The sequence below is a fragment of the Cheilinus undulatus genome, linkage group 17, assembly GCF_018320785.1.
Source record: "Cheilinus undulatus linkage group 17, ASM1832078v1, whole genome shotgun sequence".
NCBI lineage: Eukaryota > Metazoa > Chordata > Actinopteri > Labriformes > Labridae > Cheilinus > Cheilinus undulatus.
In genome coordinates, this window is record NC_054881.1 from 11,408,861 (window position 1) to 11,476,598 (window position 67,738).

The window sequence follows — 67,738 nt, forward strand, 5'->3', positions numbered from 1 at the left end:
GAGAAGATCAGCAAAAAGATTAGATGTGTTATTTTCCACAGGGGGTGCCAAAGTCACTCAAACCAAACTGTTCCTCACAGGAGCTTTAAGTAAATGAAAGGGAGTAGCAAAAATATCTAAACATAGCGTTGGTGTTTGTCTCCATTGAAAAACATTTTTGGGGGAGGATTCTTTTTACCTAAATGGCATGTCGATCTTCAATGGATATTTTTTTGTAATCCTAAGAAGGCTTTATCCACTCTCAAAGGAAGTATTTACAGTAAAAGTCAGACTTTATGGAGATGATGTTATTTATTAGCGTTTTTTTTTTTTTTTTTTTTTTATAGAAAGAAGCCCTGTTTTGTAAGCTTTGACTTATTCCAAGTTGAGTCAAAAAAAAAAAGAAAAAAAAAAGCGATACTTAATTTTATTATTTTATTTTTCAAAGTCTGTTTGATGGTCTTGAACAAGACAAGTACACAAGCTCATTTGTATTAACCTGTTGAGGCTTCTACTAATTTCATTTTGCATCAGTTCCTGTGTTTATAATTTTGACATACCAGAATGTCATTCTATTGTAACAACATACAACATAGCGCTGCCCAGCTGGCGACATGCATGCCTGCTCTGACAATCGTGTGTTGTGTATGTTTGTCTAAATGTGATGTGATTGTACTGTGGTGTTGGATGAGCTGGTGATGCAAGACAAATTTCCGAGCAATCGGACAATAAAGTATTATCTTATCTATGCAGATGATGTTAAAAAAGGATTTCCAAAGTAAAGAGTTGAAATGGTAAAATAGCTCATTTTAAAGTTTTGCTTTTAAATCAAAAGCTTTTTCTTGGGACCCCTTTCAAAGTTGGACACACATGTACAATAGAGTATTTGGTTGAAGGTTTTTAAAAATGTTTTTATGCATTTATTGTGTAGGAGGACAATGGGTGAAGGGCTGCATGCATCAAAGAATATGGCCACTGTACATGGGATGCATAGCATAACTATTTGGCTCTCCAGCACCCTGTTAAGACTCTTCTTTTGTACTTGTAGGCCTAATTTAATTTAAATAGCACATTTTATGTATAAAGAGTTGTGTAAAGACAGTTTACTAACCCCAGACTAACACGTTTAGTTTGCATTTAGACTGAATTTAGTCAGATTTTCTTTTAGTCAACTTGAATAAGACTTGTTTATTTTATTCTATCAAAACTGATTATTCTTGAGACTTGATTTACTCTTGATTACACCTGTGTTCGTGTCTTTTATTTCCTGTCGAAAGTCTACCAAGAAAATCTACTATAAAAATGGCTCTTTATGCAGATGATGTTGATTGTTACTGAAGTATTCAAAGTTGTGTCAGTGAAATACAGCAACAAACAGACCTACAAAACAAGCCGAGAGCTCTCACAGACCGTTGATCAGCGATGCCGTCTCTTTCAGAACCGAAATACATGCTAAAACTTGGAAAATAAAATCAGATTTGGCCTCCGTTTAGGGTTAGGACACCAGGAGTTAAAAGTCAAAAACTTGACCTGTAGCTAATGTAGCTAAAGATAAGCTCACAAAGCAGATGTATAGGCTATGCAGCTACATGAGCTTTATCTAAGTTTGCTACAGCTCAAGTTGCTAAAGCTAACTTAGCTACATACTACTTATGTAGAAATATCAATTAAGTAGCTAGAGTATCTATGTTAGCTCTAGCTAAAGCTATGTTGTTTAGTCTGTGGTGTTTGTAGTGTTGTTATTTTGTGAATGCAACTACCAGACAGTGTTTATGAATAAGACTGAATCTTAAAAAATAATCTAAAACATTTTACCAACAAATTATGGCACTTCTGCTCTGAAAGAGACAAAATCTCTGTTGTTTAAATTAAATTGCACCAATATGTTTACAATTACTTATAGAAAGCACGCTGCTAAACTCTTACAAGGTCATTTCCACGTTTTATGTAACTTTCTATTGGAGGGTTCGAAGTCGAGCCATTAATACAAAGCAAAAAAAAAAAAAAAAAAAAATTTAAACATTGTTTTTGGGTTGTTCTCATGCAACACAAAGAATTTGCGTTTTCACAGGTAGGAGGCCATTTTTCAGCTGCAACTGTTGCTGTGTATTTTATTCCTCAAAGTACACACCATGATGCAGTGTTAATTTCATCGACTAAAACTATGACTTAAAATGTTTATTGACAGCCTTTTTTCCATGACAAAAACTAGACTAAGACTAACCAAAATAGATCTGTGATGACTAAATCTGACAAAAAGTAAGTTTAGTTTTTGTCAGGATGACTAAAACTTGACTAAAATTTAGAGTAGTTTTCGTTGGACATTCAAAATCTGTGATATTTCTCCTCTGTGGATAAATCTGTCAAAATACAATACATCTGTAGCTATTCAGCCTCTCAGCCGTAGAAAGCAGGGACCTCAGGTTTGTCAGGGTGAAAAGAACACACTACCATGAGTTGGTACTAAACTAAACTAGACTAAAACTAAAATGGGTAAAAATGACTAAGGTGTGACTAAAACCAAAGACATTTCATCTAAAGACTAAGAATAAACTAAAATTAAAGGTAGCTGCTAAAATTAACACTGCTAAAATGTAGGAAACTATCATTTTATGCAGATGATGCTATATTTTACTGCAGGATTCAAAGTTGTGTCAGTGGAACAACATGACAATCATTCAAACTCAATAAAACTCATTCTTTTGGAGTTGTTCTTATTGTTGATGTACTTTTGCAATAAAAAGACTGCCTTTGTTTCCTTAATAATGAAACTGTAAGGCTACAATATTGAGCAAAGATCTGAGCCATTTCCTAATTAAACCACTGAATTAAGCAGAGATCATCCACTAATACAAAGGAAATGAAAAGAACAGCTTCTCCATTATAATGTCTTATCCCTTGAAAACATGCTGACCGACTTCATGGCACGAGCCAAATGCAAATAGGTCAGCAAATGCTGCAGAGATGAATGAGATCATATCATCAGCATACATCTTATTTTTTTATTAACCACCACTCGCCCCTCCTCTTCCTTTTTCTGTTGTTGAAAACATCTCCCCACGCACACCACAATGCATGCCGCTCTTACTTCTCTCTTTATCTTAATCCCTGGCAGACTTTAAGTGTCTGGCATCAGGGCAAAATCCCAAACTGGAGAGGAGCATGTTTGGAGACCTAATCCCCTTACCCATAGACTCGAGTTGCCCTCAATTCACCTCTCCCCAAAGTAGGCCAAGAACAAGGAGCCACAACAAGAGATGCAAGCGGCTTCACGAGGGCTCAGCATTATCACGCTTCCAGACGGACCGACGGACACATGGACAGATGATGCATAAGCTGATATACAGTAAAGTATAGACGCACATAAGACAAGCTGACATACAGACGCACGCAGATGCTAACTTCAGTCAAACACAGACTTGCTTCCATGGCTTTTCTTTCGCAATCATCACACAATGCTGAGTAACATATGCACCGTCTCATGCAATACTTGACTTAAGCCATAGCCTCATTTCCCATCATTCTGCAGTCAACTTAAACTTCTGACTTGGCCACAGGAAGGGAAAATACAGCTTCATGACAGTGAGTTAGGATAACTTTCTTTGATTGTCCAACAGCTTAACAGTTTCCAGTATGGCGTGAGGCGCTGAGTATAAGCTCGGAGTATAAGCCGTGAACACAAATCAATAATTTTCTAAATCACGTCTCCATATGTTGTTTACAGCAACCTAAGCATGACAAGATAATTCCCAGTAGGTAAAAAACCTGCAGAAGAAGACTTGAAGGGCCAGTTTTTAGAGGCATGGTAAAAGTGAGGAAGTTTAAAGCACATTAACTAAGATTGTACATTTTTTTAATCCTTAGATACTTTTTGATATGACATGTTTGTAAATGACGCAATCGCCATTATTTCAGTGACCAATAGCAGGGGCAGATTTAGGATGAATGAGGGCCAGGGGCAAATATATTTACAGGGGCACCTGCTGTATGTGGTGGGGCACCAGCATGCTTAAGGTCGAAATTAATCCAATAATTTTGTGAAGTTTAGATAGTGTGCAGGAGTTTGCTTGCAATTTTTTGATAGCTGAAAACAAAAAAAAAAAAATATATATTGGAAGCATAGGGATATTATTGTAGTTGCCATGGTATCGATAGCTATCTATATGGTATCTAGGGATGCACAACATTTGATTTTTGTTAAAATCTGATTTGCCGATATTGTTGATTTTATGTCAGCTCAGGATATATTCAGTTTTTTAACTTGCAAAAAAAATCTAGCGTTGAAATAAAGACTATGAGACAAAAGGTTACACCTTACTGGCTAATTTATTATTTTTTTTAAGATTTATTTTGGGTACTTTTGTGCCTTTATTATGATGGACAGTGGATAGAGTTGGAAACAGGGATGAGACACAAAAGGTTTGGGTATCTTCTACAAAGCTCAGGATGAAGAGGATTTCACTTTTCAGTGTGGCAATGACCCAACAGAGGAATAGCCTCACCATAAGATGATAAAAGTTTTGGACAGTCCAGACCTGAATCTTTTGAAAATCTGGAGGAAGACCTGAGGAGGGCTATTTTGAGTGCTTTTTCAAAGAATAGCAAGCAAATTTTGTTGTGTTAAGATAGGCTCTGACAGATTCTTACCCAAAAAGGCTGAATGCTGTAATGAAATCAGAAGGCTGTCGACGAAGTATTTGTCTTGGTGTGTTCCCTTTTTTCCATTTATTTTACTTATTCCTCCTTAAAGATTTTGGTCCTTTTTCCGTTGATTTGTATTTATTATAAGTTCCACTAAAGTTGAAAAATGTATGGAAATGATAGATCTTGGCAGTATTTTTTTACACCACAAAAATGTGTAATTTCAACAGTGATGTGAAGACATTTGATAAATGAAACAGGGTGAAGTTTTTCACATTTTACTGAGTTCTCTTTAATTGCTTTACTTACTTATTTAAGCATACTGTATGTTATCTTTTTTTCCTCTTTATTCGTATTTTAGCACTTTTAACTGAGCTATCTTTTGGTTTTTTTTTTTTAATCTTTTATTTCTTCACTTTAACCTAACCTCCTGTGATTCATTATTACAAACTCAAGATAGTGTTGCCTCAGTTCTTGTTCTTACAGACTCCCTTATTTGTGGCGTATTTGCCAACGTTGTGCATGGATTTAGGGCCAGGTGGATGTGTGGGTGGGAGAAAGGGGCAAGGCCATGTTTTCTTTTCTTTTTTCTTTATTTGTATGTAAAGCACTTGTGCTACATTATTTTGTATGAAAAGTGCTATACAAATAAAGTTTGATTGATTGAAATATACACCTGCATTTTTCAACTTTGTTTGCTATAATAACACAAAATTACCTCTGAATTGTTTTGTGCCAGTCTGAAAGACCTTGAAGCCGGTTTCAGACTGGGAGCATGAAGCGCACGTCTCGACCCCGACAGGTGTGGATTTTCAGTTTGATTGTATGTTAACAAGGCAGGGCTTTCAGACTGCCTTCATGTGCACCACATCTCGCACGGCTGATACGCCTGGCGCAGGTGCGGAGAGTTGAGAGATTCGAAGTCTTGCCTATTTTTTCCACGCACCACGTGTGGCTGTGGACCATATTAGACAGGAAAATGATAAATGGAGAGCCATATTTACATCGTTGTGGCAAATATGTACATAGAATATGTTTACAATGTGTTTGTTAATAACCCTGAGGAAGGCCACAAGCTTAAATGTGCCTGTTTGATAAAGTTGTACTCTAAAGAGCAACTATTAGTGAAGTTTTATGTCTCTGCACTGGTTGAATATGTCACAGGAAAGATCAACACCGTATGAATGCTTTTCTGGTTTGTGCTTTTCAAAGTAAAAGCCCGGTTTAGCATTTCTATGAGAAACTCTGTTCACTTATACAGAATGCTTTTATTTTGAATAGTTCCTGACAAACTTCCACTGCACACTGAATCAACTCGCTTTTAGGGAGGTTTATTGAGGTAAAACTTAAGAAGAAGGACAGGGCTTTGAGAGCAGGAACTGACACGCAGAAAACTGCAACAGCAGGAGCCGGAGCAAACACGTGCGGCACACACAAGCTGCAAACCACGCTCCAAGTCTGAAACGGGCGTTAGCCTTCATGATGTACTTGTGTTGTTGTTTGAAGCCCCTCCTCCTGTTGTTTTCTTCTTCTCTGGTAATTTCTATGCATGCCTATTGCCCCCATCCCTTTTGTACGACTCCCTATGGGAGAAGAAGGTGCCGCAGTTTAAATCTATATTCATCCTTTTATATAATATTTAGCGGCATACTTGTTCCAACAACTACAGATGCTAGCTTGCCACACGTGGCAAGTTTAGGTAGCTTGCGTGTTACATTAAGTAAACTTACATTCTGCACTTTATACTTTGCATAGGATTTAGAGCAGGCTGGGAAGTCTTTGTTCTGTCAGTCTTCTTGTTGTGCTGCAAAACTGTCACATCAGTGCAGTCACTGCAGAAACAAAAAGGAAGATTTTCAAGATTTGATCCCTTACAAAGTGACATGACAGCAAAAGTATGATCATGCATGACAGAACTGTTTAAATTTCATGATTTAGAATCTGATACTATTTTCTGAATGCTGCCAGTGTGTCATCTCTTTAACACTGCTGTGACATGTCCACTAGTGAGGAGTAAACAACACTGCCACCCTTTGGTCATGAGGAGAAACTCTGCCTTTATGTTTCAGCTGTATTATAGTCAAATATACTACTTTACAGGCCTCAGTAAAAAACAAATGTATATAAATTTAAAGTTAATTTGGTGAATGAAATAACTGGAGATTTGCTGTTATTTTTACTGCTCTCATCCTCACTGTAATTCCTTTAAAAAGCATATTTGGCAGCTATGTGTAAAGACACAGTAATAGTTACATAATTTTCTGGAAATCACACACTAAATAAGAAAAACATTCCTGCATAACACGCAAATCTGTGCCAAACATGAGCCAACACAGCCACGCTGGTATAATAAGGGGATTGTTGGAGGCCCAAGCATTGTCTCAGGGATTGCTGCAAGATAACCGGCATTCAAAGAGGTTTAAGGACGGAGCTGAGATGCTTCAGCTCATGTAGGATTCTCAGATTTAAAGGCTCATCCTCTGCTTCCCTGCTTCGCCTCCTCCTGTCATCTTCACAACAAGCTCCCAAGCTGAGATCTGGGGAAGATTAGGTCTGATTTTTCCATTATGCAAATTGTTTTCTCCATCCCAGCTCCACTGTCATCACTTAGATTGTTTTATCGTTAGAGCAAAAGTGCACATAAAATAGCCTTTAAAAAAAAAAAAAAAAGATCAAATGCATTACAAAGAGCCGTATAGGCATGCTTTCCTGCTTTCAGAAATGAGAAAACCCAGATGGTTTCATAGGTAATCATAATGCCAAAGAAAGCTGTCTCTATAATGAATCTGTCAAGTGATCACTGGTTAATCTTGCATCTATAGTTCATGGAAATTTGTTTGAAATTTGCAGGTTTTACTCCAAAAACAAAGAAAAAGGCTCAAGGTAGTTACAATTTTTATACTTTAAGTTAAATTGTACATATTAATGCTGTATACATTCTCTAATACTTGAATTTTGCTCAGTACAGGGTGTTTTTTAACCATTATCTGTTATTTTAAGAAATGAAAAAATCAAATAGAACCAAAGCTTTAAAAAACAGCATCTATTTTATAAGACAGGCACTTACAGGAGGAAGGAATCCATTAAAAACTGCAAGGAAATTCCTTCACACTGACTAAAAAAAAAGCACAAAAACTGCTCTGCTTAAAATTTATGAAACCTGAAAATGAGAAATTACTAAATGATGGTGCCTTGGACTTCAGTTTTTGTTGCCACTGTACCAAAACCGGTTCTGATGGCTGAAGTTTTAGGAGTGTCAAATCAAAGGTTGAAAGTCTAGATTTTAAAGTCCTATGAAAATGTCAGGAAGATGCCACTTGCTAAGATTTGATTGCATATTTTGATATGATATAAAATGTGTCAATGACAAGCAGCTTTTTGGTTTGTGAGGCTTCCCTGCAAGTTGTTTTGTATTGTTTATCGAACACAATTTTGCAGATTTTATCATTTAATTTTTCTACAGAGATGGCCTTTCATGACTTAACTTGGATGAATGGGGTTTTAAAACTGAAATCTATAAGTAAACTGCATCATTGTTAATCAAACATGCTTACTTTAGCCACCTGGAGCTATGTGAGGCATTACTGACTCACAAAGTTTAATATAAAGCACACAGAGAGATTGGCTCTAGCCTGAAATATGATTATTCTTCCTTAAGTCTTTTTTGTCTTTATTTTGAGAGAGCTGGACACAGAATAGAAACAGAAACATAAAGAGAGAGTGGGGAATGACATGGTACTCAAACCCAGAGCACCTGCGTGGACAGTCGACCTCTGTATATGCGGCATGACATGATCACAGCCTGGCCATCATACCTACAACACTATTTATTGACAGTACACTGATATAATAAATAATATAAACTAATACACTCTTGATCAGTAACATTAGTGCTTATCTCTCTCAAACCTTCACCTTCTTAGTAGTGATCAGTTTTTGGAGTTTATAACAGGCTTTTGTTGGAGTCAAATACCTTAGCTAGCTCTTTCTTTCTCTACTTTTCATTGCCTGACTTTTGTGCAGGTCCTGGAATGGCTGTCTGCTCAAGATACCAGAGGACAATTTATTTTGAAAGGACATTGGAATGTATGGAAATCCAGGAAATGGCCAGTTTCACTTGTTTTATGTTTAAAAACGAATGGACAGTGCCATTTTCCCTTTTTTTTTTTGTTTTTGAATTAAAACGGCAAACATTAGTAAAAGGTTGAAGTTTGTTTTATGTCTTTTACCAACTTTTGGTAAAATAATTTGCCAGTCGACCAAATGCCAAATATTGGCATCAGTAAGTAGCCAGGCCGATAATCATTCTACCCCTATTATTTAGTTTAAAATGTTTGTTTATCATTGCCATGGGCCCCTAATGAGACTGGATTCTGGAAAGCTTTCCCTTTTATCTTTTTTCCCTCCTTGTTGGTGACCTTGTACTTGAGTAAAAAAAAGTGACCTGAACCTGAACAAAGCAGCAAGAAATACTGGAATACAAACAGAAAAATGATTATTACAGGACATTAAAAAGGCCATATGTAGAAAAAAGGCAGAGTATTGAATAAATAAAAGCCATGTTCAAAAAAAAAGAACAAAACAAAAACAAAACAACATCAAATACATTCATAGCATGGCATCAATAAGCTAAGCTGCAGTAGCCAACAGTAGAGATTTTCACAGAGAATATAGAGTGCAAGGACCGGACCAACACTGAAACTGAAAAATGTATATAAAGTTAAAGGGTTTACATGCACGTCTTTAAAAAGTGCAAATCCCTCTGTTTAGGTCAGTGAGGGCACAGATTAAATCTTAATTATGACTGTCACACATGAAGGGTCAAGTGGTCTTAAAAAGGCTTAATTTACATACAGGATATAAGCTTAAGCTTTACATATTTATCAGTCTGTATGTAATGAAGGGCACACTTTACACCTATTTTACATGTGATTTAATATGTTGTTTTTGTACCTGGTTAAAATCACATGTATAGGGGAGGTTCATGATGTGCAAAAAGGCAGAGATAAATGATATAGCTATTATTATAACAGCACGTAGCCATAGATGACTATTTTCCCTTATAATGGAAACAGGAACTTGATGCCAGTGGTCAGGAAGTGTAGTAGCACCTCTCCTGGCAGTCTGCTTGGTGTTTTGTGCAAAGGGCTGAAGATGTCCTCTCATGGTTCTTAAAAAAATTTCAGTTTTGTTGTCACAGAGGTCTAGCAGGTTCTAATCTGCCCTGAAGGAAATATCAGTTATGTAGTTGTAGCTTTCTATAACTGACAGGATGTGGTGGGACTTATAATAGAGTGTCATCTGCATAGCAGTGGATAAGGGCAAGATGCACTTATGAAAACACTGGGGTGAGGTGGTGCTGACCACTAAGGAGCATCCTGAGCAGTCTGGGGGTTCGTCGCCTTGCTTAAAGGCGCATGGCCAGTATTCAGGAAGTGAAGTGGCACCTCTCCAGCCACGAGACCAATGTCCAGGCTTGGTCCAACAGGACTTGAGCTGATATGTTTCCTTGTGGAAAACATTTGTTTCAACAAAGTCTACTTGTTCTCCAGTGTTCTCACTATTTCTGCTGCTTTAGCGAAAAATTGCTACCACAGCGCAAAACAATAGCAGAGTTTATCCCTTACCCTAAATATTTACTCAAGCAAATGCAAAGTAGCACATCTCAATAGGGTAGCACAAATCGACAAAACACTGGCTCAGTCACTTGCTCTTCAAGCTTGTAGCAAATGAGATGCATTAAACTTGGGTGTGACGTCATTCCCAGCTTCAACATCTGACTTCCAAGGTAAATGGAACAAAGTAGAAGTCTAAAACTGAGAAGGTCAGCACTCACAAATGACCATGAGTCAAAACACGTCGGTTGTGCCTTACCCTAATAAAACTCCTTAAAAGGACATTTTTGAGTGCTGATGTTCTCAGTTTTAGTTGGTCTTTTTTTGTTGTGCATCAAGTAAGAAGTTTATTGTTGGGAGGGTGTTCCTCTCTTAGCTTTTTTGTGAACACAGTAGAAGTCCCCAAATGATGACTGGGTGCAACATTTTGGGATTTTATGGAAAATCTGTACATATTTATGATTTTTTTGTTGCACCAGCTTTGAGACAGTAGTTACACCCAAGAAGTCTTCTGAGTGGTATCAAAGACAATTAAAGCAACGGTTTGATGTGCAACTCGACACACAGACTCACCCATGTCACCTTTTAATCTTTTGTTTTGTCTGATGCATGGTGTTACAGTTTAATTGGTGCTAGATTAGCTGGTGGCCTTTTGTTCAACATCGAACTCTGCTGCTTGATTCCTAATTTTAAGACTTTGGAGACATAAATGCTACTAGCAACGTGTTTGCTTTGCCACAAAGCTTATTTGATATGAATATTTGAAAAGAAAATGTAAAGGGGACATGTTATGCAAAAATCACCTTTTCAGGCTTTTCTAATAAAAATATGTGCCACTGGCCAGTCCACAATCCCCTCAAGAACCAGAAAAATCCATTGCCTTCTCCCTTCTCTTTCTCCACCTTTCAGAAAATGTGTGCTGAAACAAGCCGTTCTCAGATTTTACCCTCATGATGTCACATGGGGAGTAAGCACCCGCCCCCAGGTTTGGTTGGCCCTCTCTGCTTGGAAGAAAGTTCCACACTCTTTTCTTGATCTTCCTCTTTGCTACCAGCTGAGATTCTGGATAGCCCAGTGGGTTATTCTGCTGACTTTTGTCTGGGAGATTGATGGTTTGAATCCCTGTCAGGTCCTAAACTTTAGATAAAGTGTCTGTAACATTGTAACATCAAGAGTGCCACATCCATTTCCTGAGAGAGGTGTGGTCAGGGGCGGAGTCAGACAGCTAATTACCATCTAAATCCACAGGGGGCTGAAACAGAGGGGTTTTTAGACATGCAAAAATCCATTTCTGGAGTGTTTTTTTTTTTTTGGCAACCAACCTTCCAGGCATGTTTTGGGGACCTCTAAGAACAATATGAACTTGTCTTAAAAGGGTAAAATATGTCCCCCTTAAGTGATTCAGATTCCTGATAAAAACACAACAAATGTTAGTCGCTCATTAATAGTACTTTGTAAACTCACAAACACTTTCCAAGTGATGCTAATGTCTCTGAAGGCCAAGTGCTCACATTGAAATTCTCTGTTTATGAAACAAAATCTGGAGGTAAATAATCTTAGTTTCATGTTACAGTTGTATGAAGATTTTTGTTTGGTCTGAGAAGATTTTCTGGTTTCAAATTGAGCTGTAGCATACTGAAATTTGGGAAAGACTGTTGGGTAGAGTTATAAGAGGGAAAAGGATTTGTGTGTATTTATATAAAGAATATCATGCATAGAAAATGACAGGTTAGAGGACATTTACATTACTAAATGTGCACCTATGCAGCAAGGTAGACTGCACCTTTTTCCCATAAATGCAGACCTCAGTTGGCACTATTTTTCCTCTGTGTATTCAAGCCATGGTGAAAACAACAGCATCAAAACACAGTAGTTATCCCCCTGACTTACTTAGAATGAGAGCTTATAGAGTCAAAGCTGTGATAAGATGACAAGATGTGTCCACCTCTGGATTATCATCACCACCACCACAGTGAGCTCTGTTTGGTTGCCACAGCTAAATGTCAAAGGAAAAACGGAGAAGTCAGAAATCTCATCTGTATTTTGCATATTTTTAAGCAACAGACAAAAAAGAGTAAATCATTCAATCTTATTGTCCGTGCTTGAAAAGGTAGACATCTGGGAAATTCTTTTCTCAAACTCAGAAGCATCATGAAAATCTGCAGCTTACTATGCATGAAAAACAAAAACAAGGAGGGCGAGGCCGCTGTTTCCTTTCACATAAATGCAGTTATAACTATAAAGTGGGTAAAAATGCATGCTCGTTTCACATATACATTCTGAGGTCCCATAACCTTGTGAAAAACAATTTAAAGAGCACCTTACAGCTGCAGGCAGATGGTTTTGTTTTCTAACTGGTTGCTCAGTTTAAATCTGAAATCAGCTTACCTCAATCTCATTTTGCTTTTGTTGCTCCTTGTCTGTAATGAGCCGGGGCGATGCACAGGATATACAGCTGGAGGATTAAGGCAAAAACACTACAAAACGTAAAGCAGGGGAGCAGGAAATAAACACACTCTATTTATGTGACAGAAAACAGCAGAATTTAAGAGTAGCTGGTATGAGGAGCTTATTATTCCAGATATACATGCACAATGTCATTAGAATGAGTGGTTTCCATTTCAATAATATAATGGCAGACACAGACAAATAGAGTCTAAACATCAGTAGTCTGGAGATTAGGAGCTGGCCCTTTGTCCTACTGAAACATTTCTCTTATTTTCCTGCAGGTCTGAATAACAAAGACATTCATCTCAATCAGAGCAATCATTTCCATATGTTTCTTATCAATGACATTTAAATAGTACAGGATAAAATATAAGTATTTTCTTCAGTAAAATAAGGCAGAGTGAAATAAGACGTCTGCTAACAGCAAAAGCACGGTGCATAAAGAATTATGGATTTAAGGAATTACAGCTGTTGCCTTTCATAATGGTTCCTCACTAAATTGCAAAATTCATAGAAAACCTACAAACTTGCATATTTATTACTGAGTAGGGATCCTGACTTTTCCACTCTGCTAGAGGAAAAGATGGGACCGCATGGGTGTCTTTTTAATATGGTTCTATGCATTAAAATGCTTTCCAAGGATCTGAATCTCATTATACATTATCATATGGCCATGCACATATTAAAGCTGCACAAGTGAAGCATATTAATGCTTTAGGAGTGGAGCATTAAGGAGTGCAGGAAAGCCAAAAGACCTGGTAACCAAAACAACAGGATTGTCAACATCCAGCAGGGATGTAAACATCAACAGCTTGGAGGCTAACGGTACGACGCTGCAGCTAGGAGCTAAGGGAAATCCTTTTAAGGGAAGTCAGTAAAAAGTTGACGATTTTACACCTATTTTACCTACAAATTTGTTAAAAGATTTACTGTAAAAGAATAATTGTACATAAAAGCTTTAAAGCCCTTTAAAATGGGAAAAATGGAAATATTTTAACTCAATCTACATGCATATTTATAAACTTTAAGTTTTATCTATAGACGATGAACCATGTTCAGGTTCAATTGTTCCAGTGATGCAAGTGATGTGTAAAAGAGTAGAAGACAGATACGGTATGAGATCCACTTTCAAGTGATCTAAGTTTTTGTATTTAAAGTTGATAAATGGATAAATAAGGTGTAAGAAAGTTTTTTTTTTTCACCCAAATAATAAATAAATTAACAGAGTTTATGTTCAAGTAATGCAAAATATATATATATATATATATATATATATAATTTTTTTCAGCTCCAATGCATCTGCCTAAGACTGGTTTACTCATAATATTATATATATAATATTATGAGTAAACCAGTCTTGGGCAGATGCATTGGAGCTGAAAAAAATCCTTACTGAAGTGTTCAGGTCTAATTATCTAATTATTAAAAATAAAGATTAATTGAAAATGGTATTGAAAATGTTATATATATATCTATATCTATATATATAGATATATCTATATATATATAGATATATATATATATAGATAGATATATATATATATCTATATATATATAGATATATCTATATATCAAAGAGTAATATTAGAACTCCAGACAAGATTTTAATGGTGGTATGCCACATGGGGACTTTTTTTGATTAGGGCTTCACTCAAGTCTTTTTAAATTGATCAAAAGATTGAAAAAGCTATTTTCCCTCTAATGTAAAGCTAGGTGTTCATTTTATTGTGTCTTCCTCATGTAGCTCTGTCCTTTCATACACATAGCTGTGGCTAAGATGCCACATCCATAAAAAAAACACAAATGTAGAGCCTCTAGTATTTTGATTCACTAGTACAATGCTGCTCTCTAGTGATGAATATGAAGTACTGCAGAGATATCTAAATCAAGTGAAGTCCTGGCTCCTGTTGCTGCTTTGATATGTAAAGATGAAACAGTACTGCAGAACTGATTTCTATATGTTTACAATGGCATTATTTCACCAGGTTTTTAAAACAGGTTTATATTAGGATTAAATTGAAAACAATGAAAAGTAAACAGTGAGAGATACCAGCATCAGTATTTGCACTGAGTTAGTTAATAAAATGCCAGGCACATGATTGTCAGGCAGGTTCAAAAGTTTGACTAGCTACCGTAATACAACAGCTATAAGACCGTGTCTCCTCTCTTGCACTCGGTTTCTTTTGAAGGGTTATAAACATAACTGCTGCATATGTATAAAAAGTCAAAAAGGAAATTTGTGTCTACCAACATGTGATTTTTTTGCAAATGGCAACTTCCCTTCATGACTGAATGTCAGTAGATTTTTAGAGCTTTAGTCTTTTTTCCAGTAAGGAAATATCATTTCGAAAAGAATCAATGTTTTAAAAATTCAGAACAACCTTTCGGCTGACCTTAACCATCAACATCAGCTGTGTCAGACACTGATTTTACACTCGCAAAAAATCTTTAAAATATCCTCAGATTTTCTTGTTGAGATGCACTTGTGAATGCAAATGATCAAAATTGTCACCCAGCCTTCACAAGCTGAGTGGAGGACCTGATGTGTAAACCCAGCAGGAAATATTAAAGAAAATTCACAGCAAGTAACTGAGAGAGGGGGGTGGCTTGTATTATGTGACCAGTGTGAGACCAGTGCACCTAACAAAACTGCTTCCTTACTTTGCATGTATTTTCTTTCCTGCTCCTTTAAATGTAGCATTGACATAAAGGCAAAAATTGTCATCATACCATCAGATGATCATGCTTCACCCCTACTTCTGCACCATCTTTTTTTTTTTAATGTCATGATTATATCTTGTCCTGAGACCCCCTCTCACCCTCAGTCCAAAAAAGTTTACCACAGTAAGCATGAAGTGGCTACTCAAGAAGGCTGTCCTGAAATTTTCACATTTTTGATTCCACGTGAGAAAAAGGCTAAAAGAAAATCTGGCTGTTGATTTACTTTTCAAACACCAGTTTGGCTACGCCTAGTCACATCCAGGAGGTCCTGCTCTGGAGCAGGGCCCAAGCGCGCCTGCCCTGCCTCCAAACATGCCGCGGTGACATCACAGCAGTTCTTCATCATTTGGGGATGACTTACCGACGTGTTTAAGTAGCGACTTCTGCACCAAACTTTGAAATACCTGCCGGATTATCAATAGAAGAAGAAAAAGAAACTTTGAAGAATAAAAAAACAAAAGTCCCCTTTAAAGGTATCAAACCTTTCTAAACTGTTGTAAAGTTATAACTTAAGCCTACATTAGTAGACCATAAACTCTGACAGAGATAAAACTTAAACACATCTGGTGCAACCCACTGCAAAATTTTATCCAGCTCATTAAATGAGGATATTTTGTCATATCACAAGAACCTCTACTTTTAACAAGCTGCTCTCTACTTTTACTGATGTCAGAGCTTCTCTGCTAACAGATGTTGCCATTTAAAGAATGACTGTGCTATCAGATGGCCTTTAGTCACTTGTCTGTAATGCCTTAAGCCCCATTATTTTCTATGAATAAAGCCACACGGGCTAAATCGGCCACCGCATTGCACTTTATGCCACTTTATTCCCACCACAGCTGGTGGAGTGTTTTCCCGAGAATACAGCTGTTGGTCCATCACAGCTGCTGAAGTAGCAGCTCGGATTGAGAGCACAGAAAAATAAATGTAGCGGCATCTCATGTTCGAGGTGCTGCTGGTGAAATACCACCACTTCTATCGTTTTTTTGACTTACCCTTGAGGTGAGGAGGCGAGTCATATGACACGATGCAACAGTCCAGCGTTGATGTGTTTTGGGCTTTAGTTACAAAAGACACAAAAAAGGCATCAAATACTCTTTAATATGTTTTTTCTTTCACCATAATATCATGACAGGCTCATAAGATATGTTTAAACAAATAAGTATTTATAAAGACTGCCATTTAACAACATTTAACACGGTCACAAGATAGACCATAACACCAGCAGACCTTTGAAAGCCCCTCTTGTTCATGCTGGTTTTATTCAACTTCTTTATTTTTATGAATGATGCCAAACTTTGATTAAAAAAAAAAAAAACTCACCCCATGAGTTGCTGAGACCTTGACCACCTCATTGCTGTAGGGGTCAAAATGAGTCTCATAGGTTAACTAGCTAACAAGTGTCTTCAATGCAAAGAGGGACTGGTAGGCTACATGTGGCATTTGTTTATGCAGTGGTTCAGGCAGACTGTGAAGTATTGATGTAAGGACAGCTTTAGAAGATTGGAGTGTAAACACAAAACAGCTCAGGGGAAAATGCAACTGTGGATCCGCTTGTAATCTGAAATAGGAACAAAGCAAACAATCTAAAGCACCCCAAAGTTGAGAGATTACATATCGTTGCTTTAAAAAAGGTTCCCAAGTTACAAGACAGAAAATCTGTAAAAACAAAACTATTTCAGCCGTTATAATTCTATAAAAGCACGTGAAACAAATGAATAAGTTGCCCCCTTTGAAAAAAGGCACATTTAATGGTCTCGCGCATCTCCTACACACCAACGTGTGACGTCATGCCGGAGGCGGGACCGCGTGTTTTTATGGTTTGCACAATACCTCACTTCCTCGGCAGCTGCCATTGCTGTGAGGAAAGAGGAGAGGGAAAGACCGAGATAGAGGTGAGGAGGACAGAATAAAAGGGGGGAGGGAGTGACAGAAAGGCGGAACGGCTGGAGAAAGAAGAACAGGGATAGCTGTCTCTGGAGGAAATAAACTGTGAAGGGCTGTCGTAGCGGGAGGAAGCGGGCGTACTAGCAGCGGCTCTATGGCTCAGTCGGCTGCTAACGGTGTGGACCAGGATGTGGCCAGCAAGAGGCTGCACTCAAGGTAAGACCTGAGGGGGTACAGCGGTAAACACGGGGGGGTCAAGCCCCGTAGCGTGTCCTTGAATGTCTGACAGCAGGGAGGGAGAAGAATGACGGTAGGGAGCGGCTCAAGGGACAGAAAGGATAGCAACACAAGGCTGCCAGCTCAGGGCTTTGCTTACCGAGGAGGAGCCAGCCAGGCAGGCGGAACTTGACCAGCACAGCTTTCACTGATTTAGAAGCTCCAGACCTAGCCACAGCCTAGAGCCAGAGCCCGGGTCCAAGCCTCATTCCTGGCTCGGGTCATTGAGCAGCTGTGGCTGGAAGTACAGACTGAGAGGAGCCTCGGGAGGTGAGGACGTAGGAGGGATAAAGTGTGAAAAATATCTAGGTTGGACACATGGGTTTGGTTTGTATGTGCCATATGGGTTCAGAATCTCAATATAAATACATGTAGAAGCATATGTAGGGGTTGTGTAGCAGTGGATGCCAGTATGTTCCCAGTAAAACCCCACATTTGCATAGTTGGTGTGAGTGTTAGAACAATGTTCCCACTCATTTGCAATTTTCTGACTTTCCTACCCTCCTAGTGTCTTTATGATTGGATTATTTGCATGTCAGAAAGTAGTTTCAACTAGGCGTAGGACAAAATACAGATAGGAGAGCATATCATTGCTCTTAATCATGTGATACAGTTACAGATCTATGATGACAAATACTGATATTTTAATTGAAAAATAAGCTGACTGTGGGATAAAAGAAGACAGCAGGATAAGTGAAAAGTTAGAGGCACAATATGTAAGATTTCCACACTTAATACTCAGTAATTAAAAATGACAACTTCTGACTGTGTAGTCATGAAGGACTTGCATTTTCTTACATATACATAGATATTTCCAACAGTTTTCAAAGCAGGAGAAAGCTTTATTTTTTCTTAGTTAATGGTCTGCTCCATGCCATGACAGCTGTAAAGACAGAGCCAACATACAAGACACAGTATATTCATTGTTGCCATGAAAGTCGCAGAGTTTATGTCCAAGATCGCTTCATATGGAAGCATGAACTGCTACTGAAAGCTGCTGTTTTGTTGCTGTATCTCATTCATGTTTTATTGCGCTTCCTTATGATACAGCAGGAGTGTTCTCTGTCAGCAGCTGCGCATTCTGTCGCCTAAAGGCCCACTGTCCGCTGTTGTTTTGAATTGCACCCTTAAAGAGTATCTCTTAAGCAGCAAACTGTTGTTTTGGTTTCATGGATGAATTCCACATAATGAGGGAGAAAAGCTGGCATAAATGGCTTTCCTGGTTGTCGCTGCAAATGATCCCAGAATGCTTTGCAAGCAGTTAGCAGTGTCAACCAGGAAGGCTACTTTAAACAGCTTTTCTCCCTCATGTGGAGTTCGTCCATGAAACCAAAACAGTGGTTGACTTTTAATTGAATTTACCTTAAGGAATATTATTTTTAATGATCAGAGTCCTCCATTCAGAACAAGCAGAGGTTGGCCGTGCTTCCCTACTTGTGATCTTTTGTTACTGTTTTGATTTGGAGTCCTATGGGGATGTAATTTACATACCCTGCGTTAAAGGGTGAGGTGTTTTAAGTGAGACTGACACCAGATGACAGTAAATAAATAAAATTGTCCTGGACTTTACTTTTTAAGATTGTTATTAATTCTTCAAACAATACAATATTATGGGGTATCATTGAACATATGTCTTATATTAAGTACTTCAAATTCAATCATATACATATTGTATAGGGGTTGACAGATGTCGGCTTTTCAGGGCCAATTCCGATTATTTGCAGTTCAGTTGACTACTTTGGTTTATTGCTGGATTCTTTCTGCCCATCCATTTGGATGGTGGACTTGTGGGGACCAATGTCGATGCCTCAGCACTAATCTTTTTAGCTGGAGACAAGTATGTTACTTTCACTTCAAACTGAAGTAAAAAAAATACTCAAACCTGAGGATGAGAAGTACTGATATATTACTTATTATCAGTCCTTGGACCTTCTGGTCTGCCTCTACTTTTGTGAGGCCTGGACGTTGACTGATAGCCAGATACACTGACTGGACTCCTGGTGAATCTTTGGGTATTGTTGTTAGACCATGTGTCTATTGCTGAGGTGCTCAGGAGAGCGAGGATGGGAAGGGTCTGATATGGGAATAGCAGCTGTGCCTTTATGGGCCCCTGGCGTGCTCTCCTGGATGGGATCCAGCTCACCCCATACTGGAATGCCAAGAACTGGTCGGCTGGTCCAGACGCTGTGGAAGGGGCGGCTGCAAGGATACCTGGAGAGAAAGGGGGCATGGGCATGGCCCAGGCCTGGAGGATGGCCATCAGGAGGCCAGAGCAGTACAGGACTGAGGTTGACGCAGCAAAGTGCTAAACTGGCATATGCTCCCTGACCTGACCTGACTAAAACTGCAGTTTATATTCCTTTTCATCATCTCTATTCTTAAATTGTCGTTTTGACTTGTAACTCTCTGAAATATGAAAAAAGGAACCTAATGGTGTACAAAGATTGTCAATGCAGAGATGCACCAGTGGTGCAAAGGGGCCAATTCTGATACCAATATTTAAAATAATTCAGCTAGGAATGGACTATGTTGTCAGTGTTTCTTGTAATTTTTTAGTCTCTTCTCCAAAGGAGTTATAGGGTTGGATATTTTAAACTTCTGTTAGTTGTCACTGCTTTTGAAATGCTACAGGATCATGTCTTACGAACTGCATATTGCTGATCTTTCACAGAGACGGTTCAAGACTCTTTGACTGCAGAAATTTTCTATCACATCTTTCCATGACAACAAATTAGAATCTGTCCAACAGGTGACTTCTTCTACTCTGAGAAAAACCTTGTCTTTGAATCTGCACTGTACTAATCTAGCATTAAATTGATGTGACACAACTTAGCATTGGCTACCAACATCCATGTATGCCACATAGTTTACAGATGGGCTGATATCACAGTTCAGTGATAGATTGGTATCCAGTTTTACTCTTTCTTAATTGAAGAAAGCATTCAAACTTCACAGTAAGGCTTAAAATTTTGCAAACTGTCAAGGAAGTTGCTGGTTATTATAATAAGCAACTAAGCAGTTAATTGACCAATCTTTCTGCTTGTCCTAACAACATGTGATGCTTGTGGCTGTCTGCAAAAGAATGAGTGTAATTCAGTAATTTCTTGCTGTTAGTGATGTGGTGCAACCCTGTCGGCTCATTTCTGTTTTCCTTTCTGTGGCTACAGTTGGCATAGATGAGGAACAAGGAGTGTCCTTGAGGAAGATTTCCATTATTCTGTGTCATTTTTCCGCTCAAAACAGCTTGTTGGTTGCTTTATAATGTGGAGAAAGTGCTGCATTGATTATATCCGCATATATGATAGCAATTTTATACTCTGACTTGTGTTAACATGGAGGTAAAACCATTTGGCTTACTGCCATAAAAGGCATGTCAATACAAAGGACCACTTTTGTTTCTCTACATTAAAAATAAGCTGTTAGGCAGACTGTCTTAGTGGAAATTTACAGAGAATAAGATAAGTAACAGATGCAGTGTGAACAGTGAGTATCCGATGCAAAGCGATCTCTGACGCTGGCGTGCTGTTAGGACCAGAGTAACATTTTGGCCTGTGGGAGAGTGAGATCTGTTGTTTGTTGATTCATGCCAGATACTGATCAGATTTTGGTGAAACGTGTCAGAATGACGTGTCTGTTTAATATTTTGACATTTTGAAAATTACTAACACAACAACACTGCTTACATAAGGGTGCCTCCACATCTTTGTTCAGCATTCAAGTTTGAACAAAGCAGACGTCAAACCCACAGACTCTGCAGAAAGTTTTGGAAATTATCGCCTACCGACGCCATGAGAACATCTAAAGCTAGAAGTCTACCAGTCGAATCGAGGTTGTAAGAGAAGTGCATCCTGTTCGGTTTGTTTGTGTTTGCTCTTATTGTGTATCGAAGGTTATTGGATGTCTGACTGCTGAGAATATTAATATCTGTTGAGTTGTGGAGTGACATTCATAAGCCCTGCAAGGTTGTTGTGTCCCAGACAAACAGAGAAAGATAAACACATGGAGTGAGTCACAGTGCTGCTTAGAATCATATGGCCAGGTCTGCCCTCAGGGAGTGTTTTCTGTCTATTTTACAAACACATAACATCAATACATGACCTTTACACCATGAGGGTTAGGGATATGTCTGTGTGCTTTTGTTGCTTGTAATAAAACACCAATGGTCCACAAAAAGAAGCTATCTGACAAAGAAAAATCTGATTATTCAATATGGTTGAAAAGAAAGTGTTAGGCAATAACTATGTCAGTGATATAACTTGCTCTTATGTAGCATTAAGTAGCTGCTCTGCCCTCTTATTTCCTCATGAAGTGTTTTTTCAGCTGCAGCACTGGTTGCTGATAATCCCAACACACTAAGCTAAATTTTGACTTGAATTCATACATTTTTAAGCGCATTGCTACAAGTATAGGACCATTTTAGACATCCTGGAAGCTGTGACCATACATGATAATGCCTGACTAATATTGGTGTGACAGCAGGGTTACGAGAAATGGAATAATGGACCAAAAAATAATTGTGGTTTTAGAAGAGAATCAAACAAAGGAAGGAAAGAGGAGACAGCTCCGCTCTAACTGAAAGCGACATGCACTGCAAGAGGAGAAAACATTCCTCGAGAGTTTCTCTTTGGTTTCCCTGACAACTGGCCCAGGCACTCTGTAATTATGGCTAGAATTACTACTCCGAGCACAGAGTTTGTTGGCTAAGCCAAGAGTAATGGGGACAGTAGGGTAGATCTGTCAATATAGGGTAAGGATACATGAATTGAGAGTGGGATTCAAGTGGATCAATTCACCTTTTTGAACAAAACTTTAACTAAGTTAACACATGATATACATAGTCATATCTTATAGTGGGGGTTCTCAACCTTTTCAGCCCGCAACCTCCAAAATAAAGGTGCCAGAGACCGGGGACCGCCGCTGTACCTGAAGGTGGCTGAACACAGCCATGCACATTCAAGAACAGTCACGTGGAGACAAGGCTGTCCATAGGGGGGATAAAGGGGAGAACTTTCTGGTGCCCAGCCAAACTGGGGGCCCATGGAGGCCAACAAAACCATGGTTCACTATAAAATTAAGCTGTGATATCCATATTTTATATTTGACCTGAATAGTAACCACTTTTATCAAAGGAAAAAAAAATATATTTTTAATCATTTGTCTAGTAAAACGCCTTCTTAAAAATGTAAATCCCCGTTGTAAAAAAAATTACTAAAATACTTTAAAAACTGCTAAAATAGGTTAATATTGAGAAAAAATGGTGGAAAAGATGGTGAAGTTAGATTTTAAAAGTAGAAGAAATGGATTACAAGTGGCAACAATTAAATAAAAATGGCAAAAAAAGGGTAAAATGTTTGTAAGTAGCCAAATTAGGCATAAATAGTGGTAAAAAGCAGGTCACTTAAGTAGCTTTAAATTGGCAAAAATGAGTGGAAATTTGGTGAAATGGGATGAAAAATGGATATGAACAGGCAAAAAAAGGGTTAACTGAGAAAGATAAAATAGGCAGATATTAGCAGAACTGGTCAAACATGCAAAAATGGCCATATCAGATAGTGAAATGTGGTTAAAATGGGAAAAATTGGGCATAAAAAGTGGTAAAATGGGGTTAATAATGGCAACATTTGGCTTATTTAACAAGAATTGGTTTCGAAGTGGCAAAAACAGGCAGAAAAAAAGTTGGAAAGGGTTTAAAACTGACAAAAATAGGTGTTAAATGGCAAAAATATTACAATTTGAGGGAAAAATTATGAAAACTGGTTCAAATTTGGCAGCACTGGTGTAAAGTGGCAACAGTGGAATTCAAAAAATATTCGTTCTTTTTTTTTTTTTTTAGGGCATCTGGAGACCCCCTCTCAGTGTCTCACCACCCCCATGGGGGTCCTGACCCCAACGTTGAGAACCACTGTCTTATTGGATTGCTCTATGCTCTCATAAATGTGTCTGACAGTTATTTGTAGTATTTTTTCAGTGTACTGATTTGAAAAGGATTATTACATTGCCAGAGCTTTATATAATGGAACATCACATATCTGATTAACAGAAGAAGATGCCATATCACAGTTTCAGTACCATACAATTATGTATTTGATTATATTCTGTAGACTACGTATTGCATTCAAGGTAAGCTATTTTGTTTGATTGAACTGTATTCATTCATTTTTCAGTAGGACTTTTTTTGGATTCGATTTTAACTATGCAATATACTTCATACACTATATGAATGCCTGACCATTACACCAGCAAGGACTGTATTGTATTCATATACTTATGCAGCTTTAACAGTCTCCACTCGTCTTGGAAGGCTTTCCACAAGATTTTATAGTGTTTTTCTGGGAATTTGTGCCCATTCAGGCAATGATGTTGGGCCAGAAGGCCTGGCTTGCAATCTCCATTCCAGTTCATCCCAAAGGTGCTCGATGGGGTTGAGGTCAGGACTCTGTGCAGACCAGTGCAGGTCTTCCACACACAACTCTTCAAACCATGTCTTTATAGTCTTTGCTTTGTGCACTGGAGAACAGTCATGTTGGAAAAGAAGAAGGCCTTCCCCAAACTGTTGCCACAAAGTTGAAAGCATAGCATTGTACCAGATATCTTGGTATGCTGAAGCGCTAATATTACCCTGTACTGGAGATAGGAGACCTGGCCCAGACTCTGAAGAACAGCCCCATACCATTACCCCTAGGGCTGGGTATCATTTGGGTTTTTTCTGATGCTGGTGCTAAATCAATATATTTTGCATGATGCCTGAGTCGATACTTTTGAGATAAAAAAGTGAGTTGAAAGTCAGCGGCAGACAAAAACAGCTGCCTGGGTTCTGTAAATGATTTGCAGAAATATCTTTTTAAGATGCCAGTGGAACATGGGAAAAGAAAACCGAACAGCTGTAACTTGCATAAATCAACCATATACCATAATGTGTTTCTTGCCTTTCATTTGGGGTGCCAGGGTATTGAAATGAAGTATAGATATCTGTTTTGTAATTTAGCCTGGTAGGTATCTGTTGTGTTGGTACTAGTACCATGTTGGTATTGGATTTCAATACTCATTCCTAATTATCCCTTCTCAACCAAACTTGGCACAATGCAGTTAAATCCAGACTTGCCCATCTGACTGCCAAGCAGAGAAGCATGATTCATCACTCAACCATACATGTTGCCACTGCTTCACAGTCCAGTGTCTGTGTGCTTTATGGTGCGTTCCATTTGATCACTGAACTTGGAAATTTCGAGCTTAGGTAATCAAAAATGCGTTCTGAACTCGAAATTCTGACTCAGAAGTCGGAGCAACCTCCATTACCCCCAGTTACAAGCTCATAGCAAATGAAGCGCTTCTACTCGGGGTGACTTCATTCCCAGTTCCAACATCCAGGGTTAAATGAACACAGCACTACACCACTCCATCTGAAGCTTGGTATTAGACTTGGGAATGTGAGGCCAGCATGTAGCTGCTCGTCCATGGAAACCCATTCAATGCAGCTTTTGCGCTTACATTAATGTCAGTGGAAGTTCAGCTGTGAAATCAGCAGAACATTGGCGACTCACTTGTGCTTTTGCGTTAACAAACATACTCTGCCAAAGTCCACCTCATGCATCTGTGCCAAGGTTTAGTACACTGTGTTTCATTGGTCCAGTTTGAACTCTCAATCTGGACCAAACAAACTAGACTTTGGGAGATGGATGTGCTCAGGCATGGTATGGAATACCTAGTGGGAGTGCACCCTAAGTGTATGTGGGAGCGATCAAGTACAAGCTATGCTCTATGAAAATTTTCCTGCAACATCATTTAACAATGTAGTTTCACAGAGTTCTTGTTTTTAAAGCATGTCTGAACAGCTGAATCATGATGCTGTGGTTTTTGATTTGATGGTGCCAAAATTGAACCCAAGCCTGTGGTGTGTGCCACTTTTTTATTCTACATATTTTTCCTAAATTAGAGCCAGAATAATTACAGCATTAGGCAGAACAACATGTCTTCACATATTGTGATTTAAAAGCTGTGTCTTTTATTTTTGCCTTTTTAACATTGAAGAACAATACATATGGCATAGCTCTCTTCACTTTGTTAGCTGACTTCCTGAAAGCCTCCCAGTATGTAACTTGCTCTTAAAGATGCCATGGTTACAGCACTTTGGAACCATGTCTCTCCAACCACAGACAGACTATTACAGGATAAGGGTCTCCAAAACAGTCCAATTAAAGTGGTAATAAGAGATGAGAATGGAAGACTTACCCATTCATGCACAGCTCAGATACATTCTTATGCCGACCACAAGCATGGCAAGAACGAAGGTCACTTTGAGCCAGTCCTCTGCTGAAGTAGGCACTGATTTCTTTTTTGTTAAGTTCATAAACTTTTCTTTATCACTGTTGGTGTCTGTTTTAATACCGTTTTTGTGTGAGTAAGCCCTAAAGCTCCAAGAACTTTCAGCTTCCTTACTTTGATCCAGATGAGTGATGGTATTTTGTGGCTCCTAACTTTACAACCCCACAACTTTATTGAACCGTGTCGCCAGGCTTTGTTAAAGCTACACCCTTTTTCCACAGTCTGTTTAAAAGTTTAGAGTTTTACGCTTAGCTGTGGTTTTCTGAGGCTCCTGCACCATCTGAAACGTAGTCGTCTTTTATTGTCCTCTTTGTCCTTTCTCTTTAACCGCAAGATTTTGAGCCTCTGAAATTTTCTTGCCTCTCTAATCCATGACAATATCACGCTGTCATGAAGACAATGTGCTGAGGTCCTTCCAAAGCAGAAGCATTCACCATTGTTTTAAATGGTTTAGGCTTCTTCCTTTCGGTTTTAACACGTGAACAAAACTCCTTAAACTCTTCTGTGATTACAGGGATGATATTTTTCAATATGAATTTACCTGGACTGTTTTTGTGCCCCCCTTGTAAAATATCTTGCTGTGTGAAAGCAGCAGGAAATAATTAGCAAATTTCATAGCGAGTGAGCAGGCTGGGGTGGTCACGCTACAGATTGCAGCCAGCACGATCTTTGTTCACACAATGAAGTTACTTCTTACTATTTTTTCCCCCTTTCCTGGCCAAAGAAGATGATTTTATTCTCTTAAAGAGGTCTTTTCAATGCATGCATATGCACAGACATGCTCTAATGGAGGAATGTCACAAAGGAGCTCCAACTGGATGGTTTGTGGTTTGCTTAAAGGCACTTTGGCAACACTTAGGAAGTGAACTGGCACCTCTCCAGTGACCAGACCAGTTTCCAGACTTGGTCCGACTTGTACTCGAAACTGCATTCCCAACCAAAGTCCTTAAAGACTGAGCTACTGCTTCCCCATTCATCACTACTTATTGTTTAATACATTGAATGCATCCAGTAACATGTAGTAATGACATGAAGAAAAGTTTCATTATAGTCTGACTCTGTTGCTTCTTGGATATTGGCAGCATCTTTCCATATGTCATATCTTGTCTCCTAGGACCCCCAACTCTTCCCGTTCTATCCCACAGGGAAAATGTTATGCTGTGTAGAAAGTGTATGAATGAGTAACACCTGGAGTTTTCAGGGCCAGGCTGTCCTGATATTTTCCAGTCATTTTCAGGAGAGCATGTGTGAAAATACTTCTTAAAATGTTGTCGTCAGATGGAAACAATTCTGCTGGACAAAACATGGATCCGCCATAGTCTAAACTGCCCCACCATAATCTACTTTAACCCATGAAGGCCAATTTATAACCTGCACGGCTGTAATCTCACAAACAAGCATGCAAACGCTGCAGTTAAGCCAAATATTCTTCAGCAGAGGAGACAAAATTTTGAAACATTTTTGGACCGCTCTCTGCACTTGTTCCTCTCCACTTAATACCAAAGTAGGATCTGCATTTCCACACTCCCGTTGTCTCTCGTCTGGGTAGCGTGGTACGTGTTTGTACACTTCAATTAAAATTCAGGTAATATTCTTATCTTAAATGAGAAAACTGTATTATATAAGCAATATCTAAATGCAACAGTGACTGATTGTAGTCATTTGTTGGATACTTTGGGATTCAGAGAACATACAGCTGCAGTAAATTTCTCTTTCTATGACTTGGTTTATTCATGAGTTACAGTGAACAAGGAGGGGCACACAGAGTGTAAAAACTGACTGTTATAATCTGTCATGTCTGTCTGTGTAGGTTTTCATTCGTCCACATTATGATTATCTAAAGTTTGATCTTAAGGTGATGTAACCATTTACAGTATTGAACTGGGTGGTAAAAGCTTCCATTATGTCCGATCGACTCTATCTGCACCCTGCAGCTGCTTCAGTTGTTGGGATGAATGTGAACAAGGAAGGATATTTAGGATACCAGGGTCTCCTCTTGATGATCTCTGTGGTCAGCAGTGTTAATTTTGACAGCTATTTTTAATTTTAGTCTCAGTTTTAGTCTTTTGATTAAATGCCTTCAGTTTAAGTCACATTTTAGTCATTTCTACCCTTTAGTTTTAGTCCACAAATAGTCCTCACATTTCAGTCTTACTTTTAGTCAAAGCATTTATTCTCTTGCTTAATTTGGTACCATATCATGGTAGTGTGTTCTATGCACGCTGCCAAACCTGGGGTCCCTGCTTTCTACAGCAGAGGCAGAAGAGATACAGATGCATTGCATTTTGACAGATTTTGAATGTCCAACGAAAACTAAATTACATTTTAGTCTGTTTTTATCCAACTTGATGAAAACTTAACTTGTAGTCAGTCATCAAAGATCTATTTTTAGCTAGTCTTGGTCTAGTCTTTCTCATGGAAAAAAGGGCTTTTGACCAACAATTTTAGTCATAGTTTTAGTCGACTAAATCAATACTGGTGGTTAGTGTAGATCCTCAGCTGATGAAATGTGTTTACAGAAATGTTTGGAGTCGTAACGGTACGTTAATGAAGACACAAGATGAAACTAGGATGTTACAGTAACAAGCATTCAGTTAGTGATGAATACAATCTAAACCCAACTCTATCCTCTTCCCCCTTACCTTTAAAGGAAAATTAAGACTTTAAATTTAAGCAGATCAACCATGCTGTAAAATAATATCTGGTGACGGGCAGTTAACAACAGATTATGTTTTACAGCTCTTTGAATAATCCCATGATGTCATGATACTATAGTGTCAACAAAGCTAAAATCCTTGGATTCTCCTGAGTAGAAATATTACACTGTTGATAATAATATTAGGACAATCTAATTAGGTTAAATTTTCCTTAAAAGGTTTAAGTTCATAACACAATTTGTGGCTGCTTTACATTGAGGTACTTAGCTGAGAGGACCTGTGTACTGAGTGTTGTCCAGACCTACTGATGTGCCATGATGGAACAGAGCCATTGTTAATGTTATTAGATACACCTGTGGTAAGCCTGTCAATACATTAATGTTTCCATGTCCTGACACTGTGTTGAAACAGGAGGGATATTATTAGCAGCACTAATGCAGTACAGCAGCAGCCTCTTTGGACTGTGTTTGTTCATGGAGAACGATGAGTGTAGGTCATGTGTGTTTTGGTGGCTTAAAAACGCATTTAAAGTGTCATGACCTGTCTAGACTCCTGGATGACTGAAAAAGGTCATGGACTTCAGTTTTTGATTCAGTCATTCCTGGTAAAAATAATCAACAACTCACAGAGTTGACATCTCTTAACTCCTCTTAGATGTGTCTTTTTTGTCTTAGCTGATGGTGACCTAATAATGTTTCTGCCAGTGTCAGCAGATAGTTGGATTAGCGTAGACCAATCTGTGCTCTGTGTGCTGTCAACCAAGGAGGTGCAAGTCCCTGGATTAGTAATTGTCTTTCTGTCATCCTTCCTCTCTGTCTCTCATTTGGTCAGTAGAAAAGCTTAATATCGTGCTTGCTCTCACCTGGGATATCCTGTTTTATTACAACCTCTTTCTGTTAAGCAGGACTTATTATGGCAAGGAAGAACAATGGATTTCAGATGAGGACACTTGGAAGAGGATCAGAAGGACAGAGACAATTCAATGGGGATAGGAAGAACTGAAGGACAGAACAGTAAATGACCTCTCAACACTTTGACTTCCTTGAGCTGGATTGGTGAAAATTCCCTTGGTGGACTTTTAGATCAACATGTTTTTGCTGAGAAGTACAATAGTGTCTGGAACTGTTCTTTTGGGGAATTTCCTTCAAATCCCTCTTGGCTGTCGGGGCTTTTCAAATACAGAGTTCACTATTTAATTTTTGGAAAGTTCTTGAGGATTTGGGAAGCAGATGTGATTCTTGGACTGTGTTTAGATGGTCCATTTGGACTGTGTTCTGCTTAGCTGAAACACTGCTGATATTATGAATTACTTTGGATTATTTTTATGGGATACATGAACTCAGTGATATGGACTCATCTATTGACAACACTTGCGGTCTCAGCATTATCAGTGTTACCTTGAATAAACTCCAGGCTATATGCACAGAGCCTCTAGTGTCTGCTAGTCTTGCTTACTCTTGCCCTCATGGCATCTGAGCCCTGCCCTCTGACTGGAGCTGAGATAGCAGTATGTAAACTGGTCCACCATGGACCGCGACCTCAAGCCATGTTGAGGCCTTTACGCACGGAGCTTCAGGCGTATGTGGACAAGACAAGAACCAAGCAGAAACACAGGTACTGCTGAAATACAATGAAAACAATTTCTGGTACTTTTCATTGGCATGCAAAGTTTTGCAAGCCAATTGATAACTGTGAAGAGTTGGGAACATTTGGCGAGAAATTTGTTCAAGTGGGTTACTTCCCTTTGTTAATATTATCATTGCTCTGACTTGGATTGAATACTCCTAAAAATCATGGCAGCAAAATTACAAGCCCAAGGCGTTCAGTATTGACATACTGCTTGTTTTTGATTTTAGTGCAGTCAAACTTCTGGGTGGAGATAGATTCACTTCAGTCTGTTGATTGGTAGAAAGACTCATCACTTCCTGTGTTACAGCAATAACATTGTACAAACAGAAAACAAAAGGGCAAAAGAGCAACAGAAGCATTGTGTTTTGTTGGATTTAACCACAGTGGAGAATTATCATGGATCCTGAATGTCTGACAAAAACAAAATAACATTTTAGTCTTGTTTAAGTGTCCTTGACGACGTTTTAGTCCTAGTCTCGTCTTTCTTGTGTAAAAAGGTTGTTGACCAACATTTCAGTCATACTTTATGTTGGCCGCGCACTGCACAATTTTAAGACAGATTTTAGGCCAGATTTGCCTCCCCAATGTGATGGGTATGTATCCTGAGTGGAGGCTCATCGCAAATGATTATTTGTCAAAAAAGTCATCAAGTGTGTGGTGTCAACATGATTATTTTACTGCCCAAAATCACGTAGTAGCCTCTCAGATATTGGGTCGTTTGATATTTACAATTCTAGGTCGTAATGCCTCCGGTGCAATACCCACATCAACCACTGAGCATGAGCTCTTATACTGAACTGAGCAAGACTATCAGGGTCTCTAAAAAGAGCTGGGACTCCCATCACCATGAGCAAAGCTGTAGGCACATAAGCTTTGGAAACAAGAGCAAGATCAGAGTTTACCATGCTAAACTCTGCTGAACCAAACCAAACCACTTGATAGAAATACATCATGTTTGTACAGTTCAGATAGTGCTGGCTCCCTAGTTTTAGTAGTTTTTAAGGATGCACGATATTGGATTTTTGCTGATATCTGATTTACTGAAACTTACTAAACTATCTTACTAATATCGATTCTGATTAGAGGGTTGACTGATAGTTGTTTTCCAGGGCCCATATCAGTCATTCAGAATTCATGAGACTGACGACGACAGATATGCATTTTTGTCATTATTTTAAAAAAGTACTTAATGTGGCAAAAGAAAAATTGCATGATCAAAAGACTGAAGTAAAATAAATAATTCAGCCCTCCCTCCATCAGCATGAGAAGCAGCACAGAGTAACACAGTAGAAGCAGGAAAACAGGAAGTGATTCCACATGCTTACCGTGAGGGTGGCACCCAGGCTTGAGTGTTGATTGGCAGGTACTCATGTGACATCTAGCCAATCAAATATTGTTAGCAGGACATTTTACACTGTGGAGCGTAAAAATAAAGCCAGAGGGGAAAACATGGTGAAGTCAAAGGAGCGCACTTGATGAATAAATAATTGTATAAATTATTGGTAAGATAAAGTGCCGATACAATAATCTGCCAGATGTTAATTATCCGGATCAATAATCGGCAGTAGTTCAGTGTAGTTCAGCCCTCAAACTTCAGTCCTTGAAACACAATTTAAAGTTTGAGCATAAACAAATGTACACATTTTTTGTGGCTTCTGTAGATTGAGTTTTTGTCACATTTTTTCCCTGGCACACATTCGCGATCCATTAGAAAGGGCCTCGTTACCCAATTTTGGGTCCCGATCCACCAGTTGAGAACCACTGGTGTATAAAATATACTCAGAGAAAAAGTACAAAAAAAATCCCAAAATTTGGCAACTTTACCAAACAGTTAGAATAAATCTATTGAAAATTGTCTGCTGTTACTGTTATAGTAATAATTTAGTTAGGAATAAAGATAAAGGTGACATTTTAATCTACATTTCAGTTGTTTCAGTGGACTACAAGATAGAAAAGGTCTACGCTGAAGACGTAGTATGTTGCATGTAGTTTGAAGAAATATGACAACAAGAATTCAAAGTATTTTAGTGCAAGTTAAACAACAGCAAAATACCTGCATCTATAATATAATCTTCTACATTGATTGTAGAGAGAGTATAGTTTAGAAAATTGAATACAGAATAGAGAATACATAACGGCGCTATAAGAAGTGTAATGAACAGTGTCATGAACGCTTGTGTTGACTAAATGAACTTAAATTTAAGATTTCTACCAAATGCAGGTGAAACTACATATGGTCCTCTTGTGTTTTTTGAACGGGGCTCTTTGAAAAACAGATAAGATTCAAGGATAATCCTTGCTGAACTCTTTATTCTAAGACCTTATGTGGAATTTAAAGCTGCAACCAACTTGGCTGAGTTTATCCTGGATTATATGGTGAATCTGGGCTCTGTGGATTCTGATACAACTCACTGATTTAGGGTTGTTCCTGACTTCTGTCTTGATTCATCAGTATTTGTAATATTTAGTCTCTTTAAAGTCCTACAACAAAAAAGCTGGCTTCTGATTATTACATAGTGACATTGAAGTTCTATGACGGATGTTTTTGAATGGATAAAATGGACAGGTTCCATCTCATAAGATGTATTTTGATTGGTATGTTACCTTATTAAAATGGAATCCTTCAACATACACAAATTTCTTTTTTATCACTCATGACACACTGCCATTGATCCAGCAGTTGCTATGGCAACAAGTGCATTGTATAAGTAGTAGGAAGACTCCTCTTGACTTTGCTTTTGATGGTTATTTCTGGAAAGTGATGCTTTTCTTATATTTCAGCTTTGCGATGCAGGGGAGCAGAGATCGACTTTGACCATACATTGTTGACACAAGAATTAACAACTTTATTCCCACACACTCTAAACACAAACAACTAATACGTTTCTTTAGTGTTTACATACAAAGATTTAGAGAGTGCAAATCCTGATAATACACCAAAAATTGCAGAAATGTAGCGAGAAGAGTGAGCAGTTTTCTAGGGTATTCAATGCAAGAGAACTGTATACCTTTGTAATCCTGATGCTAAAAATCAGGCTGATGTAAGCAATAATGAGTGAAAACTAACACCTTTTAAGGTGCTCATCTTGGAGCCTTAGACTCAGTTGCTAAGGCAACAGTCCATAGATATGGCTACAGACCTTGTTGTCATGGTGACTCTGGCGATTAGTTCCTCAGTGTGATTGTAAGCGTCCCTGATAATATACATTGTTCTGTCTCTTTTAGTGTTCACGTTAATAAAATGCTGTGTCTCTCCCCGTGTGACTGTGATGTAGGATGGAAGCCTCCTGCTTGGAGCTTGCCTTGGAAGGAGAGCGGCTGTGCAAGGCCGGGGATTTTAAAGGGGGGACAGCGTTTTTTGAAGCAGCCGTGCAGGTCGGCACAGAAGACCTGAAGACACTAAGTGCCATCTACAGCCAACTGGGCAACGCCTACTTCTACCTGAAGGAGTACGGCAAGGCCCTGGAGTACCACAAGCATGACCTTACTTTGGCAAGGTGAGGAATGTACCTTTTATGAAACTGCTACCTGATGAATGAAAGAGTAGAGTGTGATTGCACCTTCGAGTTTAACAATCCTAACATGCACCTGATAACTCATCACAGGTGTGCAAGACACTGCGGACAATAGCCCTGATGAAGACCTGAGTACTTAAAAGTCTAGATATAAAAAACACATGTGGAAGAAGCAAGATTGAATAAAGAATGAATGAAAAATTTTGCAGGCAACTGTTATAATTTGGTTTGCCTGGTTTTGCTAACATTAACAATCCACTTCCAGCCTTTGGTCCTTCTTGCAGGTTATCATCTACATTACTGTGCTGAATGTGGTCTTGCATTGCTCTGGTTGGTTCACCAACTAAAGCAGCTTTAAACAACCTTAACTAAATTTTTCAAATTAAAATACTGCTAGACATGGCCCTTGTACGGAATGATTCCCCTTTAATATGGTTGTTTACATCCGTGCAGTAGAGCCAATGGAGAAGATCAGTTAGCTGAGGCTAAAGCCAGTCTACGGCTGCAGCCATATGAGTTGCAGGAAGCCAGGCTACAGTTTGAGAACAGAATTTGACTAGCACTGTTGGCCAACATACACAAATATAAACAGTTGAGCTGACTGACTAGTAATTATTATGCTATCTATTATGTTATCTGTTAACTACTGAGTTGAGTTAAAATGCGCAACCCTATTTAAAAAATCCCTGTGGGGGATTATGCTAGCATCCAACATTGGAGGAAACCCTCACTGCCTCTTTTCATGATGTGTCTTGAAGAAGTGAACAGTTATATAGTTGCCAAAAACTTTGACACTTTCCAATATCACATTTTAACAATATTATCTCAACTTCTCAAGGTGCCGGTTTAGCTCATTAGGTAGTGTAGGTGCCCATATACAAAAGCTAGTCCTCCAGGAACTGGTCCCAGGATCTACATATTCCTGATCCCAGTATGTCTTCCTCTACTCTCTCACCCATATTTCCTGTCCCCCTTCAGCTGCCCTGTCATAATAAAGGCAGAAAGCCCCCATAAAAATCTTTAAAGAAAGTTCACTAGAAGGCTTCTTTCACACTGCAGTTAAAAGTGACCTGATCAGATTCTTTTGCTCATATGTGACTTTTTTCCGACAGTGTGAACAACACAAATCACATTGAATGTGACCTTTTCGAATCAGATTCAAGCTACTTTCATATGTGGTTCTAAATCAGAGACATGTCTGATCTTTTGAAATTTGACTGCAGCGTGAACAGCCACAAAAAAACAAATTAGATTTGAGAAAAGATCAGAATTAGGCATTAAGGCCTGCAGTGCAAATGTAGCCTAATTTTACTGATTTGTAGTATTGGAAAGTACCATGTAAATTTTATTTGTAGGTATATTTTTTTTACAAAAAGCTGAGAGAAAGAGAGCAGCATTTATCTGAATTTAAAGGTCAGCTCAACTGGATATAACAGAGATGGAGAATTTCAAAACATTTATTTTGCCTATTTTAATGATCAACCAAATAAATAGTCTAAATACATGATTCTCAACTGGTTTAGCTTTAGGACCCACCACCACCTCCTTAGTGACAGATTGCAACTCAAATTTCTTAAAATTTTCTCATAACCAAATGTTTTGAATGGAAAATAGGGGAGTTTAGCTTTGAGATGGAACAGATGATATAAGAGGAGAAAGAGATGACGACATTCCTTCAAATTAAAAGCACACCACAGCCTTTTTTTGCAACTTTTGCCACGTCTGTGACCCGCTGAAAAGGACTTTGCAATCCACTTTTAAGTCTCGACCCACAAGTTGAGCGCAGAGGGTCTAAATTACACTTTTTTTGTTTTTGTTTTTGTTTTTACATTTTAGTATCATGTGCAGAAAGATGTAAATGGATAGACTGATGATGGATTTAAAAACAAAAACCAAATTGGGCGAAGGATATTGCTCTTTTTTAAACTTAAACTTTAAACTTTTTTCCAAGTGTATAATTCAGGTCTCGTGACATCCCTAAGATGCACTGAAAAGTACAGTATAATGCCATCTTTGTAAATCCAAAACTTTAATGGTAAACAATAATTATACATGGGTGTATATCTTAATCTTTGAATTTAAAAAAACAACTTTTTGTTTATATTTGTAAACTGTAAGAGGCACTTGATGCTGGCAGTTGCATGAGTTTTCAATTGGTTTCAAAGTTTCATGAAATTTTGCAGAGTTCAATCATCAAATAATAAATTTTATATGAAATGAAACCAGAGAATCTCCTGTAGCTTCCCTGGAGCCTGATTGCTATTAAATCAATTTGAGCTTTGTTGTGGTCACAGCTTTTTCTATCAGTGTCTTGGCAGTGCTGTCAGAGAAGCTATGGCGGTATGTAGGTTTTACACATTATTGATTTGACTGTTTGATTCACAGTTTCCAAAGAGAAAGACCCAAAAAGCATCCCTGAAAAGTTTCATTGACTTTTTCAGGTGCACTAGAGCAGCGGGGATTTAAACTGTTGACATAATGTAAGATAATGAAATTCAAAGAAAAGTGAGGGGACTTTCTTATCGCCATGGTCTTCATCTACCAGCTGGATATTTAGCTGCAATGAATAATCGTGTTCCCTGCTGTGAGTGCAGCTGGTACTTCAGCAGGGAAGCGATCAAAGACCCCAGGGAGATTTACCTTGTTACATTACAGGCTCAGCAGGGCCACTGAGATCCGGTGAGCCTCCTAGGAGCCAATTAAAAATGTACCGTGCAGCATCTTCCAATTAAATCTTGCACAGAGCCTTAATGGCTGTCGTTTACCTAATTGACATTGACTTAGAGAAACTGTAGCCCTTGCTCCCATGGCGCAACATAAACATTGTGTTGTTTTTGCTTTCTCAGGACAATAGGAGACAGGATCGGAGAGGGCAAAGCCAGCGGTAACCTCGGTAATACATTAAAAGTGTTGGGGCGCTTTGATGAGGCTGTCGTGTGCTGTCAAAGACATCTGGATATTTCCCAAGAGCAGGGTGACAAGGTAACTTTATGTTAGCGGCATCTCCTCACAACAACAGTCAACTATAGATAGTTCTGTATCTGCAGAGAGCTCTGTGCACCCTTTACACTCGCTGTAACCTTTTCCTTTATCTCTTTCTGTTTGGTTTTAGGTGGGAGAGGCCCGAGCTTTGTATAATATAGGCAACGTGTTTCATGCGAAGGGCAAACAGCAGTTATGGGGCTGCACCCAGGAACCTGGAGACCTGCCTCCTGATGTCAGAGACACACTGCAAAGGGCTACTGGCTTTTATGAGTAAGTTTTGTTGAGTGATAAGAAATAAAACTCAAAGAGGTAGTCTGGAAAAGTTCAACTTAAATTAGTGCTGTTAAAATGAATTTATTGCAGAACACTTCTCCGTATTAACAGAGTATTAATAAAATTAAAAGCAGGTATCCTGTTTAAAGGAACATCTGGCACTAATTTTGACCCTACTTTGACTCATCTCTAACTAATATTAGTCCATCTGCTCTCCTTGAATACATCTGTGCCTTAAGCCAGTATTTCAGACAGTCTGGTTTTGTACACAATGCAGCTGTTCTTGTCAAGCAGCCGTCCAGACATGATTTGGCCGTTGGCCTATGTCTGTTTGATCAAGATCTTGCTGACTCTTACAGAAAAAAAAAAGATTACTTCAACATTTTTCACTGTTCCATATTTTCTCCCTGGCTCCATCTAGCCTAATGCGTAAAGATCAGACCAGAATGCAACTATTTTATAACAGAGATTTCACTTTACAAAGAACTGATTGTCCTTGCTGTTGTAGATTGTTGAACTTGGCTGTAATGACCATGTGGTCTGTTTTAAAGTGTTCTGTCTACTTAATGTTTGCTTTTATTTAAAATATTTCAATTAGAAAACTTGTAAACTATGCAAAGGAATCATGTCCAGGCATTAGCAGAAGCTTCTCTCTTAGAAATCCTTACTTTTCAAAAATACGACTCTCAATACTTTCTCCTCAGCTGATGACATAGCTGATAGGTAAAATGGTTAAAGTTTAATCACAATGATGAGCATGGTGGTGTTCCAGAAGTATATTCAACAGTGACATAAGAGCTGATGCTGGTGGCGTGTTTGTGCCTGGGATGCTGAGTGCTGAAAACGCCAAACTTATTGATTTATATTGAAAATGGAAAATAGCAGCTTAATGGACACAGGCCTTTCCAGTTCACTTACTATTAAAGCACAACAGGATAGTGACTGCTAGGAATGTGTATAGCTACATGGACATGTAGCTTGTTGATGCAATTAAACAGCTTCAACAAATGATGCTACCATGATTAGTGTAACATCATCATCCCTGTGTAATAACTTCTCAGAGCAATTTTCTAGACCAGGGGTGTACTATCAAAGGTCAGGGTGCAAGTTCTACTTTGTAGTTTCAACTGGAGGTAAATCTTGTGAAGAGTACTTTGAGACAGTGTTATGACTACTCTGGGTTGTTAAAAAAACAAAAACAAAGAAAAAGGAAAAAAAAAAACGCCATTGTCAGCTCACTTACAGTATCAAACCAAGGTCATTTTTATCATTTTGTAATCTAGAAATGTACAATACAGTAAATGATACGCTGGCCTTTTCTTTTGTAATGTCTTTCTAATGTACAGGTTATAAATTGTAGATGCTATATAGTAAATATTAAAAAGTATTAAATTTAATGTCAGATTTTCTGTATATACCCAATTGAGATTGAAATTGAACACCCAAAATCTGCAGCAATGATTGGCTATTTGAATCGCCAGCCAATAATGGAAACTTGTGATTTATGATGTCTTTATTCCTTAAACATATTGAATTACTTACCTTACCTTTCCCTGGACTTTTTGATTTCACTGACTTTAATATATCAAAGGTGAGGTAAATCAAAGCCCTGTCATTCTCATATATATCTGTTTGAAAAAAGTTTTGACACCCCTGATACAGACCATGGTAAAAGTTATTTTTCTTATTGAAACAGCAGGTATATTCCAGTGGAAAACATTTATAGGTAAAGTAGGAATTGCAGAGATGTTGGTATGTAGGCACAGTACATGGCTAGATGGCAACTGCAGCTAATGAGACGTAACATAAAATGTCAAAAATAGTATATACAGCCCCTTCAAAAATAGGTTAAAAACCTGAAAAAACATCCAACTGGAATTATACAGACAGTAACTTAAACCCATTCAAAAATCAATATAAATGAACACACATGAGATCCAAACAATGAAAATGTCATGCAGCTGCTGTGTACTTATACATGACTACAGAGTTATCATAGATAATTACTTTACTATTAAGCATTATAAGACTTTCTCCCCATTAATAACTGTATCTCATTGGTCATATAGGACTGTTTTAGATAAGAAAATGTATCAAAGATATGAGCATGGATGTAAGAGCTACCATAAATCAAACTGGATAGATGATTAAAGTGAGTGTTAGAATTTCTGCTTCCATATTACATACATGCTGACTAAATTCATGTGTACTCGTCTCTGCAGGATGAACTTGTGTTTGGTTAAAGAACTTGGAGACAGAGCTGCTCAGGGCCGGGCCTATGGAAACCTTGGAAACACTCACTATCTACTGGGAAACTTTGTTGAAGCTATCAAGTTTCACCGCCAGGTGAGAAATTCAAAACATCTGCCAGCATCTTTTTAGTGCAAAGATAAGAGTTATCAGCTCTGCTGAAATGTCTGAGTATAGCTGTGACCTTGATACTCCAGAGCAGCAGGATGATTTTTTTCTCTGACACAGGGTGGTTGACCTCAGAGATATTCAGTTACGTTGTGGTTTGCTGTGATAGTGCCTTCAGATGTTCATGATGAAACACAAATTTAATCTGCTCGTATTGAGCTTAGGTTTCACTGTGATACTGGGGACATAAATCTGAAGATGTCTGGTTTATGTGCAGTTTGTTTGGTTTAACTGATGTTTTTTGGTGTTTTGGGGGCTCATGCATATGTTCTGTGGCAATGAAATCTAAGCTAGGGATCTTGTTGAGGCCACAGTGTTGCATAAAAACATCTGCAGGGCATTACTGTCATCACAGTTGGCCTCCAGGGTGTGCGTCTGTTATGTGTGGGCCACAAGCAAACATGTTGAAAGAATTACATTTGATTAACTGATGTGTTTGATCAGACGTGTAGTATGATTTGAGCCTTGGTGTAGTGGTGCTGTTATATTTTACTTCCCGTCACTTCATTGAAGAAGTAGGTCATGTATGTGTGCTTTTTGTTGACAAGATATCTCACCTCATTTGCCTTACACTAACATATGTCTGAAATAAATTTCACATGCAAAACAGCAAGGCTAGCTGAGTGGAAAGGGAAGCGTTGGTGTCCGGGAGTGCAAGAATATATGGTGATTAAAAAGTCTAACATTTGGTCAAACTTGGTCGTTTTTCAAAAAACTATCTCCTTTGGAAGTTCTTCAGTGGACACAAATCCACCCTGCATTGTTTGCATTGTAAACACTTGCAGCATGTTGAATGACAGCTTCCCTCTGTAAAAAGAGGTGCTGAAATTGGTTTCTTGCTGAATTACTGGCAAACACAGCCTCAGGCTTTCTTTCTCCCCATGAGGCTCATCACTCTCCGTCATGAAACAACTTGTTTCCTCATGGGAGAGGCAGGTCTCTCATCTCTTTCCCATTATGACTCTATCATTATGCGATGTAGGGGAGCACACTGCTTTAAAGGGAAGAAGATTTGATGCTGCTCTGCTGTAATATTACATCTTTCCTACTAATAACGTTTGTGTAACCGTTTCTGCTTGACAGTGATTGTTAAAAAAAGAAAAATGTAAAAGCACAGGAATGCATTTGTGTGACTTTTCTGCTCTGTTGTTCTCAGCGATTATCCATAGCCAAAGAATTTGGGGACAAAGCTGCAGAGAGACGAGCCTACAGTAACCTTGGAAATGCTCTGATATTCTTGGGCCAGTTCAACACAGCTACAGAGTACTACAGGTGAGGAGAGAGAAGAGTGTGACACCTAGTGGAGAAAACATGAAAATTATTCTGTCTTTTGCCCCTCAAACCAACTTGCATATTTCCATCTCTTCATTTTTTCCTTCCCTCAATTTTAAAGATTTGAACATTTTCATTACTCCAGTATTCAAATCAAACAATCAGCTTTTTAAATGATTGATGGTATAAAAAAATATGAAAACGTTAAGAAACTACACCCGTTTTTACAAGACAGATTTGTAGAATATGAATAATTTCATCATAATTGCATGCAAACTCCTGCACACTGTCTACATTTCTCAGAAACATTGGCAATGTTTATTTTGTGCAATTCAGTATTTGAGTTTGCATGCAATGTTTGGTAACTAAAAACCAGATATTACTCAGAGTTGGGTGCCTCCTAGGCATTCTGTTTTTGTATATAGATATTGTTAGATTGTTACTCCCATCTGATATTGTAACGGCCTTACTTTATTTACATATTCTTTTTTAACTACAGGAAAACATTGCAGCTGTCCAGGCAGCTGAGGGACCAGGTGATGGAGGCCCAGGCCTGCTACAGCCTTGGAAACACCTACACCCTTCTACAGCAGTATGAGAGGGCCATAGACTACCACCTTAAACACCTGTACATCGCTCAGGAGCTTACAGACAGGTAGAATAAACATGCGTATTATCTCACTCCAATGCACAAGCATGCTACAGCACAGGAATATCATTTGGTTGGTGTGATTTATGCCTCATTAGAGTCGGTGAGGGCCGTGCCTGCTGGAGTCTGGGGAATGCGTATGTGTCTTTAGGAAACCACAAACAAGCTCTTCACTATGCCAGAAAGCACCTGGACATCTCTAAAGAAGTGAGACATTTTGTTTTTACAGCCTTTTGGAGAACATGACAAGTTCTTTTTTCAAGTGACCCACATGGCTGTTTGTCTCTTCCTCCACAGATCGGAGACAGAAACGGAGAACTGACTGCCAGAATGAATGTGGAACAGCTGATGGAGGCCCTGGGTGTCAATGAGAGCGACCTTTCACCCTCCAGTTCAGAGTTTGAGATGCAAGGTGACAAAAAAGTTATTTTTACCTTTTATTGAAATATCATGTGACACTTTATAAGCTAAAGAAGTTCTGGAAGGCAAAATCTGTTGCCCCATCATGCTATTTCTTAAACTTCTATATGATTTTGGAAAAAAATAGAAAATAATACTTGAGGTTTTATACCACAGCAAGTCCTAGGCAAATTCCTACACACTGTCTAAATTGCACAGGTATGTTGGCAATCTTTACCTAATACAGGTTTTGGTTAAAATTGACGTAGTTTTGCCTTTTTAAAGGACAAACTTTTTTAAGACTATCAAGGGCTGCACAAAGTTTGCATCACTTTAAAAATATACCTTTATTGGAGAAGCAGGACAGTTGGTAGAGATGGGAATCATGGGAAAATAGTGTGGGGAACGATATGGGGAAAGGAAATTTCAGGTTGGGTTTAAATCTGGGCTGCTGTCTTTGAGATTTACAGCCACATAAACGAAGGGCCAACAGTGCCTTTTGAACATAATTTCCTCAGTGTTGAGCCTAATGTTCACTTATATTTGTGCTTAAATAAAGGCTTTGATGACTGACTATTTATACTTCACATTCAATCAACTACACAGAAAACATACTCAAAATTCTTCAACTGACCTAAAGGCATGAAAGTCACACAAAATTCTGATCCACAGTGCTGCTTTTCATATGTCTCAACATTATTCATAGCATCGGCCTAATCTTTGTAGTTTCATTTGATCGGACCATTAGAAGCTAGTACCTGATAGAGGTGGGAGTCTTTGGGCACCTCACAATTCGATTCTTAATTTATTATTGATGCATTTTGATGCACTTGTTTTTTGGGATTTTTACATTTCTGTTTTTACTGTGTCAAACATAATAAAAATATTACATTTGTGTTTAGAAAAAAGAGCTAAATTAAATTTCCCACTTGCCTCTAATGTAAGATGTTTGTAAACTGGAAATTTACAGTTGCACTAAACCACAGGTAGCAGCATCCTTTCCTTGTAACATTAATTACAAACATAAAAATGTGCTTTTTCATGAATGAACAACTGGTAATTTACATCTTGCTGTTACGTAAGTTCCACCTTTTTGTTGATTCTATTCCACAGTATTAAATATTTAAATTACTACTGATTATTAGACATTTATAAATCGATTCAGAATCTTGTAGACATGTTAAAAAAATAATGAATAAATAAATACAGAAACTTCAAAAAGCTGCAAAAAGAGACTGTTCAAATATTTGAAAATCAATGCTACCCCCAGATGTAACACAGTTAACAGGCAGGGACACCAATTAAAATGTTTAATAATGGCAGAACTTGGTTTCACACATGTTGCAGGAATGCACTGTGAAAGGGGCTAGTGTCAGTTTGATTTGTCACTTGATATAAAGTGATTTTGCAGTGCCATAATACAATGTGAATTTGAATACAAGGACCCCAGTATTACACCATTGGGGAATCACTTTGAATATAAAAGTTGACTGGTGGTTAGGCTTTGTTGTAAAATGGGCAAGTGTCAAATAGGTGGGTCAGTGTCCAAACTCAACACGTGTTATTATCCATGTGTGAAATAGCTCTAATTACATTTTGTAGAGGTTTTTTTTTTTCTTAAAATCTGGTAAATATATATTTAGATATTTTACAAGCAATTGAGCATGAGATGAGGGACAAACAAGACATAAACCACAGTGCCAGTGTAATTTCCTTTGCAGTAAAATATTTAGATGTCAATGGAAAATGATGAAAAAAATTAAATAATGTGACATACATTAGGTGAGTGTCTTGCATTCACATACTGACTCAATGAACAACAACAACAAAAACAACAACAAAAAAACGCATTATTTTTGGTTCTTTATAACCTGATGTCTTTATTATGCAAGTAAGTAGCTCTGTTTCCGTAGCTACATCAAAGGGAAAGGTAGTGAAGATGAAAGGCTTAACTCTGTGTGTTTTTATTTTTTTGCATTTTTATTTTCTTTCTATTTGCACATAACAAACTGTGGTTAGACTTAATTGTGTTTGAGCTGTTTGGGGCTTCCATCACAGAAATAGAAACACAATAATAGTCATAAAAATTTAAATATAGAGAGTTTTTAATAGAAAAAAACAACTGAGACATTTCCTTAAACTGTATTCATCCATCCCCTCTTAAATACAGATATAAAACTTAAAAATGTATTTGTACTTTCTAAGATTTAACTCTTAAACGTCAGTGTTGGATTACATTTATTTGCAGACTTGAGTAAACCAACTAAAATTCTGTTTGTGTACACAAGGTTGCCATTTAAATGTTAAACTAATTTGAGGCAGACATAACAGACTCAGTGTCTGTGATATGTCTGGACTGAGGCTAATGTGAGAACATGCAAAGGGTGTGAACATTTTTGCGGTAGATTTTAAAGGATGATCTTTACTCCCCCTGCCTCAGGATGATTTGTTTATAAAGCGTGTTCTGTTTTCAGAATGACCCTCAAACAACTAAAGTCTTTATCTCTCATTACTAGGGCCATGTGAAATTTATACAATAAAGTATCTTAGTAAGCATAATCTGGATCTTTACAGTCAAGCGGGCTCTTAGTGTGATGTTTGTGGTCATGAACTGTCCTCCAGGGTCAGAAACTCACACCCATGTCCTACATTTCCCTCTCTGGTGCAGGGCTGGCAAACACACTCTTATTCAGATTGTTTGCTTGGTTGTCTGACTAACCCACACAGCGAACATCATGAGACTAATGCTAACATGACTGAGGGCTGCAGAGAAGACACAAAGAAGGCTTTACATGCTTCATTTGACTTAAGATCAACAGTTGTGCAAAATTTTACAACATAGTAATGTTAATATTTTATTTCCCACAGGAGCAAGACCCAAGTTCACCAAGAGAAACAGCATGGACAGTGTAGAGCTGTGGAAGTACTCAACAGACAAGGTGATCATGAGAGCCTGTAAATATGAACCATATACAGGTCTCTCCTGTTCTAAACCCTACTCTAACATTATGCTCTGTGACTGCAGAATGGTGAAAACCAGGACTTAGAAAGTATACCAAGAAGATCCAAGAGTCACATGTCACAGCCGGGTAAAAGAAAAGGCTATCCTGACAGCCAGTCATCAGACGAACGGCCGTGGTTGGACTCGCCCCTAGACACTGATGACATCACTTTACAAGTCCCACCTCCAGTGCCAGTGAGTACTTTAACTTATTTTTTTTCCCAGGCCTGTTACACTGACCACATTATGCTTTTTACAGTGAGTGGTACCTAGTGAAAGTTTAGAAACAAAAATGCTTGAATGCTTGGTTTTCAGAAGGTAAGGTAAGTATAGCTTCTTATCAGCCAAACAGATTGGTTTCAATCCTCTGAGCTTATTTTCAAATAAAGTCATCTTTCCCAAAATATCAAACTACCCATTTAAAGATTTTTTTGTAGCGCAAGTATTTCGTGTCAGTCTGACATTTTACTCTTCTTTCCTGTTAGCGCTTTAAAGCGCTCTGTTCTGGCTTTCCTGTATTGTTTAATAGTTTGGATATAATAAATACTGAACACAGACTATGCAAAACATGGATGTCGTCTCAGTGAGTTGTTCTGAAGCCAAACTATTGTGATCATTATCTTGGAAATGCCATCTCCACCTGTGGGCACAGAGCTAGTTTTGTAAGTAAAGGGAGCAGAAATAAGACTTGAGCTTCATTCTACCTAAACTTGTAAAGCAAAGGGATTTGCTAGTCTATAATCAGGCAAATCCATCCTGAAAAGCTCCTATTCTAAACATTTATACCCAGCGTTCTTTGAGGAGAATGAGGCAGTTTTGATGAACTGAAAGCCAATGGCTTGCACCAGTACTCAGATTAGCTCAGATATAGCTATAGTACAGCAGCTGTAGTACAGACCATGTTCCTGTATGAAATAAAGACCAATATGAAACACTTCTATAAAGCTTTCCATGACCGAAAAGATGTTTTCGCTCTTCTGCCGACCTGTTTCAACATGAGTTTGTGATAGTTGGGGGAAAAGGGTTAGTTGTAGCATGAGTTGGTATACACAGTGGCTGCTAGTGGAGTGATTAGCTTGGATGTAGCCACAGTGGCGGCTATGCTACATATTGGGAATGGTAGACTATGGGCCATGCTGGGCCTATGGCCTCCTAAAGCAGCTACAATGTGCTCACATATCAGTGTTAAACAAAACTCCCATACATAATATATTATAAACTAATGGGTTATAACCAACACCATAAAACAAATAACAAGATGAACAATTGAGATCACAATGTTTTTGGATCAGGGTGTAAACATGTATATCTCTACTGTTAACATGGGCATTTTCATATAGAAACTTAAAGGAGGTTCCTTGGCTTTTGGAACTAGCATCAAGGGGACTCTCGTGGACCTGCTTACTTGTTTATGTTAGAAAAATCTGACAGTGCTCACTTCTGCCTCGTCAAATACAAAGTTTACAGTGAAACACATTTAATTGTAGTTTTTGTTCTTCATAAACCTAAATGTGATGTTGGTGTCATGCTAATGTTTATGAAGAAGAGAACAACACTGACTAAGTGCCATTTTTGTGCCAGAGTACTAAGCAGCAAACTGCAATGTTTGATTACAGACCCAGGTTGATTCATTTGAGATATGGCCACCATATAATTCACCAACTAAAAGCCCTCATGAGTGTTGATGGGATTAATTCATTCATAGAAAGCAATAAAGGGTCCTGAAACGCTGATAGATGGATTCACTACTAATTTTCCACTCGTCTGTTCATCCCCTCTCCAAACGGCCCTCAGGGCTTCAGATTTAGAGAGAAAATGAGAAATTAGAGAGATGAAATTAGAAACATATCCTTTAATTTCCCATGAGGTTATATGGTGTGATGTAAGAAGTCAGGCACAGTGTAAAGGTGTCTTCTCATTAGATAACAATGGTGCTCCATTTGCTGTGAACTAGATTCTCTATGAGTCTTTTTGCAGCTGTTGTTGCTTTAAAATCAGTGTCTTTACAACACTTAGTCCCTCTTTTGACTGTGACAGTGCTAATTGCTGTAATCAACAAACTGACACATAGGAAAAAAGTGAATTACTGTGCTGCATAATGATAGTTCATCACAGAGATAGAAATAGCATCCTGAGTGTTGGCAGTCTTGATGACACTGAAGCGTACCCTTTTCATATCGGTCAATATGTTCCTTTACAGCAGGAGTGCTGCTTTTTCATAGGCTTGTTCTGCTTTATTCTACATCTGTGTTTATTCACTTTGCATCAAAATTCATATTCCTTGTATTAGTGTGATTAGCAAAAACACCAATTCTGGTTCTGATTTTAAAGAGTTTCTTGTCTTTTAACATGAACCAATCCATATGAAAATAGGAGGGAAAACTGCTTTGCAAAGCAATAAAATACACTGAAGAGAGTGCATCATTAAATACTTTTATTTTGACATTCAGAACTTTTTTTAAAATTGTCAAAGTACATTTTCATGCAAACCAACAGGGACAAACTAATGTTTTTCAGCCCAGTCCATCGGCTAATAATGTGGTACGTAATGATGGCAGTGGCTGATGTGTCGGTTGTGTTGCATCGGTTTAAAGCTTGTAAGCTAATGTAACTAACTGCTGATTCAGAAAAGACTTTAAGAGGTTTTAAGAATTCACTGATTGGACCAACTGTTTTTTGTTTTAATGGTCAAACATAAAAAAAGTAAAATAAAGTGTGTAACGTATCATATGGTATGGTTTCTCAGCAGTTCAGGAGTCTTAGGTGCTCTATTGGAAGAAACGGACTTGCAGTGTGTAAGCCATTTTCTAGTGATATTTCGAGAGCTACTACTATTTTACATCCAGTTATAGCTCATTTTAGGATTTTCTAGGCTTAAAAAGACTGAGGTGGTACCTTTCTTACCATGTGCAGACATGCGCATGTCTACAGTGCATACAGGGTTAACAACTTTAACAAGTAACACTGGCCTATTTTAATAACTCTTCTAAATATAAAATACACAAAATTATTGCATTTATGCCTTAAAAAAAAAAAAAAGGTTAAGGGAAGGAGCCACAGGTCAGAATTGAATCCGGGCCACCCGCTTCAAGGAAAACGGCTTCTGTATATTGGGTTCACAGACACCTGGCTACAGGTGTCTCTACTGCTTCTTTCTTGCCACTTTCATCCTCTTTATCAGTTTCTTCAGTGCCTTTTCTAGAGCACTGGATGATATAGTGCCACTTTCGCACCGCTGTAAAATCGTAATTGCATATGAAATTGACCAAGTCCTGTCCTCACTAAACAGTTTCCTTCATAAAAGTAGTCATCAGACTCTGATGACGGACCAGGGCAGTAGGAAATATGCCAGAGTGCAGTGGTATCAAATGGTGTGGCAAGGCACACGTACAATCCTACATAATTACTGCAACTATACAATAACTTATGTTCAGTCAGGACCACTTTGTCAAGAAACACATAATTTGTGGCATTGAATAGGTTTTCTTTTTCTTTTCTCAGTTGTAAATTATCACGTATTGCTGTTATTCATATGTGGCTGTTGTGGGACGGAGGAGCTGGGGTGGAGGAGGGGTGTAAAAAGTGGCTTGGAGAGGGAGCAGCAAAGCAAAGCCAAATTAGAGCAGTTTACATATAGCAGCATGAGTGCGATTAGCCAATAGTGTGATTCAAAGCAAATCAGCTGGCCGTCAGCTGATGAGGGCTTGCCTGAGATCAGCTGATCTCAATTCTATAGCAGTGCTTAATTCTGTGGCCAGCCTGAACTAATGCTATACGCTTATTTACTGTATTAAATAGGCAATTTTATATTAGATAAGGATTTCGTATGCCTTGAAATTTTGGCTAGATCTTAGGTGTGACTTAGGCAAAAAAAAGGTTGAAAACACTACTATAGGCAGTCACCTTTTAGTAATATGACAGAAAAACTCCATTGGCAAAATTGTTATTTTGAATACTTGAATCAGCTCTGATTTTCCCCATTGAAATTGTTCTAAAACTCACTCAAAAATCTTAAAAATCCTTCAGACTATGATTAGATAAAGCTCTGATTGGACAGTCTCTTTTGGTTAAACAAGCAGCCTAGTCGTCTCATTGATCCTGGGGTTAAATGCCTCCTTAAGTTTTGAAAGCCAAATGGTGATATGATCTAAGAAGACCTGTCTCCTTCCATTCATTCCCTCAACCTCCCCCACCTCTCAAACCAACCTGATATCTGTACTCTCTTTCTCTCCTGTTATCTCATCACCATCACGTGTTCCTTTCTCTCTTGTTCTGTCTCTCTGGCCTACTTGATTAATTGGATAACACAGAGAGGGAAGTGAGGAGAGCCGCACAGAGACCATGGGGCCAAAGACAGAGGACAGAAATGTGAGAAGCTACAGATTGATTTGTATGCAGAGAGCGAGTAAACAACAATCACGGGGAAGATTTGTCACTGCCATGTTTGTTGATAGCGAATGTTTGACTGTTTAGTGTGAGTTTTGAGAAAATGAGCACTAACATATGTGGTTGGCGGGCATTTCTGGCATGCAGCTTGCTCTCAACTATGCCCCTGCACCCGTCTTTCCCCCATTCATCCCCCCTAGCTCTTCCTCTCTGCAGATAATGTGACCTTGATCACAGAGCTGCCACCCTCCCCACAGGGTCAGCCCCCATATCTCCGATAATGAGTTGTTTTCCCACAGTGGGCGAACGGGACAAAAATGGCCTGCAGGACAGCCACAGAGAGAAGAGAGAGAGAAAAAGAGAGAGAGAGTTGGAGGAGTGGATGGTAGAGATGCAAAGAAGGCATGAATAAAGGGATACAAGAGGAGAGGAAATTACAGAAGAGAGGGAGGGAGAAGAGTACAGCTGGGGAGGAGAGAGGGAGTGAAGTGAGGTGGGAGAGAGGGAGGTGTGAGCCAGGCGTGTGCACAGATTGAGGGAAAGAGAGCTCAAAGAGACATGAGAGAGAGAGAGAGGAATAGCTAGTGGACAAAGACGAGGTGCTGCTGGTAAGATGTTTCATTTATGCTTTACAGATTGTATAATGACACGCTGCAAAGGATTCAAGTTACCCTTTGTCCATGTGACTTTTTTTAGAGATTACAAACTTTGACTTTAAGTTTTTAGTTTCTCTAGAAGTGTTAAGACTTTTTAGGGAGTATACTGTGCATTTAAAGAACTTTTCATGTTAAAAAATAAAAATAAAACTGTGTTGTCTGAGGCATAGTTTGGTTTTCCAGTGTAAAAGTTGTCAGGCGTTTGCTCATGCTGACCTACTTCACATCTTTATGTGAGGCGAAGTGATTTAAATTTCATCCACTAGTTGGAGTTCCATGTGTCTCGGTCTCTGTTTAGCATTGGAATACTTTTAAATCATGAATTTGTGCATCGTTATTGGGGCTTTATTTTCCTTTTAAAAAGGGAGTGAGATGACGCCAAAAGCTTTGATATCAGGGACTCTATCAGACACTAAAGTTGAGTCCTTCCTCCCTTAACCTGCTCTGTGACATTTTGTGGATGTTTCCTTTTCACTGTTTTCATTTTTACTAAATTTTAAGATGTTTTGTCAGATATAAGGACTAAAATTAAGATACACTCCCTCTAGTTCTTTTTTAGAGACTTGTTAAATGTGAAAATTAGGGTCTATACTAATGTTTAAATGATCGTTTTAGCTATTGGACGATTCTGTTGTATTTTCATCACTTTTTTTAATTCAACACTCTCACTTTCCTAACATTTTTCACATGAAAAGTGATCAGTTTATCCAATGGGTGACCTTTTTTTCCCCAGTGAAAAGCTTTTTATTTGATTCAGAAGTTATGTGAACTAGATGCCAGCATCAAACTGATTGGACACAGCAGATAAACATTTAATATGGATATCTGTTCATGCCACATTATTTGTCCATGCATCCCAAGATCTATCAGCAAACCAGTTGTCTACTTTAATAACCTGAAAAAACAGTCCTTTTAAATTTTTTCAGGGTAGATCTTGGATTTTATAGCCCTCCTACACATATATACAAGCACTTCTTGTTAAGTCTTTGCTGTTGTTTTGCACTAAATGTGTACAATTACAATGACAAAAAAAATACATATCCAAGTAAAATGGGCAACTATTTAAAATAAGCTTAAATTTGTTCATTACATGTAAAGAAAGAGTTAGTGCTGATACTGCATCAGGATATTCAGATAGTTACACTCTCCGATCACTTTTGTAGATGTACACCTTGCTAGTACTGGGTTGGACCTTTTGCCTTCAGAACTGCCTTCATTCTTCGTGGCATCGTTTCATCAAGGTGTTGGAAACATTCCTCAGAGATTTTGGTCTGTATAACATGATAGCATCATGCAGGTGCTCAGTGTAACCATCAGAGGATGGGTACACTGTGGTCAGAGAGGGACGGACATGGTCAGCAACAACATTCAGGCAGGCTTTGGCCTTTATACAATGCTCAGTTGGTACTAAGGAGCTCAGCGTGTGCCAAGAGAATATCCCCCACACCATGACACCATCAGCCCGAACTGTTGATACAAGGCAGGTTTGGTCCATGCTTCCATGTTGTTCATGCCAAATTCTGACCCTACCATCTGCATGTTGCAGCTGAAATCGAGAGTCAGACCAGGCAACGTTTTTCCAATCCTCTATTGTCTAATTTTGGTGAGCCTGTGAGAATTGTAGCCTCAGTTTCCTGTTCTTAGCTGACAGGAGTGGCACCAGGTGTGGATTTCTGCTGCTGTAGCCCATCTGCTTAAATGTTTGTTGTGTTGTGAGTTCAGAGATGTATTTTGGTTGTAATGAATGATTATTTGAGTTACCGTTGCCTTTCTGCCTCCAACCAATCTGCCCATTCTCCTTTGACCTCAACAAGGCATTTTCTTCCACACAACTGCTGCTCACTGGATATTTTTCCCATTTTCAGAAAATTTTCTGTAAACCCTAGAGATGGTTGTGCGTGAAAATCCAGGTAGATCAGCCGTTTCTGGAGTACTCAGACCAGCCCCTCTGGTACCAACAACCATGCCACATTCAAGGTGTCTTTAATCCCCTTTCTTCTCCATTCTGATGCTTGGTTTGAACTTCAGTAAGTCATTTTGACCATGTCTGCATGTATTAAGTACATCAAAGTGTAGATCCACCTAAATTTTTTGCAGTGTGCTAAAAGCATTGAGTCTAGCTTGAGATTTGCGCCCAGTAATAGCACCTATTTTGCACTGTATCCACAAAAACACTTACACTCATGAACTACTAATAGTTGCCCTGGAAAAACAATATCCCAGTAAACATTATTGAGCAGTATACATTAGGGGTCAAGTAGTTTGTGTGCAAGATTTGATGGCTGGTAAGCCTGGCAAACTGTCTAAAATTTAACTATAGAATTACCTCAATGAGCAGACTTCAGACAGGCAGGGGTACACTAAGAGAAACTTAGAATGGTTTTATATTAGCGACCTGAGCCTGAATCTGGGTTAAATTGAACCCCAAGTCTGGTTCCATTCGGTCAGTTTGAATGTAAGCGTACTGTACCTGGGCACCATGCCCAAGTCTGCTTGAAGAGGTAGTCATGAGCACGATTTATGGGGACTCTGGAAATCTTTTTTATGGCTTTTATAATCTGTTTTAACCTGGTGGCTGTATGAATCAGATTTTCTCAGCTTTGCATGGAGATTATTATTCATCTGTTCATTGTTACTTAACCATGTATATTATGGCTGCTGTCCAGTAATCAGTTTTTGTCAATACCCACACAAACTTCCATTCCTGGAACCAGAAAAATAATAGTCACACTGGCATCTCATAATAAATTCAACAACAACTAGACTAGCTCTTATGTCTTTACTTATATAATTTTCTTTGCATTAATTAAAGCACTAGTGCTTTAGGAACAAAGCATGAACACAGCAACAGTGGGAAAGGAGCATCTTTGAGTACCATGTGAGAAGCCCTTGATGTTATCTGGAAACAAACAACGCAGACAGACAAATAGTGATTGAATCACTGAGTGGCTGATGGTTGATTAGAGCCACAGTGTACGTGCTCATGGTCTGCTGAGCTGACTGATTCTGAGAACAAACACGGCTGATGTTGCTTTTTAGAGAAACCTCTCACTTTTTTCCTGATTTCTTGACATGAAATAACCAAAACTACATCAAAAAGATAGTTTTAGATAGTGTAAGGTAGATATGTTTCCTGTCATTTACACTGAAATTTAAATCCAGACTACTTAAAGTTAAGATAACGTTCAGTTCAAACTGAGCCTTATTTATTTATTGGCTTAATGACAAACATATAGGCCAAGACCATATTGCATAGCCGTCTACATTTTAATTCAAAGTTCATCTTGTATTCAAAAAATGTAATTTTGGCCATGTTAAATTGGCTTGTCTTGTGGAGCTAATGTTAGCAGTGCGAGCACAGCCAGATTTTGGTCCCGTTTGCAGGTTTATGCCTGTGCTGAGTCTATTTACGCATTGCTCAGGTTAGTGGTTATATTACAGCTTTACCTGACACAGCCTACATACTGATTTACCCAAATCTTTTGGATTAAAATACTTCCACACTGCACTGCTCCTACAACGTGCCATCTGTACGCTGTGCTGGTTTATCAGAGCTACTTTTTTTTTAAGATTTGTTTTTGGGCTATTTTATGCCTTTATTGACAGAAGATGACAGTGGACAGAATCAGAAACTGGGATGAGAGAGCTGGGAAAAGACATGCGGGAAAGAGCCACAGGCTTGATTTGAACCCGGGCTGACTGCGTACATGGGACGCGCCCTAAACCACCAGGTCGGGCTATTTTGACCAAAAAAAAAAACAAAAAAACAAATTGGAGCACTTTTTTATAACCCCAGTTAACATCGGATCACAGCAGGTCAACAATGCTAATCTGGTTTGCTGAGTATGGCTAGTGGTTGCTTTAGTATCTAGGTTGAGTAGTTAATTGCCAGTGTAACTCCACAACCTAAAACCTCACAGTTTTTCTTGACCAAGACATCGCAAAACTCTGCTGTGCTATGACATGCCTTCCATCCACTGTGCTCCTTACACTGAGGCAGTGCAGCAGGGATTGCAGACTCAGAAGCTGCAACTCCATCCAATGGCGTCAAACAAATTAATTAGTAAATTATAAAACTTTAATCTCAGGATTTCTGAAGTCAATCGCAAATTTCCCCCTTTTTGGTTCACATTTTGAAATGACACTATTTACATTTTAAATTATTCCTCCTTCGGTAGGATTTTTGTACTGTTTTAAACTAAGGGTAATTGACTTCCCGTTTGGATAAAATTCTGCCTTTATTTTGAAAGAAAACAAGGAACTTCAGGTAGATCCAAAAGTATGACATGAACTTAACTATGAGAGAAGAGCTTGGTATGAATTGAAAGAAAATAAGGAAAAGTTAAAAAGGTAAATGTTTGATATTACAAGGTGCAGATGACTTTTGACTGAAATATGAAACACATAGAGCTATTTAAAAATGATACTGAGAAAAGCAATAGTCAGCTTGAATAGCCTAGAGTCAATAGACATTGGTAAGAAGTGCTATGAAACTGAGCTGTCAGTACTTCCAGCACTGAAAGTGCCTCATGCCCTTAGGTATGCTATTAATCACAATAAAAGGAATTAATGCACTAATTATGGTCATAAATCAATCACGGATGATGCATTAATGCTAGCAGTCCTAATAAGAATCTTAAAAATTAGTTTAACAGACTTGTAGTTCTTGCGCTAAAGCAATTACTAAGTAGTATCAAGTTTAATTATTTTATTTGCACACCATGCTTGTATGATCTTGGAATAGTTTCTTGTTATTTTCCTTGAATGAATGAACCTTATAAAAATAAAGACATCTACAAGTCAATTGATGTTTGTTTATGGTTAATACCAATGAGTTGTGTTTTTCTTTTAGAAGCTGGGCCGTGACCCCTCAGATGAGGACTGCTTCTTTGACCTCCTCAGTAAGTTCCAGAGCAGCCGCATGGATGACCAGCGCTGCAACCTTGATGAGCCACAGAACGGAGACAACGGAGAAGGTGCTGCAAACTCGATGCCGTCCCTGAACGAGATGATAGGTCAGTGTGAAATGATGGTCACGCTCCTGTTCACTCCTTTGTTTTCTGTTGATCTCTTTGTTAAAACTCACAGATTCATCAGGCTTTCCTGTTCTTATAGATCCCTCAATCACAACCTCCCCCCAGACTGAGGAGCTGTTTGATTTGATTGCTAGCTCTCAGAGCCGTCGTCTCGATGATCAGCGGGTCAATGTCGGGAATCTTCCTGGCTTGAGGATTACTCACAACAATCTGGGTCACTTGGTGGGTGAAGGAGATCATCAAGAGCCCAGTGATGACTTCTTCAACATGCTAATCAAGTGCCAGGTAAAGGCCCCAATTCACATCAAATGTGTGCTACAGGCTTCTCAGATTGTTAATTATTAGTTTTATAAATCTTGGGAGCTTCCTAGTAATTAATTTTTACATCTTTCTGCCTGCAGTCCTCCCGGATTGATGATCAGAGGTGCTCCCCACCAGAAGCCGGCCCCCACGCCCCCACAGTGCCTGATGAAGACTTCTTCAGTCTTATCCAGAGGGTGCAGGCGAAGCGTATGGATGAGCAGCGCGTCCAGCTGCCCGCAGACGACCAAGATAGCCCTCAGTCCCCTGAGCCGGACTCACCCGGTGGTCTCTCTAGCTAGGACTTTGTGAATTTACACCGCGCAAATTCATGTCAAAGAGAATGAAAGCAGAAGAAATGAGAGAAGGATGAGCCAATGTTTAAAGACAGCACTGAAGGGTGAACTAACAAGTTTTTTTAAGTAACAAGACAAATTCCATGTGCAATAGGTGGTGCCCTGTCAAATGTTCGCTCAGTGTGTTATGCTCTATGTGTGTGTAAATATAACAGGAAAGCAGGCAGAGTTTAAGCTAGTGATGAGGAGAGAAAGAGATGCGCTTTGGGACGTGAAAAATGAAACACATTCTCAATCTAATGCCTTAATCAGCATTTTTTCAGACTCAAGATTGTATTCCCTGGTGTCAAATGTGTTTTTATGGTAACACATGATGGGCATACAGTGTTATATGGATGATTAATGTTGAGACTTTAAGCACAAGCTGTGGAAATCAAAGAATAAATGATAAAAACAGATTAAATGACAACATAAGAGGGACATATTTGCACTGAAATATGAGCCAGCTTCATAAAGAACTGAATGATAATTTATAGATAGAGTTAGTATCAAACAAGTTAAACTCCAATATCTATTGGCTCAGTGACACTTAAATTATCACTGCTTTTATCATTTATTCTCATGGTTTCCACAACTTATACGCTGTTTTCACACATGCACTCCTGAAGGTTTCTCAGAAAACTCTGAAATCTTCCAGAAGTGGAAGTTTTCCCTGACAGGTGTGGAGGGTTTGGGGTCTTAGATGACATAAAAGAACGCAACAGAAATCCAAGATGGCACCAGAGTTTAAAAAAAGTGTGTCTAGTACAGTTGTTCCCAGCCATTTTTCCTTGGAGCCCCCCTACTTGTTTCAAAGACAAGCTGAGCCCACCAAAGACCCTAACAAAAAAAATTATATTGCCCTATGGTTGCCAAATATCAACATCCATTTAATTTTTTCTTTTTCTTTTAAATAAAACCATAATGAAGAGGCTCTTCACAGGTTTTTCTAACCAACAGACCATTTTATACACTGTTTGTTAAGTGTTTTTTCATGATTTTACATAATATTTGCAAATCTAATTTTGACAACCTCAGAGCAGACAAGACCTGACATCTTTGGCGCCCCCTAGGGGATCCTGGAGCACAGGTTGGAAACCACTGGTCTTATACACCAGATTTTACAGTAAAGATGTATATTTTGGGCATTGTAAGCCTTTGATGGGATGAGAGAGTAGGGGAGAGCTATGCTGGAAAGGGGCCACAGGCTGGACTTGAACCAGGGCGCCCTCTTACATGAGGCGCAACTTAACCACTTGGCCATCTGTGCCCCTTAGACACACTTTTAATAACCATTTTCAGTCCAAAAAAGTTGGCTGCACCCAATGCACTGGTGAGACCAATATTGGAGTATAAAATGCTGAGATGAGTGCTGTCATTACAGCAGATGTCTCTGCCACCATCCTCTTTGCATTGCAGTCAGCTGTCTCAAGCTTAAAGTGCGTCTCCCTTGTTTGGTCATGAGTAATTAAAGAAAATGTTGGCATACTGTTAAGTAGTGATGCAACGATGCATTGGTTAAACACAGGCATCTACCGATGTCGCTGCTGTTGAACAACATCAGCAAATAATGAGGCATGAACAGAAATCAGTTGCTAGTCTTTTATGTTGTGTCAAATCAATTTAATGAAGGTTTGTGGTATGCATACAGTTAACTCAAATAAGAGATTATTTACGCTGCAGAAGTCACCCGTCAAACAGATCTGTTTTCAAGATCAAAGATGTGAGAAAATGTTGTTATAGTGGGTTGATTACACCAAAAGAAGTAATGTAAAAAACACAGGCAATGGCAACTGGATACATTTTAATAATCAGTATTAGCCCTAAGTTTCATAATTAGTGCATTTGCTCTCATGAAAATTAACCTTGTAGAGTGATGAGCATTGAGTCGATTCCACTGTGCAGTCTGGTTCAGTTTGGTAAAGCATGGTACGTGTCTATTTTCATTCCACTATCAACAGTTAGAAAGAGTCCCAAATAACTGACCTGAATGCTCCCACATTTTTTGGCACCCTTCTGTAGGGGTGCCAAGCTTACCTACCTGTCCCAAAAAGGTCAGTCTGCAAACACAATTGAGGGTTGCACTAACATCACTTGCAATCGACTGCTCATCCAGGCTGCAAAAAATGCCTGTCTGCTCTATGAGGGGTGTGTGAAAGCAGGAGAAAAACAGGGTAATATCCACTTGGATTAGTGATATTTGGCTTGACAGAGACCCAGTGACGTTCCCTGGACCATGGACCTTGGTTTGTGGCCAGAAACCAAGTTTTCTGATGTTTATATGGACTTCAGTACAAGGACTCAGCAGAGCCTAAGGGCTCACATCAGCCTGGTTCATCAGTGATGGCTGCAGAAGTGCATTAATGATGAAGTTTTGTTAACATGACACTTTAAATCAGCTGTTTCTCTGTACTGTAGCGATTTATTTACATATTTTACTACAGGATCACTGCTGTTATTCAATCTATTTGCAAAACTTCAGGCTGTAGCCTATTTAAAAACAAGATTGACATAATTAGGATTTCTTACTTAATCTTGTTTGATTTGAACACTAGATAGATACTTCAAATTCAACGTAATTTACTTTTAATGTGATAAATTCTCACAGGACAGCTTTCAACTTTCATATGTTATCATATAAACTGTAAAAGTGTTAGATACCTTCACTTCATGAAACTTTAATGATGATAACGTCAATATTTAACCAAATATAAATCCCTTTAATCTACATAGACTTCTTTATTTAGTCTGTGATAATCACTGATGGACGTGACTTAAGTTCATGACCAAATTATTTGCTGATGGCCAAGGGTTGACGATATTTGCCAATACTGTGTCTTTTCTGCTACATTCATACATCATCTCAACCTGACCTCACAGAAATTGTCCAAGGAGTTGACAGGAAAAAAGTTGGGATGAAAAATTCTACTGTTTGCTCTTACATAAATAGCTAATACTGTTTGTGGGAATCTTGCAGGACTTGAGTGCATGTGTGAAAACACCCATAGAATCTTGGTGCAGCAACAGTATTAGGGATGTCTTTTCAGTGTTAAACTGCATCGATCAGTTTAAACTTTCCACTGACTGATAGCTATGCTTCATGTTTTCTGGCTTAGACAACAACGGGATCCATTTATTGATAGACTGAGTGAAACTGGATTATTTTCAGTGCATTTTATGAAAATGCACATCTTTGAACAGTATACAGAATCCAAGGTTACTGACGCTGCTTTCTTATAGATTCAAGATTAGAGTCTTGGGATAATTCAAGCTCCTTAATGTTTCTGCTTAGCTTCTGAAGTAACGCTATATCTGCTGCCCGTAATGTTCTCTACATCTGATAACAGACTATTGCTTACTGCCATTATCACTATCACTTTACATAGAAATAGAGGCAGATGGATAACATGGATGTCTTATATTAGAGAATCTAATACCATGACTCACTAATACTAGGTTGTGCTGCCCCCCTGTGGTTAAAACCTTGTATTACCTCTGAAATACAAAGTGCAGTCTGTTTGGTGGATCAAACACATAAAAATAGTATTCTAACACTCTCAAATTATGACGAGTCAGTCACTTCTCTCTGGTTTGAGCAGCTGAATTTGCCAACACGGACGATATGTGGAGATTTTTGTTGATTAGAGTGCATTATCAAAATCAGTAGAAGTTGGTGTACGTCTCTATCTATTTATAAAGAAAGTCCCAAGATAAGAGAACTGCAGAAATGAATTTGTAATCTGTTTTATGGTACTGTACAAAAAGTACTCAACCTGACCAATGGGCTTGCTTTTTATTGAACAGAATAGCATACCTCATTTTGTACCTCAAAGCTTATGAACCTTAGTATTCTGAACCAGGATGGATCATATTCCAACTTTATATGTTTGATTCATCTATCTTTGATAAACAAGACATTGGGAGCTGAAGTTAATATTTTCTTCTTTTTTTGTGAATTAACATTTTTAGACAGTACCTGGTACGCTTCTATTTGTCTCTGCCATAATTTGTACATATAAATATATTTTGTATTTATGTTCCATTTGAGGACATGAATTTGTCCCTTCATGCTTTTAATAAAATGTTTCAGATGTTTCCCTATGTCTGGTTTATTTTATACTGGCTAATTAAAAAATTTCTTTTTTTAAACTTAGAAACATGACATGAGTAACACTGGCCTCAGAACAGGGAATCATACTTTCATAAAGGTAGACTGGAGTTGGTTGTTGCACTCTTTACTCTCATGTCAATTACTCAGGATCAGTACAACTCACAGTGATCATTCCTGATTACATGGATGATTAAGGTCGCCCTTTTATTCTTGTAAATTATTTTAACAGAAATGTATTAACCATCAAAGGCACTGTTACCCTCTGTGACACAATTAGGAATGCAGTTTTATCAGTATGATATTGATGTTGGAGGATAGTGGCTTAAAAATGGTAAATCACCAGCAGATGTGGAAGTTTCTGCTAATTTAATAGCCCATCAACGTACGGTACATCTAAAAAAATTGGAATATCATGAAAAGTTCAATATTTTTTGTCACTCATTTCTGAAAGTGAAACCCATATATTATATAGACTCATTACACAAAGAATGAAATATTTCAAGCCTTTATTTCTTGAAATGTTGATGATTATGGCTTACAGATAATGAAAATCCAAAATTCAGTGTCTCAGAAAATTAGAATATTGTGAAAAAGTTCAATATTGGAAAGTCATGGTGTCACACCGTAATCAGCTAATGAACTCCAAACACCTGCAAAGGTTTCCTGAGCCTTTAAATGGTCTCTCAGTCTGGGTCAGTAGGCTACACAATCATGGGGAAGATGGCAGACTTGACAGATGTCCAGAAGACAGTCAGACACCCTCCACAAGGAGGATAAAGCCATAAAAGATAAAGAAGCTGGTCGTTCACAGAGTGCTGCATCCAAGCATATTCATAGAAAGTTGAGTGGAAGGGAAAAGTGTGGTAGGAAAAGGTGCACCAGCATAAGGGAGAACCACAGCCTTGTGAGGATTGTCAAGCAAAATCCATTCAAGAATTCGGTGGAGCTTCACAGAGAGTGGACTGAGGCTGGGGTCAGTGCATCAAGAACCACTACGCATAGACAAATCCTAGACATGGGCTACAAATGTGGCATTCCTTGTGTTGAGCCACTCCTGAACCAGAGACAACGTCAGAAGCGTCTTACCTGGGCTGTGGAGAAAAAGAACTGGACTGTTGCTCAGTGGTCCAAAGTCCTCTTTTCAGATCAAAGTACATTTTGCATGTCCTTTGGAAATCAAGGTCCCAGAGTCTGGAGGAGGAGTGGAGAGGCACAGAATCCATGCTGATAAAAGTCAAGTGTGAACTTTACACAGTCTGTGATTATTTGGGCTGCCATGGCATCTGCTGCTGTTGGTCCACTGTGTTTTCTGAAGTCCACAGTCAACGCAGCCATCTACCAGGACATTTTAGAGCACTTCATGCCTCCTTCTGCTGACAAGCTTTATGGAGATGCTGATTTCATTTTCCAGCAGGACTTGGCACCTGCTCACACTGCCAAAGGTACCAAAAGCTGGTTCAATGACCATGGTGATACTGTGCTTGACTGGCCATCAAACTGGCCTGACCTGAACCCCATAGAGAATCTATGGGTTATTATGGGTATCTATGGGTTATAGGAAGATGAGAGACACCAGACCCAACAATGCAGATGACCTGAAGGCCGCTATCAAAGCAACCTGGGCTTCCAATTACACCTGAGCAGTGCCACAGGGTGATCGCCTCCATGCCACGCCACACTGATGCAGTTATTCATGCAAAAGGAGGCCCAAACAAGTATTGAGTGCATAGAAATGGACATACTTTTAAGAAGCCTGACATTTCTGTTTAAAGTATCTTTTTTTGATCTTATGTAATATTCTAATTTTCTGAGACACTGTAGTCAAAATTTCAAGAAATAAAGGCTTGAAATATTTCACTCTATGTGTAATGAGTCTATATAATATATGAGTATCACTTTCAGAAATGAGTGACAAAAAATATTGAACTTTTCATGAGTTCAATATTTTTATATTCTAATTTTTTGAGATGTACCTGTATTTATGTCTAAATGAAAGTACTGCATTTATTTGGCATATTTTCCTTTATCTTTTTCATATCACATGTTGCACACAGAGTCAGATTTCTCCAATACTGTTTAGCCTTACTGGAAATAAATCCTGCATCTACTGAACAAAACAATCAGTGGAGTGGATTTCCAGAGCTCCAATCTTTTTCTTGAACAAAGCACAAAGAACTGACCAAACCTGTTGGCTTACTTTCAGTCTGAAGGCTTAACAGAGATTTGCTTACACTGTAAACAGTGTATTAAATCTGTGATATTTATTCACTTTAACAACTTAATTACAAACAAATAAGACATGAAATATTTTCAAATTCAGTAACAATAATGTTTCATGCTTTGTCATATGTAAGACAACTTCACCAACACTTCTACTTTGTAATCTCCATGAATAAGACAAGCACTGAATTTTAAGTTTAAAGAAGGTAACGTTTTGTAGTCGTACATTCTGCTCCTCCCTTCCCTCTGCCTCCAATTTCACCCCTGCCTCCTCATGTCCATCAGTCCCCCCTCCCTCTCCTTGTCCGTTCTTCCTCCCTCTTACCCAGAATGCAACACGGGCTGAGCAGGCTCAGCTGAGCTATAAAAAGGCATAGCATGGGGGAGGGAGGGCTGCCGTGCAGCAGGAACTGTGCAGACACACACACGGGGATCCAGGGACAGCAGCCCCCTTGCACTGGGATCTAGAGCCACAGCGCGACAGAGAGGTCAGTACAGAGGACAAAGGCTCCATAGAGGAGGGAAGAGCAGGAAATATGAGGGCAAACTCTGTCAGAGGGAGGGATGAATAGAGAGATGTCAGAGAGAAGCAGACAGAGTGGGCTGGGCTGTTTAATGGGATGGAGAGTGAGAATAACACAGACTGTAATGGTGAACTGTCAGCTGCTGTCTTCAGACTCTGTGGTTAGTCACAGACGAGAAGGTGCTGGAAACTGTCAGGCATTTCCTTTATAAAGCAAAGGCATGTGGCTCTGTGAGTCACAGTGGCATGAGATAAAATGTTTAACTAAAGAATATGCATATCGCTCTCTGATTCCTGTTTTACCCAAGATATTTGCTCTGACATTTCCCTGCACATGTCTTTCACTCACTCTAATAACGTCAGATCCTCCGCCTAGATCCATTAAAGGCCATTTTCATTCAGGCTGCTCCAGCCTTTTAATTCCTCTGCCATGCTTCCAGCTCCTGTAACGGCCATTATCCACTGATTAGGAGGCTGAGTGCTATTGATTCCTGTGTGTAGATGCAAACATTAAAGCCAACCAAAGCTTGCATTTGGTAACACAAACACATCCACAACAGCCTCAGCTTTAACGTGATTTCACTCCATCCTCACAAACATGGAATATCTCCCACTGCACTGACGTCAAAGGGTCCCCTGTTCTCACTTAAAGGGACAGTACGCACAATTAAACTTGCAGAGAGACTTGGTAACCACCTGCAAACAGAGAGAATGCACTTAAAGATCATGTGCCTGGTGCTTTGTTTTGACTTCTGTTGCTTTTTTACAGGCAGCAAGTTAAGAACTCTACTCCATGTGCTGTTTGAGAATGGCTGACATGCTACCCCTTAACAGCTGCAGACTGACTGAGTCTTTTTTTAGAAGGTTAAAAAACAGTAATAAGACATGAGGGAGGGACAGGAGAGGGGGCAAACTTTGGGTGGGGGTTGCATTCAGTCTAATTTTGCTGAATTTTAATTCAAGGAAAGAAATACAAAAAAATAATCAAGTGTCAGGGTTTGAAAATTTATTCTTTTGTAATGGTGTTACTTTAAATATTAAGTTTCAAAATATTTGTGCATTTGAGCTTAAAAAAATTCACCCAAGGCTAGCTCAGCTGTCACAGGCCTTTATCCAGACCTCATACAGTCAAGTCCCAACATGTTACCACATCACCAGCACTGATATAGCCTCTGCTGGGTATGTGTCAACAATAGCACTACAATGCAGCCATGTAATATTCAACTACAGAGAAGTTTCCCATCATTTCATGCCATCTTTGGTCCTATACTTGTCAAAAAATGCTATTTTTGCATGGCATTAGAAGTAGAGCATGTCCAACATGCCAAAGAAGCAGGGTATGGAGGCGATGGCACCATAATAGGCCAGAGAGGGATTCCTTAACAGGCTCTGTGCTGACTCAGACCCCAGCCTCACATTGACATTTACACTGGCCACGGGGTGAATCGGCGCTGACATAAAACCGGACACCTGAGAAGCGGCGACACCAGTACTGAGGAGTGTTACATGTGAGAATCAGTGAACAAGATGGCAGCATTTGCAGCCAAACTAAACACTCTGCAAAAATGTGCCTTTATAATGAACCAGAGAAATATGTTGGCACTGGATTCTGTCATTTGGATTGTGTACACTATGCTTAATTTTGTTTTAAAATCAGCTGCAGTGCAGCTGCAGTTAAACAGCTTCCAGATAGCCTTCATTGCTTAAAGTTTATCTATTAATTTGGCTCTATAGTGATGGACTTGTTTGAACAGCAAGCTTGTGCCAGTGAGCAAACAGATACATTAACATAAGGTCAAGTTCAAGAATGTAATTCTACACCGTCGCCCCCATTTGTTTTATTTAGACTATGGAAACAGGTCTTCATGGTGACAATTTCAAACAGGTCTCATCTACTGTTCATTCTTTGCTTGTAACTGTGCATTTAAGAAAATAACTCAAATTCTGACAAAGTTCAGCACGCAAAGTGCAAAGATATTTGAAACATAATTTATCCTACTACATTTGCAGTGTGTGCTTTCCTTCCTAACGTCCATGCCAGGATAAATAAATCTAAGCTTGGCCTTTAACATGCAACCTTAGAAATGTGCCCTCTGCCCTTTCTCATAACTCTTGTTTGATAAACTCAGACCACCAACTTCTCCGGTTGCTTGATGACCACAGAGTGTGTGATGTAAGTGACCAGGTGACAGGCAAATACAACAACCAGACTTAAAAACGGTCTATGTTTAAAGGCAGATACCTATACCTTGAGCCGTGGTTCTCAAGTGGTGTGAGTAAAGTTAAGATGTGCCATGGGAAGTTCAACAACCATATCATATTACTAAAACTATACAGTAACGAAAGAGACTGTAACGTGTGGTGTGCCTTGAGATTTTGGCTTGATCCAGTGTGTGCCTTGGCCAAAAAAGAGTGTGAAAACCACTGATCTAAAGAACGTTAAATTTGAAAATTTACGGAGAACATCTAAGCAGTGTTTCTCAAATGGTTGGACTTGAGGCCAGTCTTTGTGTGCCGTGGGAATTTATACAACTGTACGTTATTACTACATCTCTACAATAACTTATGTTACTGTAATGTGATTTAAAAAGGACATTATTTTTTAGATATGGTTATGGTGTGCCTTGACTTGGCTTGAGCCGTTGGCAAAAAAGGTTAAAAACCACTGCCCTTGTGGATAAAGAGAAATGAGATTGTAAAAACCTCTGAAACTTTTCACATGCCAAATATTTAAGATTTGATAGAATCAAAAAACACCAAAAAGTCAAGAAAAAGCTGCAACAAGCAAATTAGAGGGAGCAGCTTTGGTTAGGTCAAATTTGCAAAAAGGTTTAGCTGCATTATTAGGAATACTTGAAATGAAATAGTTTAAATTTGTTTGACAAACGTACCAGAAATGGGCAACTTTGGTCACCAACAGGCCCACACTAATTCTGTTCTCACTCCAGAGGGCCAAAATATTTTCAAATTGTACAGCAATCTAATTGTGATAATACTAACTACTGTAATGATCAAATATTAATATTTTCGTTTTGATTTAAATTCAAATGATAATAGTCATGCTTGATTTAAAAAAAAACAATAAATTGGAGCTGATTCAAGCAAATTTTTCAATCCGATGAACTGAATTTCATTGATTATTGAAGTGCATCTCTGCCTCAAAAAATGTTTAGTTGACTGCTATTTTGACACACGTTTCAGGGATTTGAAAACTGCAGTCGGACATATTGTGGTTTATTCTACATTTTGAATAACTGCACTGCCCTACTGGCTGCTAAAATCCTCCTATTGATGTTTGAAATGGACTCACAGACCCCTTTGAGTGAAGAGGGGCGGCTGCATGTGCATGCTCCAAGTTGCCTGACCTACACTGGGGCACACCTGAAAAAACTAAATACACCATGGGTGCCGGGTTAGCTCAGCTGATAGAGCAGGCCTAGTCCTACTGGTTGCAGGACTGAACCCTGATCCTGGCACTTTCTGGTGAATGTCTTCTCAGACTCTCTCTTCAAGTTTGCTTTCCATTCAAAATAAGGCAAAAAGCCCACATAAAACACATTCTAAAATATAAAAACATTTTTAAACATTTTGCAGTGCATCTGGCCTGGAAATACCATAGTGCGCAAGAAGTTTGCTTTCAGTTCTGGTAGCTAAAATCAAGAAAAGATCTAAAGTTGTGTGAAAAACTTCCTCTTGCTATGATATCCAGGCAGGCAGTTATGTTGTTTGTATTCTTTTCATTCTTGTATGCTGACAATCCTTAAAAAGTATATTCAGTACTGGCATGATCAAACTAAAAGTCAAATAGAAAACTCCTCCATGGTCAAAGTAAAGACAAAAGTTCTCCAAACACACCCATTTCCAACCTAAAGGCATGAGCAGCATGTTGAAAGTATCTATTTACAAATACCGGCATCAGTGGCTCCGCTTCCTCATTCTTCTTTCTCCTGTTTTGCAGACAGCTAAAAAAGTGTCAACAGGAAATCACGTGACTGTTGTCTTAAGATACTGTATATCCACTTATGTTGATGCAGACACAACATAAAGGCATTTCCTGGTCTGATTAAATCTTAGGGGACAGGACTTGTTGTAGTCTTATATAGAACACGCATAGTTAAGTAAGATTCTTAAAACCTCCACTATATGTCTAACTTTAGGTGGGGCCATTTCTGAAAAAGAATGTGAACAAACAAAGGCTGTCACAGCATTGGAATTTGGGATGATTCAGTTAAATTTCCAATGACGATATCATTTTTAATCCCAAAGCAACAGAAACAACAAGCCTTGATGCCATTAAAGGGCAATTTCTTGTTTATAATTGCCAAACATTACAAAGTAATCTCCTGCATATTTTCTGTGCTGCACAGATATGTTGCAATGCTTCCAAAGTTCTTTCTCTTTCACTTACAGGCGCCTTTGTTAAAAATATGACTGAAGATCAGTGTTTTTTAATAATAATTTTAAAGCTCTGGTTCTTTTTTACACCACCAAAAATTAAAATAACAGAAATGGCATTGTTCTAGACCCCATAATTTATCCTTTATATATGTGGAAAATACAAACTCTATGATAAGTGAAACAACATGGCTTCTCCTACAGCTGTCTTAAAGTTTAAAATGTTTAAAACTGGGGAAAAGATTTCCCACAGAGAGCCACATACTGTCAGAGAAGTGGGTTTCTACATAGCAGCATGTCGTGTTCACTGAGCTGCCCATTGAGATAACGCAGTTATGTAACAAAGGAAATCCTTTGAATCATGATTATGCTGTTAGGGGATGTTCGAGTGTCGGAGCGGCCTTTTGGGGATTTAAAATGGAAATCAATTTGATTCAGAGAGCTCAAGTTGATAATTTGTAAACTCCCAAGCAAATCTAACAGTCAGGATTTGTTTTTTTATGACTTTTGTGCTTCTATCTGTAATTGTAGATTCTGCAGGAGTGTAATATAACTGGCTTTTCCTTTTCTGTCTTACAGTTAAAGAAACCCTCATCTAACACAACACAATGGCAGGTAAATAATATACTTTGAAAGATTTATGAAAATGATCTATGTTTATGAGTTGTATCATGGTTATTGTTTATCAAAAGACAAGCAGACAGATGTATTCTTAGTGTCTGGTGCCCTCCTCTGGGTGTTTTTGAGAATGCAGTTAAATTCTTTTATATTGGAAAATGTATATACATTTTCAGTGTTAAGGTAATCAAATATTACAGTTACATTCATTGTCATACAGTGTAGTCAGGATTTAGTCAACATATCATTTTTTCCTTCATTTTTTTCTCATAATTGTAACAGAGACTTTTCCTGTAGTGTCTTGTGAAAAGTTTAACCTGATTACTAAGCATTAGTGTGTGACAGCAGTTGCCATAGAAACACTATTTGAGCATAATCACAATCCAGGACAAAGGCAAGCAGGGTCAAAACAGAGTGGTTGATCAAGCGTTCGCCCTGCAACTCCACAATGGGAAACACATGTATACGTGA

General features: G+C 38.6%; 2 protein-coding genes across 2 annotated transcripts in view; both read left to right on the forward strand.

Annotated features, from left to right (window-relative positions):
- Positions 1-17,245: 17,245 nt before the first annotated feature.
- On the forward strand, positions 17,246-59,495 carry gpsm1b (G protein signaling modulator 1b). Its single transcript, XM_041810874.1, has 14 exons — positions 17,246-17,507; positions 33,451-33,672; positions 36,537-36,672; positions 36,803-36,945; positions 39,171-39,294; positions 40,523-40,638; positions 41,138-41,293; positions 41,386-41,494; positions 41,585-41,699; positions 44,555-44,625; positions 44,712-44,882; positions 54,582-54,744; positions 54,845-55,050; positions 55,167-59,495. Exons 1-14 carry the CDS (start codon positions 17,446-17,448, stop codon positions 55,365-55,367), a joined length of 1,995 nt encoding a protein of 664 aa, XP_041666808.1. The 5' UTR covers positions 17,246-17,445; the 3' UTR covers positions 55,368-59,495.
- A 2,601-nt stretch (positions 59,496-62,096) lies between these two features.
- Positions 62,097-67,738, forward strand: part of ak1 (adenylate kinase 1) — a 12,009-nt gene continuing 6,367 nt past the window's right edge. Inside the window, exons 1-2 of the mRNA XM_041810234.1 lie at positions 62,097-62,219; positions 67,229-67,264. Of these exons, the coding sequence (XP_041666168.1) occupies positions 67,258-67,264 (7 nt within the window). The 5' untranslated portion in view covers positions 62,097-62,219; positions 67,229-67,257. The remainder of the gene's footprint in view (positions 62,220-67,228; positions 67,265-67,738) is intronic.

Bases quoted from the DNA above. Each gene is read 5' to 3' on its own strand.
- gpsm1b (XM_041810874.1), top strand. From the start codon at position 17,446: ATGGCTCAGTCGGCTGCTAACGGTGTGGACCAGGATGTGGCCAGCAAG. The intron at 54,745-54,844 runs GTCAGTGTGAAA...CTGTTCTTATAG, and splicing joins GTCCCTGAACGAGATGATAG to ATCCCTCAATCACAACCTCC. The intron at 55,051-55,166 runs GTAAAGGCCCCA...TTCTGCCTGCAG, and splicing joins ACATGCTAATCAAGTGCCAG to TCCTCCCGGATTGATGATCA.